Below are 71,463 nucleotides of genomic sequence, written 5' to 3'. Positions count from 1 at the left end.
TTTGCATCACCCGGCTTTAACCCCACAGTAGGAGAGGCTGCTTGAAGCTTTGCTTTCTCAGGACCATCCAGCTTCACACCGATGATCTTGGATGCAGCGTGATGCTGAGCCCCAGCCAGCACTGGCACGCGAAAGTCCAGTCTCTCTTTGCTTGCTGTATGTAGCATCTCATTTGGTTATTTTCTGCAAATAACAGCCTGCAAGGAGCTTCTCAAAACACACAGCTGGAAAACCTGGCTGTGGGAGGAATTAAATGGATGGGGAAGCTGGGCTCTGCCTCGCTGTGGAGACAGATGCTGCTGGCAGAACCTGAAGTGAGTTTACTGGGGTTTGTTTGTGGCCACATGAAGTTGTAAGTGGGGTTCCCACCTGTGACTGCGAAGCGCTCCTGGCTGACGACTGTTTTCACTGGCCCCAGCTGACCATACCTTCTGCAGGCTTTCCTGAGGAGACGGGACTGTGGGGCGATGGCATGTTCCCGTACCGGTACAACCGAGAGCACATTTCACACCCTATTTCTATCAGGGCATTTCCCTGCTTTGCCATCTCCCACTGCCTTTAGGTATGTGTATATGGGTGTATTTACTGAAAGGACCATACGCTCGAGCAGATAGCAATGGTGTGGCTCTTACTGCTTCATCTCTTTCATGGGATGCTCCTGAAGTAGGGAAACCATTTTTGGACCACGCTGGTGAGCAGTATGTAATCCATTACTGGGGCTGCCCAAACCCACAGCCAGCACATGGTCATGTCTCTCCCCAGAAAAGGGGCACCCCGCCAGGCTCCCGCTGCCCTCCGCCGCTGCCAAATGCTGTAGGGATGCTGAACTTGCACCTACCATTTCCCAAGAGTTCATTCCTTTTGGTTTTTATGGGTTTGGTCCATTGGCATGAACACAACGTCTGCCAAGGGTGGCCCAAGGTTGGCATCTCACCAGCTTCAGCTGGAGCCAAGCAAAGAACACACATGCCTTGGTGACTCAGAGTATTTCCATACCAGTTTGATGTTATTTTCCATGTAAGAGAAAGCATAAATAATTCAGGATCTGACAGAAACCTGTTGTTTAACATCATACAACATGTCAGGAATGGGACATGAGCCCTCAAGTTGCTCGGTGTGCTGGGGCCAGCATCCACACCAACAGGAAAACCTTCACACTCCTCACATCGTGCAAGAGTCTTCATCGCAAGAAGGTCAAAAAAATACAGAAACGCCCTCGTAATAATACTATGAACAGAATTAATTAAATGGATTGTCATGTTCAGTGCCCAATCTAGGAGGTAACAGAAGCTGAGAAGAGAAAGGAAGATATATACAAATACACAACCAAATTCAGGTTGTGTAGTGGATAATTATTAAAGAGCAACTGAAATTAATGCAGGCTATATCCATTTCCCTTGCCCCTCCTCAGTACCACTGAGCTATATATTATCAAACACATTAGGCTAGCTTTGGGAAAAAATGGAACTCTACTTTTTAACTAAACCCTCGCCAGCTCTCTGCAGCCATCCACAGGACCTGATGCTACCCGTGTCCTCTGGGTTTTTAAAAAGTGAATTCTGTGAAATAGTCTCAGTGATCAAATTTTCAAGTGTGCTTAAGTGACTCAGAAGCTGAAGTCCTATAGGCAGGTCAGAGTGATTTAGGGGTCTATTTACCACTGCCTACAGTTTGTGATGGAGCTGGGTACCTCCTGCAGCATCCCGAGTCCAAGAGAGCAATAAAATGTCCTGTGTCAAGGGAAGGCAGCATGTATCACACAGGGCAAACACTGCTCATGACTGCCTTGCACACAGGCACTGAAAGATGGCAATGAAGCAGCTCCTGCTGCAAGAGAACAAGGCTGCAGCATCACATCCATCGCCACTGAGAAAGCAATTTGGTTTTTATTACTATAGGAAATTTAAGTTTTATCAGTGCACCACCACTTTTAAAGTTTTATCCCAAAGCTAATGCTAATTCCCTTGGCTTGACTTCTTTCCATATTGGAATCAGCCAGTTTAAATATTTTTTCCATAATATTTATTACATGATCAAGATTTGAGAGTTCACTGTACGAGAGGTCAAACTTTGGGGTGCAAGAGCAGAACTTGCCTGCCTTTTCCCCTGCATCTGGATGGGACCCAAGCAGGATTTAGCAAAGAAGTGCATGGGCACATACAGCAAGGAGTTAATTTTAAACACCCAATTTCCTTCTTTCTTCAAAAGAAAGAGCTGCAAGTGTTTGTCAGCACCTCTCACAGCACGGTGCTGTCCTGACTACCCTGGTTCACCTCATCTCCCCAAATTGGCTCACCAAGGATGTACCTTGTGCTCCGAACCACACCAGGAAAGGGACATCTCTTCCCTCAGATCTGCCTAGGGGACAGATCCAGTACAAATGGATTGAAAATTCAGCTTCAGATGTTAGACAACACTTTCTGCAAGCCTTCCCCTGTAGCGTGAGGAGCCCCTAGAACCAGCCAGGCTGTTTATAACCTGAGGGCTCAGGAGCTCCTGCACCCCAGCACAAAGGACCCCACACATGGAGCCAGCCCGGCACTTCTTCGGCATATGGCAGAGAAATGCAGCTCATTTCAATTTTAATTCCTCAGGAACAGGCTGCATCTTGACCCATTGTATCCCCTACCTTAGTGCCATGGCTCCAGGCAGGATAGGTGCAGCCCGGGGAGCAGCAACCAGGCAGCAGATTGAGCGTGAGCAGGGGCTAAACACTAGCAAGCAGCAGCCTCTTAAAATCATCAAGTGGGGAGGGAGCTCAGCTGGGGCTTGCTATCACTGAAAGCTTCATCAGAAAGACCTGAAGTCAATTAGCTATGCTGATTGGGGCAGGAGAGACACTGATGAAGCATTGCCCTTGGGTTAAGGTGGTATAAAGTCATACAGTGGAATAACTGTAAATAGGCAGAAGCCCTTATCTATCCTTTTCTTGAGATTCTGTTTTATCAATTCATGGGCATACTGTATTTTGCTTTTTTTCCCCCCTTCTTCATTTTATGTCTTTCTTCCTGCCTTCTCCCTCCACTTCCCTGCTCCTTGTTCCCTTCAGCCCAGGAGAGCAGCACACAGGACAGTCTGCCTCTCCACCCCGTGGCATGTTCCTCATCCTCATCCGTGTTCTCACATCTCTACACATGTCTCTGCATTTTACAGGGCTTTAAGCACTGAAATATAAACACGCAGCTGAGGCAAAGAGCAATGTGGATGCAAAAGTGTATTTCTGTGTATTACCATGGGGGTGGGGGGGTGGGCAGTGTTCAGAGCCCTGCCTCCTGAATTGCTAAACCTGGCAGACTTGTAGCTAAAGCTCTAAACCACGGTGGTGATCTAAACACCTTCTCAGTTGCACCAGGGAAACTGAGCAAAAGCCTGAAGGTTTTTCCCCCCTGCAGGTGCAATTCCCCTAACTGAAATTCTTAGAAAATACTGGTTTGGGGAAAAATAATATATAATTTGAAGACTGGGATTTGATACTTAGTGTATTACTTTTATTCTCATATGATATCAGAAGCCAATCATCATATAAACATTTTCTCAGAGAATGCACATGGAAATTTTTTGCCTTTCAAGCTTGAAAAAAATAGGGCATTTTTCAATTAAAGAGTTGCAGTGTAAGCTTTCTGATTAACCTAAATCCAGCTACTTTCAGTGCTTCCCAAGGCCATGTCTGACAGGGAACAGGAGAGGGCTAAAGTCACCCGTGGCTTTCCTACAAGCACCAGTGGGAGGGACATCTCGTGTACCGTTGGGAGCAAGCATGGGTACTGTTGGAAAGCTCTTCTTGGTGTTTCCTTTTGGTCAGAGATATTGGGGTTTTTTTTCACGTGCTGTTCCAAAGAAGGGCTGTAAACCCAGGAAGCACTTTAGGGCTTGATCAAAATCCCATTTAAATCAATGAAAGCTTTCCTATCGACTTCAGCCAGCCAGCCACCTGGGAAATAAGGCAAAATGGTCTGCTTTAAAAGGCTGGTGTCCTTAGCAGGCTGGTTCTGATCAATGCCAGGAGATAACGTATACCGTACAGACCCTTATGGATCTGCCTTGGGGTTCATCTACCTGCTGCACAAGCCCACCAGCTCCGTGATAATAAAGGAAAATTAATAGGGGGGCATATTAATTTGGCTTTATTATCACAGATATAGGAGAAAGGAGTAAACATCCATCTCTGATTGATACAATCATGCTTATATAGAAGCTGATGCTGGAGGAGAGGTCCAGCAGAGGCAAAGCTTCTCCCTCCCAGCCTGATTCCTACCAATGTCAGGAGAGAAGATGCTTCTGCACTGACTCACACTTTCCAGCGGGCACCTTCATCTTCCCTTTCAGGGATGCTGGCAGCTGGGATCTGTTTTTCAAAGTGCCCATGAAAAAAAAAAAAAAAAAAGATATTAGAAAGACGTATTGACGGATGCTTCTGGCACTTGAGTTGGTAATTAAGTACGGATTTAGGAAACGCAAACACAAACGTTAGCATGCCAGGTTATCTGGCTTGCTGCCAGGTACAGATCGCTGAACTGGGATCCTGAAATCCGTCTTTCCCTCCTGCTGTCAAAAATGCCCAAAGTGCTGGGGGGCAAGAATCTAAGATCACCCCCTCACATCACTGTGGCTGTCACCCAGCACCTCCCCGAGTATGGCTTGGCTCCATCCCCAGCAACATTTATGCCATTTTTTCCTTCTTTCTGACCCAAAGCCCATGAGCAGGGCAGGGATGCTCACGAGGAACACCACAGCAGCCCTTGGGACCTGAGCAGCGTACCCCATGGCAAAACCTTTAACTGCCCACATCCTTCTTTTCCCCAATACCTGAAGCCATGCTGAGAAGCTGATATTAATTGGCAACAAATTAATCAAAAATAAAAAAAAACCACCCAAATTAAAACAAAACAAAAAAATCAACTCTCTGGCTGAGGATTGTTTTGCCATGAAAAGCTGGCTTTTACACCATTCTTGTTCCTATTTCTGATAGGCAAATATTTAACACTGCAGCCAAAGGCAGTGTTGCCTCCACCTCTGTATTTATGCAGAAAAATGTCACAGCTAAACAAGCTGCTGTGCTGATGCTTAGAGATAACATAATCAGACACAGGACCTGATTACATTACCCTCAGTTTTTTCTTTTTTTTCCTCTGCTATTTCTTCTTTTCCATGAACTCGTTAAAATAATCAACTTCAAGTGATCTATCCCAGTGAGGTGATGAATAGTGGCAGCTCAGAAAACTCCTTTCCACAAGTTTTGGAGTCAAGGCTCAGGGGTGCCAGCTGGCCGAGGGATGCAGAGGCTGTGCTCCCCTCCAAGCCAAAAATGTGAGGAAACCAGAGCCCCCCTCTAACTGTAGGCACCTTTCAAACTCTGTCCCAGTGAAATGGATACGAATTTGATTGGGTGCAATTTTTGGGGGGTATTAACAGGAAAATAATACTGAGTTTTGAAATGTTTGCTTTTCACCTTGAGTGAGCAAAGAGCAACTCCAGGTCAGAAAGCAGGAGCAAGCCATGACTCGAATTTGCCTTTGATTTTTATGATACCAGAGCACACCAAGCCCCACATTTGACCAAATACCCTCTGCTGAGGGGCAGTTTCCCCATGCCGCTGTTTCCGCCTGAGATTAAACCAGAGCCCATCTATGAGTGCTTAGAGAGCTGTGAGCACATGGGCCAGTCTGCAGGCATCACGCTGGTGGTATCTCCATTAAAACACACAAAATTAGCAAAACCTTGAAGCTGAACAATAAGAAAAAGCAGCAATCACGGGTGTCTCAAAGGGCATCAGGGAAGGGCCCCTTGTCCACAGCCCATTGCTACAAGCTTTGCAGTTCTCAGCAGCCGAGGAGGTGGTTTTAGCACAAGAGACTGAATAAAAAATAAAAGGGTGAGCTGTAACTCCATCAGAGCATGGAAATTTTCCCTCCTGAAATCAGTCTCTGTGCTGTAACTGCTGTATTCCCAGCTGCATTTGTGACTCTTTTCTCGCCCTTCAGTTATTATTTGGGTAAAGGGGATTTCTGATGACTAAACTGATGCTTTCATAATCCTCTGCTTTTGTCTCTGTAACAGGGAAAGTCAGCCTCAACCCAGGTCTCTGTGATTAGCAATTAGCAGGTGATTATTTCCTCCTGGCTGGCACCACCCTTCATTTGTCTCTGAGCAGATCCTCTCTAAGTCCAGATGAACAGCCTGTCCATTTTGAAGAGAAAAGGGAAAAGTTTTCCTCCTTTTCTTTCCCAGATGTATTTTTCTGGGTTAACCTTGAACTTTATTCCAATTTCCTTTTTCTTCAAGTCAGCCAAGCATAGGACTGCTTCATCTGTTTTGCCCGTTTCCCCTCATGTCACTAGCAGAGCTCAGGTCTGGGTACCAGGAGAGTTCCAGTGCCCCAGTGACTTCTGCTGTTTCCATTATGGGAGCTTTATAAATTATGAAAGAGATGTTTTAATTGCCATTAGTCTGTAACCCAGTATATGTTTTACCCACTGGGAGGGATTTGGGGAAGGAAAGATGTCAACACTGTGCGACAAAGAGATGATTGATGCAATGAGCTATTTAAGGAACATACTTCCAAAGCAGAGGCGCTGCCAGGCGTACCTGCCTGTGCTCCAGAGTGTCCGTCCTTGCTCTGTGGATGAGAAGTTTTGAGCATTGTTAGCTTAATGATCAGTCTGCTGTGACAACCAACCTGGAGCCTCAGGAGGCACGTTTTAATGGGGCAGCAGCATGGGTGTGCGCCCTTGGAGTGCCTGGGTGGCTGCTGCAGGCTTGGCCATCCACAGAAGAGAGCAAGCAAGGCTTTCCCTGGCCAAAGAGCAAGACATTCTGTCTCTTCAAATATCTACCCATCTCCATCCGTGGTTTCTTACAGCGTTATCTGCAGGAAGGATCTCCAGAGAGGGTTTCCCTTGGCTCTTTCTTGTTTCCTATTACTTTGCAATACAGTGGTTTTCAGTATGTATTTTGCTGTCCAAGCAAGTGCAGAGGAAAGAATATTTAGTTACCTAAAGTAAGTGGAAGGGTTTAGGGGAAACAGCTAGAAATGCTTCATGGGCTCTGGCTAGCAAAGTATTTGAGGTATTAGTAAAAACATTAATAATCTCTGTAACACAAAGAGCTTCCGTGATTTAAATCTGCAAAAAAACAGTGCTGTGCTTTGCTCCTCCCTTCACAGAAAGGGTTTTGCTTGTACGAAGGGTCTCAACCAGGGGTGACCCAAGGTGGGTGAGGACCTTGGGAGCAAGGGGGTGAGGGAAAGGCAGGTGGCTCTGTGGCTGCCCTCAGCCTGTCCAGCTGCACAAAAGCTGACCCACTTCAAGGGGGCTGGTGGAGAGAGGAGGAGGAGATCTCCAAGGGCATTTTGATGTCTGCTGGAAGTGGAGAAATACTGATGTCAGCTGTTTCAAAAGTGTGGTGTATAGGTTATGGCCAACCTGATGGGAGGAGGTACAGGAGGAATCTGGCAGGACTCAGGAGTCCCCAGCCCTTTGGTGGGACGATAGGTAATTCAGGTTGGAGGGGACCTCCTGCCCCAGGCAGGGTCAGCTACAGGGCTGGAGCACGTTGCTTTATCCAGTTGGGTCTTGACATCCTCCAAGGCTGGAGACAGTGCATCCTCCCTGCTCCACTCATTCACCCATGCTGGATGTGCGTGTGGTCCCAGAGCTACTGGTGGTCATCACACTCCCACCACAGTTCGCTTGGTGCTCGACCTGCCAGTTTGACACACAGGATCTTTCCACCCATCACTGCAGTATCACCAGCCGTGTGCCACCAGCTGTCCCCCGAACTGCCAAGCAGCTCAGGCCACTCTAATCTGAAAAGTCGTAAAGTCTAAGGCTTGCTCCCTGTCCCACTATAGGTGTTCCATGTCACAGGACCCTCCACCATCTCCATGGGGTTATGGGACACCTGCGGAGATGAACGCCTCTGTCCCTGATGCCTAGTGCCTCTGTTCCTTGGGAGTGCATTGCTATTAGCCTCGTTATTCTGCACAGGCAGACGCACTGCTTATCACATCCATCTCATTAGTCTGCAGCGTGACTAGGTCACATAGCGCAAAACTCCCAATATTTTGAGTTGGCTCCTCATTGTGCTCTCCAAAATCTGTGCAACAGCATGGACGGGAGGATTTTTTTTCTCGCTTGTGAAGCTTGAGGTCTAATACTGTAAAACCTGTTTCTCATCAAGAGCTGGAGCAATGGGTTGTGATTGCAATGGCATGCCAAGGATATTTCGCCTTGGGCTTCTGACAAGTTCCTGGGAGGAGGATTTTCCCCCACTATCTCCACCAACATGGGGAAAAACTGGGAGAGGCAAGCCAGAGACTGCCCAGCACTGCCTTGCTCCAATCTTACGAAGAGCTGGCAGGAGATACAGGCTTTTGACCTGATTAAATCTGCTCTGAAATGCCTGCATGGGCTGCTTTGGTTTTGCCAAAAAATTCTCCCTGGATGGACAGCATCCACGACTGAAGCAGGGCCGCTTCTCCACCCGTGCCTGCCCACAGTGCAGTCAGCAGTGTCCCTGCTGAGGCCATCGCTGGGGATGCTCAGGGTTTTATGGCTCATTTTAGAGCTTCGATACATCAGTTTAAGGAGCTGGCTGCCAGTGCGGGTGTGGGAGCAATGAATTATCAAGGCTGCTCTTCCCAGCATGACTTCAGCAGGGACCAGTGGGAGCTGCATCCCAGGAACCACAAGTGCAGTCAAAAGGGCCGATGGAAGCAGTTCTCTCAAAGGGGAAAAAAACCCAAACCAGCAGCACAGGTACAATATAAAGGATCTGCAATTCAAAAGAACAGATCCTGCATCATTAAACCAGATTATTGCTATTGATTTCCATGACATATATACACACTCACACAGTGGGACAACTGGCGGCGGGCATCTGGAATGCCTCGGAAGGTGTCCCTGCTCCTGCTAAACATTTACTTCTGTTGTTGACTACAGTAATCATCCTAGCGATTTGCTGACCATAAATTAGTTTTCTAATGGAAATGCAGTTACAGCACACAGTTATGTGAATCCATCTGCTTACCAGGTAGCTTGCCAGCTTGGATGATGAGACCCGTGCCTGGGCTGAAGGACCGGGGGCTGTTCCCACTGGATCTTGCAACTGGTGCACGGTGAACAAAATCATTCCGTAGCCAACGCTGACTGCTCTGTGTTGTAACAGGTTTAATTAGTGAGGTTATCTAGCTTCGGATACAGTCAGGTCCCTGTCTGGCCAGCTTATGTTTGCTTGATGCTTTCATTACACCTTTCAGCTCCTATGTGAATAATGCAATAATATTTCAATAATAATTTAATATAATATCCTATAATCTAATAGCCTGCATCTCAAAATCTCATTGAGTCCTGTTTGCCCGGGATTACATCAGCCAGGGAGCAGGAAAGAAAACGTCTAATCAAAGACTGCATAATTTCCCCAAATATATCTGTGATATCTACCACAATGGATGGGGCCCAAGGCAGGAGTTACACGCTGGGACCATGGCCATCACTGCGCTGGGACTGTGGCAAATCCCTTCCCATCTGAATACGGTGGCTTTGGCAAAGGCAAGGACACATGCAGCCAGGTGGCTGGTTCAGTTGGGAATTCACCCATGCTGGCCCTGCTGGTACCCACACTGCCTGCCTGCAGCTGTCTGTCTCGAGTGATATTTAGGATTAACTTTCTTATGAAGGAAAGCCCGGTTTTCACCTGCTGAAGTCTACAGCCAACTATTCTAATGGTGCACAGTCAGGTCTGTAAATTCTCTGAGCCGCTGATTTGGTTCTCATTTCCTAAATGGCCATTTTTCAAATCTCTAGGAGTGCACAATACCCTTCAGTGCATTTAAACGGCTGCTCTGAGCCCCGTGGCAAGAGGGGGTCTTAGAGCAAGTGAAAATCAGACATTTTGGCCTAACGCGCCTAAAAGGCACATCTCCTACCATAGTGCTAGATCAGTAACACACATAACAGCGAAGGAAAGGCAGTAAGAACATTTATTTCACCACGACTAATGATGGCTTTAAAGATTTTTAAGTTGTACTTTCTATTTAAAAATACCCTGTGCTTAACATGCCCTTGGTCCAGCGCTGAGGTATCTTCGATACTGTCAGTTAATCCACCTCCTTGGACTAAAGAGCAGTGGCAGTTTTGTGGCTGGCTGTAGCACAGCTTCCCAGAGCCATTCCTGCATCCCTCCGCAGCTCTGGTCCTGGAGCCTGTCACTGATGGGGGAGCTGGTGCTCACCGGCCCACCATCCATGGGATTTACTCACCAGGAACTGGGCAACGGGCTTTGGAGCTGGCCACCGTCCCCCTTTTCCCCTTGAGACGTGCAACAGGCTCATCTTCCGCTGTTTGCTGGGCTGCTCTGTTTTTCCCTTCAGAGCCTGGTTTCTCACATCATCAGACACCTAAAAGCAGACTGAGAATCTTTCCCTTAACTCACCACATCAACCCACTCACCTGAGAAATTAAATAAAGCAGCTGCATGCTGCAATGCCCTTTACTTGGAAAAAGGGGTCAAGACCCTTCAGCTTTGGAAAAACATTTTAGCCATCCTCAGCTAAGCTTCAGCTGTGCATCTCCTCTGCTTGCAAGAGCAAGTGTCACTGGGGGTGACACTAGTGCACAAACCACACCAGCTCCCAGACCTCCATCCCAATCGTGTCAGTGTCCTGGTGCTTGGGCACCTGCCCGCAAATGTGGTGGGAAACTTTTCCTGCTAAAAAAGAGTTGAAGAATACAAGAAGATTTTGAGCAACTCCTCTCTCCTTACGGCTGCCAGCCCTGCTGCTGTCACTGGGGTCCAGGTGAGAGCCACCACACATGGCGACACCACTGGGGCACCCCACCTTGCTTTGCCTCTTGGGTAGCTACCGGTGGGAAAAGTGGAAAACCATCCCTGGAAGCAAGTGTGACATCTAGGCTTTTTGTCCCTTAGCTGGGATCTGAGATCTTGTCACTCAGGTCAGGGAGGAACTGTGCTGTTCACCAAACTGCAGGGAGCAGTCAGCAACTGCAGTGGGTTTGGTTGGGTTAAAATAAAAGAAAATCTGCGTGGGCTGGCTGATTTGTCACTGGCTTGCAGAAGTAAGGCCATCCTAGGATAGAGGAAAAATAGGTCTGCTTTAGAGTTACACAGTGCAAAACTAATCTTGTCTGAAATGTCGTGGGGAAAATTAAGTCATCTCATTACTGCATTAGTGGATGCAGATGGTGTGAACCACAACCACGGCACCAAGCAATGTCAGACAGTGAGTCCTATCAGATGCTCTTCCCCTCCCCAAAACCATGAATGAAACCTTGCAGAGGCCTCGCCAGAGCAATTGCAGGCATTTCCAAATGCAGATAAGTAATGGTTGTAATTTGGAGCAATAAAACCTTACAACAGTGTCACGAGAGCACAGCTGTCTGCCACATTGCCCCTGCTAGAAGGACCTTCAGATCTGCTGCTCATCACTCACTGCAGCAACTCCTCTTCAGAGACAGCTAACTTGCTGGGGACTTTTAAACCCTGCTTACAACGCTGGTGTTAATTCTGCTTTTGCCCATGACATGTGGAGCTGGCAATAGAATGGACACCAGTGGACGCCAGCTTTTGTGAGGCAGGAAGGCTTCAGGAGATTCCTTCTGCTTGGACACAGATCCCTCTACCACATCACCCAGCCAGGAGCTACGGCTCCATGTTGTACCTGTGACCCTTGCAGGCAGGCCATACAATTTTAGGGCAGGGAAAGAAGGGAGTTTATTGCAAGGCACCACACAAACCATCCTTATGCACTTCAGCAACATGCTGAATGAATGGAAAAGGTACAGTCTTCATGCATTAACTAAACACTGTATTCACTCATATATAAACCTGCTGAGTTTTGATCGTTTTAGGAGAACAGATACAATGATGTGATCAGATGCATTTAAAAAAACCCACACAGTTAGTTCCCCTTTGAAAAATGCAAATGTATTTCCCTATCCTTAGAGCTTGGAAAATTTTAAAAAGTGTATTTCTAGGTCATATCTGCTGCCAGGTTGCTCGTATGTGTCAATATTTACGTGGCAACGAACAGACAGGAAAAGTGCATCTAAGATGAGGTGCAGTTGTGTGCCAACAGCTGCATCACCTCCATACAGCCGTGAATGTGCATGGGATAGTCCTTCTGGAAAAACATCCTCTCCAGAGGATGCGTTACATTGATGCGTTCTTTGATGTGTTTTGTTGCTCTTGGAAGAGGTTTTCATGCCAGCATCCCCCTTTGCAGAAGTGCTGTGTGCTGCTGCTGTGATGTTCCAGACCCTCCCTGGTGTCGATGAGCAACGAGGAGATCATAAGCTGGAGGAGCAGCTTAAAAATAAGGAAAGCAAACAAGACAGCACAGACAGCCCCAAAGTCCTCTCTCTAACCCGATGAGTGGGATGGCGAATAGAAGTGCAAAGCTTAGGAAAAGGAGTATGAGGTGCAAAGGGACCGGGTGTCCTGGCACCAACAGGTCACACTTGTTATGGTCTCCCTGGCCGATGCCTCACAGTCAGGGGTGGGAAAGGCCATGCAATGAGGGACAGCATTGGGCCAGGTTCTACCCAAGTGTCAGTCAGCCGCGGGCCATTGAGCAGTGCCGTGTTGATTAATACCAGCTGAAGACCAGGCCCATTTTATTTTATGACACTGTAAAACAGGGAGAAATGCCCCAAACCTCAGTAAATGCATGGCTGGTTTTATAGAAAGAAATTTGAGCCATGGGCTGGGGTAAATGGGAAATGAAAAATCGTTTCAATGCAATTGCTTCTTGACAATAACTCCTGAAAGGGACATAATGCTGATTTTTTACATTCAAGGATGCTTCTACAAGTTTACATTTTTCTGTCCTTTGCAGACGAACAGCCAAGCCCAAAGCTGTTGAAGGGGTGATCCAGAGCGGAGCATGCGGGTGGAAAGCTGATGGGATCCTGTCTGCTCGCGCTGTATTTCAGGATGCTTGTTTGTCACCTTCTGTCAGACACTCTGCCCGTCGCTACATTATTCATGAATCAGAAGGGCAAAAAAATCATCTCGAGAACTCCTCAGTCAGCTGGGAGATGCTCTGCAAGAATGTGAAGTGCAATACCTGAGCCCCTCTAACAGGGAATGTATGCCCAGGGGCACAAACAGGCTGTCCTGGCCATTTTCCTCCTAATTGCAGAAGATCTCTCAGGTCATAGTATGGTCAGGATTGTTGATTGTATTCAATGGCACAGGTGGATGTGGACATTAATATTCTTTTTTGTATTTTCTTAGAGGATGGGATTCATCTGTGGGGTAGCTCCGCTGTGGTGGTAGGTAAATAGGATTTTTGCAGCAAAGATTCAGATAATTCTGCAACAGAGGAGGTGTTGGGGGAGTCACTCTTAAAATTTCTCCTGAATTTGGCCGTATGCTCCAGTCTCAGCCCTCATCCCCTCTCCGAAACATCCTTTCCTTGCCAGTTAGGGAAGTCAGGACAACTTTTCATCGCTCCTGAAATAGGCCTGCCATAAAAAATAATCTTACTGGAGATAAAAGAATCCCTGGGTTAATTAGCACTGCTCCAAGTACAGCAAGCGCTGCTGCCAAAGCCCAGGACAGAAATACAAACCCTTGATGACTTGATGGTGAGTTGGTGGGAAAAGAAGAGTCTGTTGAGATCTGGTCTGTGGTGGCCGGGGCAGATCTGCTGACCTGAATGAAAAGCTTCCCTTGCAAGCCTGGACTTCATTCACATTCCTAGAAATGCTGCCGAGAGCAGGGGTTTGTCTGTTTCAGGGGATGTCCAGAGGTGCCAGGCAGTCCCGCAACGTCCCCAGCCTGCAGACAGTGACCTGCCACCTCTACTCCTCATCCCCCAGTACAAACCCCACGCTGCTGCTCTCTGACCCCACAAATCCCAGATTTCCCTTTTTTTTTTTTTTTCTCAGCAATGAAAGCGAAAATTTCAAACCCCAGCTGAATTCGAGATGCCATTTTTAAATACAATTTCTAGAAAATGTTCAAAGCGGTTTTTAAGAAAGCTCTACAGCCTACACTAAGGAAATAGATTAATGTCCCTTTCACACCCTGTAGGTCGTATCTTCAAAATGGCTTGTTCCCTAGGGTTTTCCTTTAGTGTCTGACACCACGTACTGTTCACGGTTCAACCTTGCAACTCATAAATAATATAAAGAAACGTGCTGCCTGTTACCTTTCAGGCAAACCAAACCAGCTTTGCTCTCTGTTGCTTCTCCCCAGCTCCCAGGAGCTTTCCACACTTAGCTACCTCCAGCTTTGCCACGGAGCATGGAACCATCACATGAAATTCCTCTTTATGGAAACATTTTCTGCTGGCTTATTTTTTTTTTAATTTTGCATTTTGAGTGCAGAAGGCAGAGTCTGAGCTGGTGCAAAACGGCACCGCTGCACTGATGTTGGTGCAGGCATCTGCAGTGCCCAAACACTGCCGTGCTGCTCCTGGGGAATTCCAGTTTACCCTCCATCTGGGATAACTTATGGTAACTATGGAGGGGTGTTAACTAACATATGGAAAGACAGACACACTTCCGAAATAGCATGTTTCTCAGTGCACAAGCAAAAAGTGTTGCTTGTCTTAAGAGGAAGATCCTTCAGTAACGGGACTTCTGCTTGGAGGCTTGATCCAGCAAACAGAAGAGAGGAAAAGGCACATAATCACATTTATAATCTCTTTTTTATCATGGTTTCTCACCAAATTAATACTGATAACATTTCCCTAGGTTTTTAATGCAATTTGATGATATTTGGGGTCTTTTTCACTAAGGAAAATAAGCAGTTGGGGAACAAGATAGAAAGAAAAGTTTTTCATTTGGATGACACAATATTATATTTTCCTTTTGGGGCTGGAGAGTTTACAACTCCCAAATTTTGATAGGAAGCCTTTGGAGGTGGAATTTCCCCTTCCCGGCCATCCGGCACAGAGCTACTGAGTCGGCTTTTTCCCCCTAACTAGAAAAATCTGTTGCAATCTGATATCCCGCGGCCAGATAGAGGTTTTGGGTTGCGTTCCCAGCCCTTCTGCGGGCAGAAATCCATCTTGTGCAGAGCTGATTGGAAATAAATCAGTAGAAATAACAGATCCTGCCAGTACATCCCACCAAAGGCTGAACCGCCGCCAGCCTGCGACTTCTCCCTTGCTGAGGACAGTTGTATCAAGCAGGGCAGTTCAGAGAGTACGGCACCTTGGCTGGGCATGGCTGCAGTGGTTTGTATTTTAAATATAAAGGTGTTTCCCTTGCAGAAAGGGCTTCTGTAGCACAGGAGAATGCAGGATTTTACAGTTATGTTGGGCTGCACTTCGTGCAGATACCTGCAGATGCAGAATATTTACAAAGAGTTATGGTTAAGAATTTCATAGCATTATTAAATATGTGTTATTTACAATAAAACCCAGAAGAGTTTATAATAAAGAGGCCACCAAGAGTTGTGCAGCTGTGTGGACAAGCTCTTCCCATCGTGGGCAAGGTGCTGGTCAAGACTGCAGCCTCACGGTCCACCTCCAGCCACCCCAAAGAATTTTGCCCCGGGTTTCTGCCAGATCTTGCCTCGCTGCACTGATTTGGCCATTTCTTAAGCTTTTGTGGTAGTCCTTTCCTTGTGGAGATCTGTTAGCATCCATGTGTATGGATTACCTTCTTACTCCAAATTAAAGGATACTCTGTGCACTCTGCTAATCGAGCGTGACAGCATATGTATCTTAATTTAAAAGCATCGATACAGTGATTATTCTAGGTCAGACTGTACAAGGAAGCAGAGTAACACTTTGGAGAATAGTCAGTATGTTTCTGCTGTGGAGAAGCAGTACATCTGTGGTTTTGTTTTTTTTATTTAAAGGCATTTGTTTTAGTCTTAAAATATATGCAGGAACTCACTCCTTAAGTATGCATGTGTCTGGGCTCAGATGATGTTTGATCTAAGCACAGGCTTGTACAGAGCCCTGGTACATCCCCACTGCGCAAATTAGGTCTCTTTCCTTTGCTGGCTTCTCTCCTTCTTGCTTCCCTTCTCTCCATCCCCCTCCTCTCACTCTGGCTGCAGGGTGCAACGATCGATGTGTTTGCAAAGATTTGTTTTCGCTCACTTAGCAAATGCATCGCCAAATCCCAATTGACACACACCCCCATACACCACCACCACCACTCCACCCCCACCGCCCACCCCCGGCTTTCCCACAGCCTTTGGGAGGATTTAGGGGCACAGGCTGGTGCAGGAGCATCCTCTGGAGCTGAGGTGGGTGCAGATCACAGCCCTTGGACTTGCTGCTGTGCCTCCCGAGCCTGCTGGGGTGTTTAGATTTGAGGGTTTGGCCTGGGATTCACTTGTCCCCAAGCCAAGGCAGATCCCTGGCTGCCAGTGAGCAGCACTGTCTCGCCATACCGTCCCTTCAAAGCGCCAACTGTAACCAAACCGCTCGGCCTGCCCTTCTCGAGGGTGAGCCCTGGTGAGGGACAGGTGAGCCGAGCCAGGAGACCTGGCAACCAGCATCCCGGTCCCTGTGATGAACCTCCTCTGTGCCAGCCACTTTCTGCCTGCTCTTCCACTGCCACAGCCATTTCAGTTCATCGGGAAAAAAGTTAGGGCTAAGATTCCTCCTCTCCTGATGCTTTGCCTACCATTGTCTTGGGCTGAATCAAAGGGTTTTCAGAGCTGGGATTATTGTGGCTTGAAAGCCACAGGCTTAAAAATTGAAAGATGCAATTCAGCTGTTGGTATATAAATATGCAGAAATTATAGCTCATTCCTAAACTCAATTGAGCACCATATGATCTTCATTCACTGCAGTCAATTTGGAAACATTAAAAGCTATTTTGATGGCTGTTTTTACAGTTACTGATTTGTTAATGTGTGTTTTGCAAATGTGATTTTGATTGGCTCATCTTAATTTGCCAAATGGGAGGCCCTCCTAATGAAGCTAAAAGGAGTGGAGGATTTCATTTGACTTTGCATTATAATACAGCGACCGGTGTTTATTTTTCCACTTCAGCCCACATGGGGAAAGAAAGGGAGTTGTGGTGAAACACACCCCTGGCCATCGAGCACTTTGATGTACGGTGTGTCTGAGGGAAAACACCGCTTTGTTGGTGTGGCTGCCTGTCACCCAGCAGAGTGTTGTTGGGGGCTGGGTGTGTGTGTGTGCCAAGTTACTGAGCAACAGTGCATTTTGCAAAGGGAAGAGGCTGTGGGTACCTGGAGAGCTCAGCAACATCTGCTGAGGAGAAGCAAAGCAGCATCTGAGCATTTCCATCGCACCGCAGGCACTGGACGTCCCCAGCAAATGTTGCTAGAGGCTACAGGAGACCACAGACATCCATGTTGCTTCTACTACCAGGAAAACAAAGAAAATCTAAAGACCCAAGAAATATATCACTATTTGTGCATGTTCATCTTCATGGTCCCTCAGGGGAGATATGGGAGGAGATGTGCCCCTGTGCATAGCCAGCCTGGGAGCCCAGGTTTGAGTGACATTGTCTTAGACATTTAAATCCAATTAACTGAAAGATTATATATTTAAACCCACTCATTCCGCTGGAGTTTTAAAAATGCTTCTATTGACTTTAAACTTCGACCAAAATCCAAGTACTGGCCACTGTTAAGTGTGTAATTTTATTTTTGGAGAGATAAGGAGTTTCTGTTCCTCCCTGAAAAGGGAAAATGAAGTGCTGGACTGGGGGATGCCCCTTGGCTCGGTGATGCACACCATGCTGCTTTTCACGGGGGAAGGAGCCCTGCAATTAGACAGGACACCCTTCTGCCTCTCCCTTGCCATCCTGGGGCAGCTGTATGCGTCCTCAAGCACCGCCTCAGCTGCTCATCGGCTGCTGTATTAGTAAATCAATAGGGTCTGTTTTCACATTGAAGGGGAAAAGACAAACATTGAATGGACCAAAGCAGAAGGACTCAGCCTTATTAACTCACAGCATTTAAGCTGATTTCAAATACCAGTGAGTGGAGGAAGGAGACAGGTTTGGTTTATAGTTTTTTAGTATGATTGTCAGCATCTCCCAAGCCGCTGGTGCTGAGCCTAACACCTCCTTGGTACCCCCTCCCCACTCTCGGGATTAGGCTTTTGGCATTTCACCTGCACTGAAGAATAGCTTCAAGTTGCAATGTGATCTTTGATTGCCCAAAGTAATAAATGCTTCCAAATCTTGTTCCTCTGATCTGATTTGCTTCTATAGAAAAAATGTGAAAAATCAAGTGATTGCTAGCAGTTTTATCACCAATAAATTCCTCATTTTCCCCCCAATCTCAAAAATCATAGTTATTGAGACCCATGGAACATAAAAATCAACTCTTAGGATGCTGCTACAGGAGGAAGAGGAAGACTGTGCCACGGTACAGGAGGCTTGGAAAGACAATTATTCAAATTTTTTAGTGGTAATCTCATCTGCACCCAGCTGACTGTGGGAACAAAGAAATCCTTGACAACATCAAGCCCTTCTGTGCACTCCTCCTCCTTCTGCCTGTTAGTTATCACAGGCGGTGATCAGATCAACTACGAGGGTGGGTGGCAGGATCTCAGGTTTTTCTGGTCTGACTTGAAGGACCCTCAGATTTATCATGGAGTCCTCTTCTACTGCAGGCACCACATCAAATAGTCTCCTTCTCCACCGAAGAACGTAGTCATCCAATGTCTTGAGCAGAGCCGGCTTCTTAGCTTTCACAACCGGCCACCAAAACAGTGTGTTGGTCTTTGAAACCTCACTGCTGTAATGGGTTTGTTTCAGATCTTGCAGGGTTCCTCCAGTTCCCACTGTGCATGCCCGCTTGTCCATGACTTGAAAAATGTCTTGCCTCTGCCCAAGATCTGGCCTTTAAACATCTTCATAAACAGCGGTCAGATCTTCTCATGCTTTACTTTGCTGAGATTTTGGTAGCACCAGGTTCCGCTAGTCTATCCTGCACTGGGAGAGCTCCTTTTTTTCTTGAACACACCTGATCAGACTTGTGTGCAACACATCAGGTGAGGGCTAGTGAGGTCCTTGTGCATCCCCCAGAAGGTCTTCATCCCCTGTGACCATGCAGAACTCTTCTTCTTAATCCTTTTGAACCGATGCACTCTTACCATATGGCTCAAGTCTTCCTTGTGAGATCCTGAGTGCATTTTACACTACTGAATTTCCTCTCCTCTCCATCATGTCAGTCTCAAGGCCTCCTAGTTATTGATGTTTCCCCTTAAATCTGTGCCATCAGCAGATTTCATCAGCAGCCCTCCTCCTGTTTTTTTTTTCTTGTTATGGTCATTAATGACAATATTAAACAATGTCGCTTTCCATGTGAATCTTGAAGGAAAAGGCTCTACCCCTCTGGCTGTCACCTGCCCTTGCTCAGTTTCTTACCTCCAGCTGAAGTCCCCTCCTTGTCCCACATCCTCCCTGCACCACTGCAACCTGCTTTTACTGAGCTCCAGATAGATGCAATCTCCTACATTTCCTTTGTCTAAGAAATCCATTATCTTAGCAAAGTCAGGCTCAATTAACCTTTGTTTCACCTTTGCTCCACTTTTATAGCATTTTCCGTTTACCTCTGTAACAGTAACGGTTCCTTCCTTCATCCATTTTTTTACATAAAGTTAGATTGGTCGGCCTTTAATTACTCAATCACCATTTTTCTTAAGTATCGGTATCACATACGGTGTTCCCCAATAAAATGCAGAGCAGTCCTTGGGGCAGGGATCAAACCCTGTAATTCTTCTCTCCCAAATGGGGGTCCAAATCACTAAGACAAACCATCAAGAAACACGTACCTTTGCCCTTCAGCATAATATGTCTTAAGCTTTCTTAAAGCTTTATTGCCATTAATAGGTCATGAATTAGAGGTAATAACTCTGGGAGCTTCATTAATTTCCGTTACAGGGTGCGAATGAAAAAGGTGACCTGGATAAACCCATCATGCTCTGGATATGCTCATCAGTCCTTGGAGATTGAACTTCTTTGTTCCTCTTCACGACGCTGCATTTCTTCCCTGCAGCTTGGGTGAAAATGCTTCATAAACCTCTTCAAAAGGGCCTTAAAATATTCAGAAATAAGCGTTTTCACCTCTGGAAGTCTGAGTTCAAACGTGGGAAGTAAAAATGAGATGTAGTCTTTGCAACCTGAAGCCCGTGGCTCCTCTCCACCACCCCAGGGTGGTGCTGCTGGCTGGGGCATGGGGAAGGAGCACCAAGAATCTGCCCAGGACATATCAGATCAACCATGAGCAGCACCAGCATCATGTGGCCTTGAGAGATGGCCAGGGAGGTGACACCAGACATCCCAGGCCACGTACCTGGCACTGAAACATTGTGCAGGACCACTAATCCATGGCTGCACTCGCCTCCCCATGCCACATCCCCTGCACCTGGGCTTGGGGTGCATCACACCCCCATTTTGGGCAGCCACAGAGCTTTTAGGAGGACATTCCCCTCCCACCAGCTCCACAACACAGAAGGGCTCTAAAAGCCACAATCTGGGGTGACTGCTTCAGCTTGCATTTGGAGGAGTCTTCCAGCATTAGAACTGCTGGAAGAAAAAAAAACCAAACACACCTGCAAGAGCCCCCCTGTATTTCTACAGATGTTCAACACATTCTCCAACGCTTAGTGCCTTGCTTTGAAGGTTATGAAAGACTAGGTATTTTTTTTTCCTTAAATTTGTTTTTTGTTGTTACCCTCTCCAGAGCCTGGAGAGGCAGCAGTCTCAGCGATGGGCTACCATTGGGTGAGCGTTGCCATTCCCGGGGGATTAACAAGCAGAGTTTACATACTTCTGTGGTTTGGACAAGTCCCTGAATGCCTGCGTGTGTGTCCTAAAACCAAATGCTGAATTTCAAGACAAGCTCTTTTGATCCTTAGGGGGAAAAAAAGATCATTGCTTCACCCTCTGCAGCCCTGCTGCTTCTCAGCAGGTTGCTCGAGAGGCAGATCAACCCCCAGCAATGTCCTGCTACAGGGATCCTGCTCCTTAAGCTGCAGATTGACGTCTTTGGTAGAGAACTTGATGAAAGTAGGTTAGGTGTGTATTTTAGGACACTGTACATGTGTAACAGTTATTTTAAAAAGTAGAATTTAGGTTCACAGAAGTGGAAATGTACAAAAGTCAGAAGGAAGCTGGATTTTTCATCCATAACCAAAAAAAATCCCAGCGCAGTGAACAATGCTGGCACTTACCTTCATCAGTGCCACCCCACCGCGGTCTCCCCTCCTGAACTCCACATCTTGGTGGTATTCGTGTCACTGTGAATTTGGGCCAATTTCAGGCACGCTGAACTGGACGGCACATGGAGCCGGGCAGGAACGTGCATGGCTCCAAGCATCCAACCTGCGCTGGCGGACATCTGAACCTCCAGTTATTTGGGGCTTGTGGGCCTGCAAACCCAGGGGGGTTGCTGCTGCTGTGGTGGAGGGAGGGAGACTCAGGATGGAGCCAGCCAGGTTTTGGAGCAAGTCCTGAAAGCACCCTTAGTCCTTGCTCCCTGTGACCAGTGCATTAGCTGCTCTGGGAGGATGATGCTGTGGAGGCAGGAGGAGAAATGGGTTTCTATAGCTCCAGAATATGAGTCCAGGTGTACCTGGCACAGGCACCCAGCACAAGGAACATGCCGGAGGCTTCAGCAGACTCTGCCCACAAGCAGCAGACTGTGTTCCATGCGCTGGGTTTCTGAAGACACACATGATAAATGACAAAAGGTGTGTTTGACTGCAACCCAGTGGGTGGCCTGCTGCAGGGAGGCTAAGCAGCCACGGAAATTAAGAAGGCTAAAATAAAATTATAATAAAATGCTCCATTTCACTTAGTATCAGAGGAGCAGGAGGATGCCTCTCAATTTAATTTAGGACCATCATCTTTATGTTTTGGAGTCGGAATTTGCTGGGACAGCAAAGGAAGCTGCCCTTGCTCAGCAGTGTGCCCAGCACAAGGGCAGCTTCCCATCTCAGAGGCATTTGTGGCAGCCTGGCCAGCTTTGTTCCAGCCCAACAAGACTCGGGAAAACAGTCTGAGGTGGTTTGAAGAACATTGTTGAAATGCTTTTGCACATTTGTCATTGACAGAAACCTTTACTGGCGATAGGAGGCTTCAAGCGCAGGCTTTCCACTGCCTCAGCAGGAGGCTGGCTCTACTCCCTAGTGCTGGAGTAAAACCACCATCCTGTATCGTTGCCTACATGGAGCATTTGCAAACCCTGCAGCTCCATCTGCCGCAGCCTGAATGAGCCTGAAGCGTGGTCCCTGCCTCCTTTACCCCCACCGACCTTTCCTCCCCATCCCATGGGAGCTTGAGGCCCCAGGTGTGCCAAACCCACTCCATCCCACCCTCCTCACCCTGGCAACCCTTGGAGTATTTTTTCATCCGAACAAAGCATATGTATATTTTTTGTAAGACACTTAGATCTCATTTAACTTGGTTTCCAATGTAAAAAAAGCTTTGTCAGCATTTCCTCCATTACATTTATTGAATACGCCCTGACTTAAGTCACCACTTCCCATTTTCTGCCCATATTTTCTTCCCACACGTTTTCCCTCGCCCCATGTGCTGCTGCCCTGGCCAGGGGCATCTCATGGCTCCTTCATTGCTCACTGCCCAGCCCATGCCAGAGCTGCCCTCTGAATGTCCCACAATTACGCTTTTATGGCTCCTCATTAAACTTTGTGGCTATTAAAACCACCTACAAAAAAAAAAAGAGGCATTAAGTACATTAATAAAAAGGCAAACCTATTGGTTTATTGACCCAGCTGCCTCAGGGCAGGGGCTGCTTTGATGGTGATGCTGCGGGATGAGGACCCGACAACAGGCAGTGCCACCCCTTGCACAGGCTCTGCTGGTCCCTGTCCCCTGCACATCCCTTACTAGGGAGCTCCACCCTGCTGAGAAAGCCACAGCCTGGGCCAGATTAAGTGCTTGCTAAGTACCCTGAAACCACACAATAAAAGTCCCTCTGGAGTGCAGAATATTTATGTTTTATGAGTTCATCATAAAGCTGGTGTGGTGAAGATACCTAACGTATGAATAGTTTGGCGGTGGATACAAAATACACAGAGGGCTGCAGTGAAAGGGAACAGCACAGAATTGGAAACGCATTTTCCTCCTACAGCTCTTGTTTCAGCAGCTTGTTATTTAAAGAAGGGACTCAGGGCAGAGCACTCAAATACACATTTCATGCACAATAGATGCAGTTTAAAACGAGCCTCAACTCATAGACCGACAAAAGTCAACTGATGGCCCATGAAGCAATACAGGTCAAACTCACGTGGTTCTGCAAGGCACTTCCTTGGAGAGGCACACCGCTAGGAAATAAAACACCCAAAACATCTTCTACCCCATTTTCTACACAAAATGTCTTTGTCAGGAAGCAGCACACCTTTGCTGCCCAGGGCAGTGATGGCAATGAGGGCTGGGTACTGAGGATTGCTGGGTACCAAGGAGCTGTGGTGGCTTTGGGGATGCAGGAGACAGGTCACCACAGTGCTGGCCCCACAGCAGGCAGGAGGGCAGGCATACACGTATCTGAACACCAGCCAGCACTAAGCACAGGATCTTCTGACATTATGCTGCTGAATGACAGGGCAGCAAAAGAATCACAGAATCACAGTTTGGGCTGGAAGGGACCTTAAAGCCCACCCAGTTCCCACCCCTGCCCCGGGCAGGGACCCCCCCCAGCCCAGGCTGCTCCCAGCCCCATCCAGCCTGGCCTGGAGCACTGCCAGGGATGGGGCACCCACAGCTGCTCTGGGCAGCCTGGCCCACCGCCTTGCCGCCCTCACGGGGAGAGGTTCTTCCTTATTTCTAATCTACATCTCCCCTCTTTTAGTTTAAAACCACTCCTGCTTGTCCTATAGCTACAGACCCTACTGAAAAGTCTGACCCCAAGAAAGATGATAGCAGGGTATTTCACTAAGTGGATGAAGAGAATGCTTGTGTTGGTAGAGGTTGTATGTACATACATATATATACATGTAGCATGCCTTACAGCAGTTTTGGCCTTGCAAAGGCTTGTCCTGGAAGCCAAGCTCGGTCACTGCTCCATGCAGGCACAGCGTGGTGGCAGGACCAGCCCGTGGGTACCAGGAGGGACCGTCGCTCTCCCACAGCCTGGCCCCAGCTGATGCTGACCCACCTACTCGGCTTCATCTGCCCAGCCTGAGCTCTGGTTTCAATGATTTTCACACCAGACTGGAATTTTTTTTTGCTTGGCTTATTCTGCTTATAAATGCATAACTTGGGCTGGTAACATTTATATCTTCTTCCTGTGCATCTCACCCAAAGGAGGGCTAATTCAGTCCCTAGGCGATGTGCCGAGGCGGGTACAAGTTGAAAATTCTTCTGGGACACGTATATGCAGACAAACACACACATGTCTAAATATATCCACAGTGCTCCCCACTCCCTGCAGCTTTTCTCTTCCTCAGACACACACACACACACCAAGAACTCAGGGTAACAAGACACGTATTTTTAAATATCAGCGTGCAGGAGTGGTTCCGACCAGGGAAAAAAAACCAAACCAACTCTTGTTTTAGCCACTGCTGAATTTGAATATAAAGGTGAGGGCTGCAGAGGCAAAAAACACAAAGCAGCTTCTGGAAGCCATGGGAGAGTTACCGACATGCTGTGTTATCTTCATAGCATGCATGTTGGCAGTTCTTCCTCGCAGACCTTCATGCCTTGGGCACGGGCAGCAAGTCCTGCTGCTCCAGAGAACCCCAGGTCTTCCTCCTCCCACACTCTTCCCTGTGGATCTACACCAGAGCACGAATGGGATCTAATTCTGACAGCCAAAAGGTTTTTGTACACATTATTTCCCCAAATGTGCTAAGGCTTTTGCCCATTTTCCCCTCCTTCCCTCTGCCTAGCAGACAGATGTGCCCCCAGGGAAGGCTGAGATGTGTGGGAGCCCGGAGCCAGAGGGGTATGTAGGGCTGGCATAGGGAGGGCTAAACCATGTCCAGCAGTTTGTGTTTTGACACTCCCCCAGCCCTCCATAGCAGCAATCTTCATGCAGCCAGCATTCCCATGTGGTAGGTGCTTAGTTAAAGAAGTTATTTCAATTATATGGGGGCTAGCTGTGTCCACACGCTTTCTTCATATCAGCTTTGTTGCGTGCAGAGCAAAAGAAAGGTGATGTTTATTCACCTGGGAAGCACAAAGGTTGTCGTTTTCGTTTGACTTTTGGTTTTTAAATGCAATCCTACTGTCCCCAAGTTGCTTCTGGAGGCATTATGAAACCTGGCCCAGAGCCTGCAGATTTCCATCCGGTGTTAATGGCCCATTCCAAGTAAAAGTGGCCAGGAAGAGTTTCCTGACCGAACTATGGGAAAATTTCACACCAAGCGCACTGGGAAACAGTTGGCTGCAGCTCGGGGCTACGCTGCCCATCACACATTGCATCGCTTGAAATGAGACACCGTGACTGACAGCCCGGAATACCACAGGGCTGAGCCAGCTGTTGCTGAGGAGAAACAGAACAACAGGATTTTTTCGCAACTATGAGGGCGAGAGCAGCGTGGCCTTTGCAAAAGATTCAGGGTTTCCCCCCGGTAGCTAAACCCCTGAAATCTGAAAGATGCTTAACTGGGAGCGTGGTGGATGTTCTGGCTGACTCTAGGCTGGTTCCCAGGTCTCATGTGATGGTGTAGGTCTTTGGGATGACACTGGGGAGTGCCACTTGTCTTTTTGTGCTATTTTGAGTTATATTTAAAGCACTCACCCGTGGCATTTTCACAATAATTGAAAGTGTGCATTAACATCAAGGAGTTTCTCTCTGTCTTTGTGGAGGAGGTTGCTCCCTGGACCGTGGGAGGACTGCCGGATGCAGGGGGTCATCTCCCTACGGTACCCAAAGAGCCACACAATCAGCCATGCTCCTGGCTAGGTAATTTATTTTTATTATTTATTAATAATTATATTATTCAGTAGGTTTCTTTCAGATTGTAGCCCTGCCAATTGTAACCTCACACGCCATCATCCCTCAGTGATGGATGGGTTGGGGACGGTGGTAAGGAATCACATCTCTGCCCCTTGTGCTGAGCTCTGGCAATCACCACCAGCAATGACGGGTTTGAGCGATGCGCTCCAAGGGCACAGTCCCCTGTCCTGTAGGAGCACCCCTGCCCTTGCAGGTACTCCCAGGAGAGCTCTTTTCCATGCAAAAACCCTGAGGAGGAGCCAAGATGAAGCTGTGAGCTTTGTAGACTCACTAACAAACAGGAAGAAGTAGCAATGTTTACCAGTCGGTAGGCGAGGATGAGATTCTTCCCAGGAAAAAAAAAAAAAAGGAAGAAGCTGAGACATATGTACCAGCTCCAGTCAGGTACCCGCAGAGTCACGAGCATTTCCTGCCCATTAGTGTTCCTGTCACAGCTTTGGAAACCAGGTTTGTTAACCATCTGGGCTTAAAAGAGAAGGAATAGCACTTGAGTATCCACCACCTTTCATTTTCCCTTCCTGGCTCATGTAACCATGGCAAAGGAGCCTACGCTAGCCTGTGAGATGGCATAATTCATGCCAGCCCCCATCCCTTTTCTGATTAAACTGCTCCATGCAGAGCTATGCAGTCTTCACATCTTTCCAAGTCTCACCTTAGCATCGCTGCTGCTAAAATATCAAGATTTTGTGCCTGGGCAGAGAAGGGAACACGCTTTGCTCTGGCCTGGGAACCCTACCTGCCCTGCCGCTCCCCCCCTTCCTCGGGCGCCTGGTGTGCAGCTCATTGATGGGAGGATGGAGATAGTACGGGAAACCCACGCAGGCAGCTGTCAGAAAACGAGCTTACTATGAAAGCAACATATGCTGCACCGAATTACGAGACCTTCAAATCACTACTAGAAGAGCTTAAAATATTCCAGAATTTAATTACAAGGCTGTATATGCTTTAAATGCATGAATGTATAATGCAGACTTGGGCTGTGACAAGGGAAACTCTTCTGCATGTACTTGAAGGGGTTGGAAGGGAAAATCCTTGAAGGGCGAGGTGGGCCAGTATAGGATCCACAGAGCCATGCTGCCGTGTTGCTAGTATCTGGGATGCCACCACGGATGGGTGACATCCTCCGGTGCTCTGTGCCTGGGACTGCTGAGCCAAATGAAAGCGTGTTCATGCTGAGGATGTGCGTGCAAATCTAAATTATCAAAGACACATTAACAGCTATGAAGTTGTTTGGGTTGAATGCTTCAAAAAATGCTTTTGTTCTTAAAAAAGCTTGCATGTACTGGAACAACTCACCACTTTTTGATGTCAACTGTCCTGATCTCACGTGGTGTTCATCAGACAGACGAGGGTTCATCCCTCACTAAAATAGATTGTTATTATCTTCCACCAAGTTAAATGCTTCATGTATTGTGCCTACAAAAATGAAGATGCACTTTAACATAACAATGTGGTTATTAGCTTAATGGCCGGAAAACTTAAGGATAAGAATTAAAGCACTGCTCTTGCAGAATGCCCCTGAGGAAGGATCCCTGAAATACTTGTGAAGGCTACTCACCCCGCAAGGTTTCCTGGCAGGCATCCCACTGGCAGATTAGCACTGCAGCAGCTAACGTGACAGGAGATCAGGAACCTGCATGGATATCACACTGATTTGTAGTAGATTATTATTATTATTATTATCGTCCTACTTGGATTAACATAGAGAACTCAAATGAGAAAAGAAATCATGTGTATTTTCCAAGCAAAGAAACAACTTTTTGGTAAAGACTTTGATCTGCAAGCAGGGATGCAGGGTGGGACTGGAAAACTAATACCATGAGCCAGAGCATCCTCTCTGTAAGAGCTGGAAATGGTGCAATATTCCTGCCCATAAACCCATGGAGAGGCCAGGGTGAGCCTAAGCAGCAAGCCTAAGGTTTTTGGGAAGGAGAAGAAAGCCAGAGCCAACATTCCCAGGTTTGACAGAGGGACATTTGCTGGTCTCTTCCAACTTTCCATCAGTCAGCGTTCCCACCGCTGCTTCCCTGCCCAGTGCAGAAGCATGGCTGAGATGGCACCATGCACACGCCCATGGGCTGGAAGGTGTAATTTAGCATAAAGTTATCAACAAGGCACTTAGATGACAACCAGGTCAGAAATGAGATTTGCAGTGTAAACAGAGATGGAGAACGCACACGTCATGCCAGGTAACCCAAGCAGTGAGTCACACTTTGCAGCTATGTCACGTTTGGGATCTTTCTGCAGCAAACACTTACTGGGAAAAGCAATGGCAGCCACTGTATTTGGCTCACTTTAAGTCTGGAGAAATCAGGACTACAGCTGGAATGGCTGCTCAGGGCTTGCCAGGGCTTTTATTGCTTGATCTGATTTCCAAAGCTCTCAAGCTCCTCTTTGGTGTCAGTAAGATCTGGCAAGAGCTGAGCAGAGTGGCCGTGCCCCTCCACACCTTGCTGGCACTGTGAACACTGAATGCAAAACCTTTGCCTCTGGTTTCCCAACCTGAGCTCAAAGGCACATGTGCCTGAGAAACCATTGTGGACAATCAGATCCCTGCTTCGGACTTCAGCTGGTACAGACACTGACCTAGCAAATAATGGGGCTGAAATAGGGATTTGGGGCTGTGCCCCTACTCCTTGGCCATGGTCATTAGCTGTCTGAGTTCTCAAGGGATAAGTAACATCAGATTCAACAGCCCCAGTGCACCTCAGGGCTTGGTGACACTCCAGGATCAGTCACGGATACCAAAAGAAGGGGACACGGTGGTAAAGCCCATAAAACCATCCTGTCCCACACTTCTGGCCAGAGTCTGGGCTCCAGTGCCACGGGTTGGCAGCGCTTCCAAAGCACCAGGTCCTTGCTAGGGAGGAGGGGCTCAGCTAGGCTAATGGCTGCTTTAATTAAATACGGCAATATCATTAACCCGCTGGAGTTCATCAAATTAGTGTTGCAAATGAAAACCGCATTGGCCTCATTTTCATAAGGCAGTTTCAAGAGGGAAAACAGCATTTTGCTCATGAAGATAATGTTTGCCTTTCCGATAAAACAAAACCTCTTCTCATCCCTCTGGAGCTTTGGCTCTGTTCAGTTCTCAACAAAATATTTGTTCTGGCCCTTCCTTGTTTTTAAGGTACCTACAGTGAACACACTTGACATGATAGGGGATTGCCGCAGGAAAACGGTGACAGCGAGGGAGAAATAGGGGACTTTTTGAAAAAGGACTTTTGGGAGGAGGAGATCCCTCCTCTAGTGCATAAATTATTTCTGTAGTTCAAAATAAACCGGCATCTGTGCTGGTTGGAATGCTGCCATTTATTTTCTTATCTTTCTTGTTTGCTGAAGGGTGACTCAGTGCAAAGCTAACAAAGTGCCCACGGGAATGCTGCTGGGAATGTGCTGATGTCACTGACTGCATGGCAGCCGGAGGGCTTGAGGGCTGGGAGGGGGATTCCCACCCGCCAGGAGAGGAAGGAAGAGGAGCGATAGGGATCCCTCCGCTAGCACCCTGGCTCTTAGCCCAGGCCACTTTCCTTGCTTATGTTGCACTTGGGGGAGAGTCTCTTAAATAAATAGCAGGGCTGCTTCATACGCAAGGGCTGGCATCCCGCCGCCACAAGGGGAACGTCCCCCTGCCCGGCACTCATCGTGACATCTTCGTGTTAAAGTGAAAGCTTGGGCTTTCCCAGATAAATCAAACCCCTCTTGTCTGTGGCTCATCCCCAAGCCCTTGGGCTTTTATGCCCCACAAGCAGCATGGGGGGATGTGGGTACCCCAGGCTCTTGGTGCTTCTTGCTGAGATCCCAGGGATTTCTGTCTTCCCATGAAGTGCTTGGGATGTCTTATACCCACCAGAGTTTGAGACATTGGGAGTTGCTCGACTTTGTTTCCACATCCCTATTAATCATCCCTCTCACCCCCTTTTGAAAATTCAATATTATTTTGCAAGGCTGAGTAAAATGAAGGAATAAGGGAGCGTGAGTCCCTTAGGTCGAATGGTCTCCAGAGCACAGTGGTCCGCAGGAGATACTCCTCCATTTTCTGGCATTGCAGGGGGATCGCTAAAACCAGTGACCAAGTATCTCCTATGAAGGGATCCAGAAGAGCTGACAAATTAAGATGGCTCCATCAGCAGCTCCTGCAGACAGTATGGGAGACGCTCGCCCTGCCCCAGGAAGGGATGGGCAGTACAGGAGGGTTCCCATCAGCCCAGCCAGCCCCATGCTGCCGGGAAAGAGAGGGCACTTGGCCTTAACCCCAGTGAAGAAGCAACTCTGTGCCTTTGAATGGGGTTTCACAACAGGCAAAGCCAATTTCCCTACCTACATCCCTGTTGAGCACGAATACACTCAACTACAGCACGGGGGCAGCCCCACTGTCTCCTGACAGCTGTTCCCTCCTCATGCAGCCCCCTCACATCTGCTCGGACCTAGGCACAGGTAGGGTTTAACATGGGAAAATTCCCCTTGGCTTTCCCGTAATTACAGTGTTATTTGATGCCAAGAGGTTTCTACATCAGGAGCTGGTGCTGTGTTACTCAAAAGCTCTGGCACAGGGGGGAGTAACCTGGTGTTGCCCTTTCACGGACTGTGTTCCTGACCCAGCTGTGCTGGTGGCACTGCCACCCTGTGGGGGACTTCCCTGGGGTCGGTCAGGGAGCCACCACCCCTGTAAAATGCAGTTCCTTGATTTCCATGGCAGCCAGGCATTGATGTTCTCCAGATTAACACAAGCAATAAATCTTCCATCGAGGAAACTGGGAATTCTCTGGGGTTGATTCACTGCGGCTTTCAAACCGCCAGGACATGAGCTGGCTGGTCTGGTGCACCCACAAGCTCCAGGTGTGGTTAAGCTGGCACTGGAGAAAGGATGCCAGTGCAGCAAATGCCATCTCTCTCCTTGCCCAAGCCCAGGGGACCGGCTCTGCCTGCTGGTACATCAGCTTACCCTCCAATGAGTGTGAATCTCACCCTTTCCCAGCTGCCATCCCTTCTGTAAAAACAGCTTAGCGCGCACCTCTTTCTCCTGGAGCACCACAGGTTTGCGCTACGATCCTCTGGCCCAGGCTCTGCTCCCTGGGTGCTCCCTACAAAGATTTACTCTCCAGTGCCAGGGGTCAGCTCACTTGCATTTAGTGTCTCCTTGTCTTGGGGACAAAGAGCAAACCACAGCCTGGACGGGCTCCTTGGTGCATCAGGATCCCCAGGGTGGCCATCACTCCTGCTGGGCTTGGTGTGGCTTTGCAGGCTCAAAAGCACCGTTCAGCTAAAAAGCTTGTAAATATTCTTCTCTTGTTATTGACTGACTAAACCCAACGCCACTTGACAAACCCCATCTTCCTTCCAACAACACAACCTGCCTCCCTGCAGCCTCCACCTGAGCGCAAAAAGCCGCCTGCTTTTGTTGATCTGTCTCCAGCTCCTCATCAGGAGGCCTGTTGGGCTGAAGACCATTTGATCATTGCCTTTAAGCTTTTTTGGGCTTGAAGTATGGGTCCTTAAGGTGCTTCTGACATTTTCAACCGACACGGTTGGGTTAAACCTGCCAGGCAGAGGGAGGGCAGCGGGGCTGGGGGAAGCAGCTCTGGGCAGTGTGGGCTCCTGCCAGCAGCTCGCAAGGACCTGGCAGGGAGGCTGCAGAGCCACCCACCACGTTTGCCAGCCGAACCCCAGGAGGCACCAGAGCTCTGCTGGAGGTGGTGGCAATGGGTTCACCCTCCCGGTGCCCTTGTAAGCCCGGGAGTTACTACAAGCCTCAGATAAGGAAAGAGGCACAGGGACATGTACTGGCTTGCCCCAGGTCCCACTGGAAAACTGGCAGGAGAACCAGGAACACAGTAAGTCTCTTTTGTACTTGGACCAGAGGATTCAAGAAAACTTAGAATTTTCCCCATTTTAGTGTCTAAAATTAGCTTTTCATTATTGTCAGCACACCAGCCTCTCTGTCATGCTCATTTTGGCAGAAAACTGTTGCAAAACTATCCTTCTCGTTCCCCATATAACGTACTTCCAAAGCTTGATTCCAAAATCCCTTTGTTTTGAAGATTTACTGTCCATGCCCTGCTGATTTTCACAGGGATGAAACTGCGCAGCAGTGCTGTGACTCTGACCCCAAGCACCTGAGCAGGGATGCTGACCCCACACAGGCATCCCACTCCCACCAGGAATATCCTCTCAAACCCCCACACTGTGGCATGAACAAGCTCAGCTGCTGGATAATCCTCTCTCCCCATTATTATTTATTAGGTGGGAGGTCAGAAGAGATTTCTGTGCCAGATGTCCCCCCAGACCTGTGAAAACTACGGGCCGCTCCAATTACTTCGGAAAATACAGTAGGAGAAAAACTATGTAAGCATTGAGGGAGCCAGACCTGGCTTCTGATGTATCTTTCTTTATGAGAAGTTATTATATACTTAAAATTAATTGTTGGCTCATGGCAGAAAAGGTTTGACTTGCATGGACAAGTCGGAGGGAGGAAGACCTGGGATGGGAAGCAGATATGTGGGAGGACGCAGCATTCTTTTCCCACGTTGAGGAGCAGCAGGACATGTAAATTCAGCTCTGGAATTTCACTCCTTACCTTTTATGGTGAAAAAATGAGGCTTTCCTTTGACTTTGCAAATACATGTTCCAGCTGAAATCCAACCTGTGTGTTAATACCCAGCCGAGCGTGTGCAGCCCCTCACCTGGATGTGCTGAGCACGGGCTTATGCAAAGGGGAAGGCACAGCTCTAGGCTGCTGAAAGCGGGCTGATGTAATGGTTTTATCTGAGGACAGGATTTGGTTCTTATTGCTCAGTCTTGCCTTCCATACGAAAGAACTAAGCTGAGTAATTAAATTTTAAGGCATCCAATAGAGGCAGTGAGAATTTTGGAGTCAGGTACACTTACTCCTGCTGCCACTGCCAGTCTGTTCCTGGGTCTGGAGAGGCCATGGGGAATCTTGCAGCAATGTCTGAGCCCCCCTCTCCCAGGGCATCCCTGCCGCTGCCTCTGCTCCGCTGTGTGGAGCCCAGAGCAAGGCAGACAAACCCAGCCACACTTGCCCCGCGGGGGCTCAGAAAGCCCTAGAGTCCTTGTCTTGACTGGCATGGAGCCCACACGCTGCTTTGCGGGGTTGGGAGGTAAAGGGACGAAGCAGCAGTGTCCTGCAGGTCCCCTCCAATGCTTCTTTTATGATACACAGCATCACATCATGCTGCAAATAAAGTGAAGCTGCTCCAGAAGCCCTTGCTTTCTGTAACCTTCCTATAAAGCTCGTTTTATTTAGTAAACAGCAGTGTAGGAAGAAGAGATTTAAAACTTTGAGTCACTCATTTGAAAACACCTAGCTACAAAACCAAATACAAAATGCATTAGAAGACCAGTTAGTCTTTTCTGAGTCATTTAATTAGAGGGACTAACTTTCCCTCTCTATGGAAATCTCAGCGTGGAAAGTGTGTGAAACCTGCTGCTACCAACACTTGCTTAATGAGCCTCACATTTGCTTCTCTCTGAAGGCAGTCAACGTGTACAACCCACAGACATTCACACTTTTCCAGCCTAATCTGGTTTAGGAGCTGCTAAGGTGGTACAGGCTCTTGTCCTGGGGTGGGATGGCAGTGGCAGCCGTAGGACCCCCGGCCCAATGCCCACCACCATCTCTCCATCTATGCTGGCACTTTCTGAGCTCCATGTCCTGGCCACACTGCAGAACGAGCCCAGGTGTCCGAGCTGGCCATGTCACATCCCTCTATGCACCTCTACAGCATCTCGAAGCAAGTAAAGAAATGGAGCAAACCTCTGCATTTCATCTTCCTGGCTGCAGGCAGCGTGGGTGAAAATCGAGGCCAGGGTCACCATGACCCAGAAATGTCCTGTCTCACCCAAGGGCTTGGTTTAAATCTCATTTTTTTATTGCAGCTCTGGTCTGCAGCCTCACTCAAATAGCCCTGCAGACTGGCTCCTCCTGAAGCAGTAATCCCTCGGTGCTGACACCCGCAGCCATGCAGAAGCTGCCTCAAAAAATTCTAGTTAATTAGAAATTTGGGGGCAAGGACTTGTGCTAGAAGCTTTTGCTTTTCCAGTGATTGTCTAGGAGGGAGTTTAGAAAGGTTGAGCATCTGTTACTCTTACTTTGGTCCAGAGATTTAGATGCCCAGCTCCCATGGATGCCCATGCAGCTCCCAAATCCCCATGTGGCACTGCAAAATGCTGCTCACCACTGCTTCTTGCAGACATTTCTCTTCTCTGCTATTTGATTTACAGAAGTGCTGGACTCCACACATGCAAACCCCACCGCTTGCTGGTCGTCGCTGCTTGGGGCAAGCCGGCGGGTGGTTTACGCACATGGGTGCCCGTGGCCATTCTGCTGAACCCTGCTGCTTTCCACCCTGAAATTCCTGAGGTTTTTCTGCAGATCGAAGCCAGATTAATCACAGATTGGCGCTAGTCGCCCACAAGGCTAAAGCTATCCGCTTCACAAGCCTAATAAGCGGCGAAATTCAGCCCAGAACTCGGCCCCGCGACTTTATGGTGGGAAAGGCCATATGGGCCTATGGGACAGAAAATAACAATAAAAATCAACGCCGAAGCGTGTTAAGAGTTTCAAATGGCACCAAAAAAATGCTTGCTATGTTTCTGAGGGTCTGTGCTGCTGCCCTGGACGCTGCTGTTACTCATTCACATGGGCAAGAATTACAAGTATGCTTGTGCAGCCAGGAAAGCTTTGGTTCACCGAATATTTGAGGCTTGGTGTGGTATGAAGGGGTGGGGAGCACAGCTCCAGCCCGCAGCAGTTTGAGGAGAAGAGAAAAAGTTTTAACTTCCTCGGGACAATTAAACTACCTCGGTGGTACTGCAGCCAAAGAAAAAAAAACACCAAAAAAACCCCGACCAAAAAACCAAACCCCATTTATTATTTGCCGAGTTCTTTCTGCTCTTCAGCAATAATTTAAAGCCGCTTTGCCTTCAGGGAAGCCCTGTGAAATGCAGCATTCACAGGAATGGGTAAGGACATGCAGTACTGACCTAATCCACTTCACTCTGCCCTGGAATCTGTTCCCAGCGTCTGCCTTTGGCCCCCAGCACCCACTGGGATAGGCCAGAGCTGGGTGAGAATTGAGGATTGCACAATTCCAGTTACTTTTTCCACCCCAAAATGTGATTAAAGAAAAAGGATTTCAAAATTCTCTGTGAAATTAAATTCATTCTTTGGCTAAGGTCAAAATGTTCAAGTTTACACATTTCTTATATGTTTCCAGAAAATATATTATAAACAAACCTTGAAATTGAATTATCTCATTAAAAAAAGGTTAAATCAGAATGGCGTAACCTCAGCAGGGAGCTTCGTATCGGAAAGTTTCTACTACCAAATTTCACTGAAATTGAAGCAGTTCTGCAAAACATGTTGCCTTCAGCATATCAATATTTCTGATGGAAATCCATTCCGTCAGAAAATTTTTATCCAGCTCTAGGCTACAATTTGATACCAAATAGTTTTACTTCTCCCCAGCAACTGGCACCACTGATCCTCTATAACGAATTTCCATAATTAACCTCCAGGAACTGAAAATGAAATCTTTTTGTCTGCAGGATATTCTCAAACAACGTTTAGAAATTATTTCACTCTGAGCCAAAGCACAATAAATTCAATAGGATCTTCCCCACAAATTTCAATGGATCTTCAGATGAGCCTGGTTCAGATAAGAGTTCAGAGCCAGATCAATTTAATACAACTCTGGATGTTTCCTCGAATCCAGATGGGCCTTTGAAAAAAATAAATTTCAAAACAAATCTTCCTTTTTGTTGAATTTCAATCCTCTATTGTCATCCAGATTAAGGACCCATACTCTTTGATGCCTGTGGATAGCAGTACTTCATAAGATGTTTGTGTGGATTTTGTACGAGTGAGGAATGCACAACAGCATTAGGAAATTAGACAAAATACCGGAGTTAAAGCTGTGGGCTCTGAATGCTGATTTTTGGCTTCTCACATGCGTTCTTGCTCACTGAAGGCTGTTCCCTACACCATCCTACAGCAGGAAACGTCCTTGAGCTGCACGTGATTTCATGGATGGCAGAACACCCCCAACATGCAATTTGTTCTCACCGCGAGCACTAACAAATCATACATAATGTAACAGCAAAGCAGCTAATGTCGGATTTGCATGAGATACTTTTACTGTGTTTATCCAGGAGTTTTCCTGGTTTAGATGTATTTACCCGAGAGAAGTAAGTTCTGCTTCAGGGAAGTTTTGACTTGAGGCAATTCCCCAGCTGGCGGGATGAGAAGGTCAAGCAGCCATAAGCCATAGCAGGAGTGTCTCTGAAACCCCATCCCTTCCCCTCGCAAGAAATACCCCCAGATGCTCTTTCTCTGGGTCCTAATAGATACATTTCCATAGTCTCCAAACATCACGCTTTTCCAGAGACAGAATTAAGACATACGTGTGAACAATTCACATAATTTTCATGGCTTCTAGAGAGCCTCCTTAGCTGGGTGGTGTGCTGGGAAGAGAGCAAAGGCAGGAAAAGGGTGAGGACCTCCTGCACATCCTCCTTTCACTGGTGCTGCTGTAGACTCCACCGGTGTTCCTGGAGAAGTGATTTAACCACTGTATTACCCCTCCGTAAATGGGAGTGAACACCACACCTGCCATCCCGCTGGTGCTGGGTGAGTAGCTGCTCTACAGCAGCCCTTGTGGGGAGAGCCCGGGGCAGATGTGCTGTGGAGCTGCAGGCGCTGCACCAGACTTGCATGACATACAGGATTCCCACTTGCATGTGGATCATTACACTACGGTCAGTATTTTAAAATACCTTGTCCTCTGTCTTAATAACCTACCTTAATTATTAAGAGGGTTTAAAATAATTTTAGAGTGCTTATAACTTTGTTAAAGCATTGCCCTCAGCTCCTGAAACTTGGAATAGCTGAGCTTTATTTCCCATCCCAGTCTTAGCACTCAATGACCTGTTGGTCAGGCGAGGGAGAGGTGCTAATGTCTTGAACTTATTTTACAAATTTATATCATTCTTTCTCGGCAGTGTAGTTATGGCCAGATTTCTAAATGCCAAAATACAGATTACAAGAGTGTCAAGCTTCATTTTGTTTTCAGTTCACAGGTAATTAGCATTTATTTTCACAATTCCTATTGTTCTTCCATATTATTATATCAACATCACGGAACAGGAGATCTCATCCTACCATCATCAATTTTAAACTCTCATTGGAACAGGAAAATTCGGTGTTGGCTTTGGCAGCCAAAGCTCTGGTCCCTCAGCAGTCTGAGCCACACGTGGCAGTGGAGTTCCTTGAACCCTGTTTTTCCCTAAGTGAGAATTTTTTATTCCCTTTGCAGGCGATGTGGGGCAGTGCTTTCTGATTTTAAGTCCTAACCCCTCACAGCCACACACAAAAGTAGCAGGAGCTCTGTTTTAAACATCTGCGGTGCCGCGTAATGTTAAGTATTGGGAATGAACCGAGGCTCAACCAGAATTAGCAGGTACTTGTGACCTTACTGCTTCTTGTCTGTCAAACAGGCCTCCTCAGATCATGTCATCTCATACGGCAGTGGCGAAAAATAATTTCTTTTAATCTGTTAAGAACTCAAGTATGACATTGGTAAGTCCCATAGAAGAGATAACAAATGGGTATGTGTTCAGAAGAAGGTTTTGAATAGTGTCCCTAAAGAGGCACAGATTACATGTTGGCCTGTGAGGAGTACAGATGTTTCTGAATAGCTGCTCGTTCAGGTGACAGTATCGCTCTGTGGGCTGAATAGGTTCTCGGGAAAAAATAATACGTGATCGTGAAATTAATGACTATCACTGCATATTCACAAGGGAGCCCACGTTTCCAACACACAGGAAATACGCATTTCCTAATACACAAGTGTTTGACCTTAAACCTTAGTAATGTTCTTTTAATGTACATCCCATTTAGCTACACACGTGTGCAGAAACGAGGAGGGGATGGGATACGTAAGGTTCATGTTTTATGTATATTATTTAATACTTTCCACAGATGCTTTGGTAGTTGGCATAGCGGGGAGAGATATTCTGATTGGAATTTTAGATTTAAATAATCAGTCATTCTGATACTAAAAGCACTTGTTCTCGGCTGTTTTAGTACAGTCATAGAAAGTGTTCAGGCAGAATACTTTTGAGAGGAGAAAAATGTATTCTGATATTCCCATAAAATCTTATACCAGATCAGCAGTCATTACCACAGATAATACTAGATTGCATTGTATATATGTTATTAATATAGGCATAATGCTTTCTTGGATGGAAAGTGGCAAAACTGTGAAGTCTAGAAAGGAATCGGGTCTGAAGAAAAATGAGGAATTTGAACTAAGCAAAGCAAGAAACTCTGCTTTATAAATCAAAACCTAGACTGCGTGTGAAAAATACCGATGGAAATGTTAACCCCCCAGTGTTATCCTCCTAGTTATCAAGATATAGGAACTTAAGAGTATGACATGAATAATAGTTTTACAGGGATTAACATATCTGGAACAGCTTCCCCAAGGAATGACAAGTAGACTGTTTTGGAGCAGGCAGGGGTGCCTTGTAGCTTATTGATTGTCACAAGTGCCTAAAGCATGGCAGACCACCCTGAAAGCCTGGGGGTTTAGTTGGGTGACGCTGGCAGCCTCAGGATCATAAGAGCAAACAAAGCATGTAAACATGATATTACTGGGAAGGGTGCTGATGGAAGCTCTGTGGTCATGATGAGTAAGTGTTTTGTGTGTGTTAAAGTTTCCACATTCCTAACATAGCTGGATGCATGCGAATTTTCCATGTAAGCTGTGTGAGGGAGCTGTCTCCCCCAGCCCCAGTGTGCAGTGATGGGGAGCAGCAATTCCTCCTCTGAGCACCCTCAGTCCTGGCCAAGCCAAGCCACCACCAAGGAATGGCCAGCATCAGCGTCTGCTTTGGTGCACCTTGCCTCCATCTGTATGGAGGTGAGCGATGAGCTGATAGGGAGCAGATGTTCACACCCAGCTCCCGTTCAGGATTAACAAAGAGCTCTTTCAACCCCGTCTTCTCTCCTTTTATTGTCAGATATGCCCCAGTTGGTATGTTGGACTCACAAAGAGTACAGGGCTGGAGCTGAACCTCCAGAGCTCTGTCCCACCTGCATTTGCCCCTGAGGCTGCCACATGTTTCAGTTTGGAGGGGAACAAAGAAACAGGATTCTCTGCACTCTGGAGAAGACAGGAGAGCATTTCTGCAACTGTATTTTCCCAGAGTTATCTCCTGTTCAAATATACACAGTTGAACAAATGAGAGAAACCCAACTGGCTGTGAGCAGTAAGTTTCTGCACTGTTCTCCCATTCCACCATATGTCCATGGAGCTGAAGCTGTGTTGGTGGACAGCAGGAATGGATGGAGACTGCAAAGTAGCTGAGAGTAGCTTTTAATTAAAAAAAAAAAAAAAAAGATGTAAAGCTGTCTGCTCCAACTTTTCGGTAAGACCTTACAAATAACCACACTGCAAATTTTACTGTTTTGCTCATGATTTCCAAGCAGAAGCCAAGGCTTAAATTCTTTGGAAAATTCATTAGAGCCAAGTAATTTGACCAGCTAAAGATGTGACACATGGGAACAAAAGCAAGAATATTAGTACTGAATTCTGAAATGTCATGTTGGGATTCTCTTGTCTGCATTACTGATGTATCCCCCTATGGTCAAACACAGAATCATGGAATCATTTAGTTTGGAAAAGACCTTTAAGATCATCGAGTCCAACTGTAAAACTAACACGGACAAGCCCACCACAAGATAGCAGCGCTTGCTGTTTCAGCATGTTGTAAAAGTTTACTAATTGATCATGGTTCAGCCCAGAATGGACACAGAGCTAGTCTGTTGCCTGGATGACACTCTCAAGAGATAAGGGTAAGAACCCAGCTTACAAAGGCCACCGCTGTCTTCGGCTGCGCTAGGCAGAGCTGGCACGTGAGGCCTGAGCCAGGAGGGGCAGCAGGCTGGGTTCCAGCCCTCCTGCCTGCTGCCAGCCCCTTCCCGAGGGCGCCTGTCTGCCTGCCATGCAGCGCCATGCGGGAAAGGAGAGCAGCACTTGATGCAGAAGTGTGCTACGAACGGCTCACAGACCGTCCCTTGTCTGGGGCTGTCGCTTCGGGAAGGACGCACCCCGCACTGTACAGCATCGCTGTCTCAGAGCAGCGCTCAGTCCTCTGGCCCACACAAGCCGTTACCCAGTTTTGCTCGGTTTTGTGTCCAGGAAGCTAAACAAAAGGAGCACGTTGATGGCGGGAATGATTTTCTGAGATCCCCACATGCTCCTTGTGACTGTTTTGAGTGAAACCCCCCTGTGCCCACAGTCACCACTACCGCACAGCTGAGCCCATTCTGGCGTCTCCCCTCAGCCGGCCATGGCCCTGGGGCACCTCCGCGAGGGACCCCGGCCCGGCAGCAGCCCGGCCCGCCTCACCACCCCTCTGACAGACGCAAAGCTCCGCATGCCGCAGGTTCCCTTCCACAGCACTGGGATTTATAGACAGCCTGTATAAAATGAAAGTCAAACGCCACAAAAACATTTATACCACTCACCTCTCCTGAGGGAGCCGGCGCCACACCAGACCTCACCCTGACAGGATGACACCGGCCTGCCGCCGGCACGGGCTCAGCGGATGGGCCGGAGCCCGGCGGAGGCGGGAGGTTTGCGGGGACGGCCTGGCTGGGGGGGGGGGGTCCCCGCCGGGAGGGCGGCGGGGGCGGCATCGGGACCCCCCCAGCTCCCCGCCACGCCGCTCCCGCCCGGGGCCCCTAGGGGGCGCGCTGCTCCGGCGGGCCGCCGGCCGCGCGAGGCGAGGGGGCGGGCCTCGCACCGGCGGCGGGCGGTGATTGGCGGATGAGAAGCTATAAATAAGGGCGGGTGGCGGGGGACAAAGCAGTCTGCGCGGGACCGGCGGGCGGGCGGAGTTGGAGCGGCAGTGCGTCCCGCGGCTCTGCCACTTCCATTTGTGGTTTTTTTTTTTTCTAATTTTCTTAAAATTATTTTTATCTTTTTTGGGGGAAACCGAGTGTGTTTTGTTGTGTGGGGTTTTTTTTTTTTTTCCTTTTGTTGTGGCCGGCCGAGGGACTAAGCCGAGATCAATGAAGGAAAGAAGAGCGAGCCAGAAGTTATCGAGCAAGGCGGTGATGGATCCCAACCAGAACGTGAAGTGCAAGATCGTGGTAGTGGGGGACAGCCAGTGCGGGAAGACCGCGCTGCTCCACGTCTTCGCTAAGGACTGCTTTCCCGAGGTGGGGGGGCCGGGGCCGGGGCTGGGGCCGGGGCCGGGGCCGGGCGGCGGTGGGCGCGGGCTGACCGTGCGCTCTCTCCTGGCAGAGCTACGTCCCCACCGTCTTCGAGAACTACACGGCCAGCTTCGAGATCGACACGCAGCGCATCGAGCTCAGCCTGTGGGACACCTCGGGTGAGCGCTCCCCCGCGGCTCCCGGGGTGGGGGCGGGGGTGTGTGTGTATAGCGCCCATCGGTGAGGAAGGGCAGCCCCCGGGGCTAGGGAGGGGGTTGTAGCGCCCGTCGGTGAGGAGCGGCAGCCCGCGGGAGTGGGGGGGGGGTTGTAACCCTCCCCGCAGCCCCTCACCGCCGCGTCGTGGCGGGTCTGCCTGCTTCCACGTACGAGACCGGCGACCGCTTTTTTTTTTTTTTTTTTTAACTCTGAGGTATACGTTAGCGATACATTTACTTGGGGAGGGAAAAGGGTGTGGGCAAGGCTCCAGGGGCGGTTTGCCAGCATTGCAGGGCAGGCGGGCAGGGCAGGGGCAGCGTTCGCACCTGCCCGGCTGGGAGTTGCTGCTGTGAGGCGCTGCGGGGCCACCGCTGCTGCGGAACCCCCGCTTTGCCCCCTGGAAGAGTGACGAGGTGTTCAGATACGTTAATGGTAAATTACATCAGCTCACCTTTGAGTTCCTTGTAGCCTCCTCTCTCGTGCCTGTTTGGCTTTTTTACAATATACAGGACTTTCCCCCTGTGTTTTAGAGTCTAAAGGCAGGAGGGATGGGGGCAGTTAGGTATCTTTGGCCCTCTGAGGGTGCAGGGGGGGACCCATCCTTTTCTACATACTAAGATCAGTGCTTAAGGTCCTCCTCGTTCTTCGCGTTGTACCTTCAGAGGCTGTGGCAAAAAGTCTCTTGTGCTTTGGGGTGCTTGGCCGTCTTGTGCCCCTCTGCGTCCTGCTGGCATTGGTAGCCGGGCTGAGCTTGGTGCCGGGGTGAGGGTGCACCCCTGAACTTGCCTGCTGGGTGCTGGATGGGGGTGCGGGTCCCTGCCGCTCAGGGACTGAGGGTGCTGGGAGAGGTGCTCGGGTGAATGACCCCACTAACAACGTTACTCTGTAGAAATGATAGGGAGAAAGCTGGAGGAACTTGACAGAACATGCAAGCCCTTTCTTCTGTAGACATGCTGTGTAGATGGCTTGTTCATGTTGAATTTACACCAGCAGTTCCTTCTAAATATGACAGCAGTCCTTTTACCAGTAACTAAGATGTTAATCCCTTTAAAAAAAAAGTTTAGGCAGTGAGTTGGCTTTTCCCTTGCTGTTAAGGAAATGATTCCAAATTCTTGCAACACAATTACTGGGAAACGGCAGTGTCTCTGCCCACAACCAGTATCAGCTTAGCTCTGAACTGATTTTTTTTCTTCATCTTATGCCAAGTAAGACTTGCAGACTTCTAGAAGTGTCTCTGGTTTGAGCTTTCATCCTGATTACTAAACTGGCTGTAACAAACTCCCATTGAGTAAGGGCTGATTAAAAATTAATAGTTAGTTATTTTGGAAAATTTTATCTTTAGCTATTGAAATACAACCCACAGGTTGTTTGACATGGGAAGGTTTGGAATCTCTATGTCAAAGGCTGGAGACACCTGTGTAATGAAATCATTCTGTAGCACTTCAAAAGACAAAAGCAGTGGAAGGAACACCTGCCAGCCTCTGTGTGTACATGATGTCCTCTCAGGCCTGTCCTGGGACTAGCAGAAAATTTGACTGAGTCAGAAGCTTAGGATCAAGTGGCTAGTTTGCAGTCTGAAACTGAAGAGGAAATGTTTGAAAGGTCCAGTGCTTGGTTTCTAAAGGTATTGCTGAACATTGGATCCTCTGGTTGTGGGACGCCCTTCTCACAGACTGAAGAAGAAACACCCAAACCTATTAACCCCGTGCAAAATCGCATCACCAGATAAGAGACATCAGAAGATAAGACAGTGTTTAAGCATTGTCTTAAATTCTTGATAATTTTTTACAAGTCATTGTCCTAGTCCTTTGCTGAATTAAAATAAATGTCTTAATGACACTTTTAAAGCAGGACTAGATTTAGTTAACTTATAAAAATATGACTGATTAAAAGCCAAATAATCATGGAACATGATGTCAGTTGCAACACAGGGGAGGTAATGGCTGGAGTCATTTGAGATACTTCAGTGCCTCTTGGGGGAGGGATGAAAGGATGCTATTTAGCTGTTTTTGATTGCTGTATACTACAGATACTTATCAAGTCATCTTGAAAGTATTTAGTATCCATATTTAACCCTCTTCACTCTTTCCTAACTGGGAGCATGCAGCAGGCTGCCTTACGAATTGGTCCCTAACTTGACCTAAAGTAAGTGTCTGGTTTTTGCATTGAATCCTTTGAAGGGAAGGTACTGCCACTTAGAGCATTTTTTTTGCTCCCTGAGAAAATGAGAGAAGCTGTAGGCATGGATTAAAATAGTCTTGAGCTAGGGTGAGAACAGGCCCTGCTGTCATGGTTTTGGGTTACAATTTTTATATAATAACACACTTTTTACTAGAGGACTCTTAAGTCCAAAATGCAGAGAGTCATGCAATTGATAGAGCATTTTAAAGCTAGCTGTAAATTTATTGGGAAGGTTCTGTTGTATCTTGGATATGCCTGTAGAAATATGGGGCAAAACACTCTTACAAGTAAGAATGGAATGGGAAGATTCATTATTCAAATATTTTCTGGTACTGTCTAGTTCTGCAAGTCATTATAAGGATTTAAATTAGCCACAGCATTAAGGAAGGCACTTGCCAACTTGAATATCAATTGGCTTTTGGACTGCCAGCCCTTCTTTCAAAGCAGGAATGTCTGGTTGCAATCTAACTACATGATAAATTATTCCACTGTGTGGTAACGTAGTATGGCAGTCTTAAGTCTTAAGCTGTTTGGGAGCTGCGTGCTTATTTTGCTAGGTAGAGTATTTGAAGTTTCAGGTTAAAGCTTCATCTTGTACTCTCATGGACGATGTGAAGAGTGCTTCTATGTTAGACACCTTTGTCTACCATCAGCATAGTCTAATGTATATTTACTGAGTTTTTGGCTTCTTCCCTTAAAAGTGACTACTTTATTTCTGTTTCTTGCTAGTACACTATGTGGCATAGAAATTATGTACCATTAATTATGTATACATACCTGTGTCTCCTTAACACATATTTTAGGGTTTTTTTTATTGGTTGAACTGTGGAAACTGTACTGGATACTCCAATAAAATAATTCTCAACAGGGCCAGAAATACATACACACTTCTGGGGATTAGCATATAATTAAATCCTGAAGGGCATTAGAGCTTAATCAAGTTAGCTTTACTTAGCTTTACTGTGGTTTGAATGTGTACAGTGTATTCCATGTCAATATAGAAACTTCATATTAATTATAAAGTTTTGTGCTGAAATCTTCCCAAAACCAACTGAAACATACAGGAATCAAAGTTACTGTTTCCCCAGGTTCTCTGGCAGTAAGCATCATAACTGGAAGGCAAACAGAAATTTGAAATTTCCCTTAACTTTAAAGTTGGCTGTGTTGAGCTGTGTGTGTTTTTGGTGGTTTTTTTTTTTTGTGGCAGAGTAGCAGTAACTAGTCTTTATAGGGTTTTTTTCCCCTTTAGAGGGGAAATAATTAAATTGATAACTGGGGATGCCAAGTCACCTGCCAAAGTCCTGTTTTCTGTTTGAGCTGTGGAAATGTAAACAATGCTATGATTATTGTAATAATCATGTGCTTAGAGATGACGTGTTCTAGGATATTCACTATACAAATCCACCTGCATTTTCTCCAAACAGCCAAGGTGGATTTGGAAGGAGGAAAGCAATCAGTAGTGAATCAGCTACTTAAAGTGGCCACTGCAGTATTTGATGTGTTTTCTATGCAGCTGATAATTAGTGAGCCCAAGGGTTTGAGAGTGAGAATGCTGCTGTTCATCTGTTGTTCTTTCAGTTGACTGGAGTCCAAAAGGCTACAAAGACTAATGCCTGATGGCTGCTTGGTGGTGTGTAAATAGTAAAGTCTTGCCTGCTACTGAGCACCACTTCCCTGAGAGCCTGCAGGCAAGCAGAGGCTGAACAGCATGGTGAGCAAGGAGCTGCCCAGGTTCAGCTCTGTAGGTGGGACACAGGGCTGAACCCTCCTGGTTGGGACTGGTGGCGGCTCTGGATCTTGCAGACACGTTAGGACTTCAGCTCTCTGTGATCTAGCATCTTAACAGCAGTACTAAGCCATCAAAAAATTAAGTATGCTTTAACTTTTAACTATGTAATTCTGTTACTAAGATAGCAACACTGAAGTCTAAGCCTGGTATCTTCTGTAGACCAAAACCAACCATGTTGCTGGGGAGGGGTTTTATTTCAGTTTAAAAGCTGAATTTGTTTTGCTTTGCACAAAACATCAAGTTTTAGAAGTGGATAATTTTTAATGCTTAAATTATTTTTGCTTAAATTATTTGTGCTGCCAAACAGATTAAAAAAGGGGATTGCATCTGGAATATACTTCCACTACAAAGTAAGACGAGCTGCAACATTATCAGCAGTTCCTTGGTAAAATTCATCTGTGTTGTCCTTGATAAAAATTTTTTATTTTGTAGGGACAGAATTGCAAACACAAATAGGCTTTTTTTTTTTTGCTTCCCCACAAATACTGTAGCTGTAGCTCTACATTCTCCTTCTGTTTTCTAGGGTTGGCATGGCTTCAGATCTGCAGACTAAGTTGAAAAAGAGTGAGCAGCCTTACTGGGCTGTGCTCAAGTTCGCTGTTCAGACTTGAGCCTCATTCCTGAGATTCCTGGCTTCTGAGGGTTTCTCTGGGCGAAACGATGAAATGCCAGTTTGAATAGGCCCGCACAGTGAGGGCCGCAGCCCCTCTTTATTTGCGCAGTAATAAAGGTTCAGTTATTGCTGTTGAATGAGATCAGGAAATTTCCTTTGTTCATACTGCAGCCCGAGTAGTTTAAATGGTTCCCGTTTGTTCTGCCACACACTACCCTAAAGAAAAGGATGTGTCAAATATTTCTTCTAGCTTGCATCTGAGCAGGACTGCCTAGAAAAGCGCACTTACTCTAGCTCAGCATCTTTAATAGGAGACGTTCAGAAGGAAAACCTAAAAAGAAAAACCCTCAAAACACACACAGCTACAGCTGACACAGTAGAAAGGAGTCTCTGGGCTGGAGGTGGTGACTGTATGTGTACATAAATACACGCTGGTGGACATACATGGTGTGTTGTATCCCTGAAAGACTGGTGAGTGAGAAGATAGGTATGTGTCTTAGGAATGAGTTTCTGGGTGAGGCTTTTCTGAGACTCCTTTCTAGCCAGCAACTGCTTGGCCAAGCATTAATGATCTTCAATCCTGCCCTTACTTGCAGGAGCTCGGTGGGGAGGTGAGCTAGCCAGGCCACGGCTCTCACCAGCGTGCGGGCTGGTGGCTGGGCACCAGTCTGTGCTTTCGCCAGTTTAATGCCACAGAGCAGTGCGGGTGGCTAGTTAACGGCACATTGCTGCTCTGCAATTTGTCTGTCCAGGGCAAGTAAATTGGCCCTGGGGCTCCAGGCTAAATAGCTTGGCCCTGAGGCCCCTGGATGGAGGCACTGTAATAGCAGTGCTGGAGATAGCTGGGGAATAATTAGTAGTGGAAAACACTTATTGATAATCACTGCGAGCAGAGCTGAAATGAATAGTTAACTACTGGTCAGCTCAGCTCACTTAAATGTCTTTCTAATATGTCATTTACCACTGAAGACACCTAACTGTTTTTTGGGTTTTTTTTTTTTGAAGAGCAGTTCTTGACAGCTGCCTCTTTGTTAGATTGACATCATTTATGAAGATAAGCATTTGAATAAAACAGTCTTGTTAAATTACCTTCTGCTACCTAGTTTGGTAATGCTTCATTCCCCATGTGTTACTCTTCATTTCAAAAACAACATTCTTGGGATTCTTGACTCCTTCCTTCCAGTATAAGCTGTCCAACTGAAGTCATCTGCGATACGTTCACACCGTTCCCCACTCCTTGTGCAACAGCATGAGCTGTCTGTCAGTTAAAAACTTGAGGAATTTCTCTAATCCAGTTAATAGTCTGCTCAGCCTCTGAGACCTTTACAGCCAATTAGTTCTAGATAGTTGCAAAAATAGGTGGTATAACTAGCTGATAACCCCAACACTCTTGAAAGCTGTATTCCTGTTGCATATGTTCTGTGCTATATTTTAGGTTCATGAGAAAAATACAGAAATAAGAATGCATAACTAAGAAAATGAATTTTAAGTTGCAGGCACACAGTTTAAAGCCCTAGGCCTTATCCTGTTGGACTATTTAACTGTTTTAAGTAGCCTTCCAAATTAGAAGTGAATTCTCCTCAGTAAATGAAAACTTCAGCAGAGTTAAGGCCAAACCAAATGGTACTTCCTAGAAAAAAAAGGAAGATTTCCATCCCACCACCCCACACTCCCAACCTGTTACAGATTCACCAGATGACCAAAATGAGATTTCTGACTCTGGAGATGTTTCTAACTTTGCACATCATGACAATTCTTAAAGAAAACAGCGTACCCCTCAACAGATCTGGAAGTAAAACCTGCTCAAAGTGCAAAATTGGACCTATTCCTGTTCCATCAGATTACTAATTTGCTTTGATCTTGTTGATAAGAACTTGTTTTATGGGCTAAACATAAACATTTAGTGCAAGCATGTATCGGTTTACAGATTGAGGCTTTTTTGTGACAGATAACTTGCGTGCCTGCCTTTAGGGCTGGGATTCTTCCCTGCTGGAATACTGCAATGAATGCTTTGCTTTGAAGCAAGAGTTTCTTCTGAAAATTGCAGATATTCATGACAACTAAAGATGCTTTTTGCACTTGGAACTATTTGTTTTAAATTAAATGTTAGAAGAAACAAAATGGATTTACTTCAAAACTTTCTGAATTTTTCCCATGAAAGCACAACTGTGACAAATCTGCTTTGCAGAAGCCTTTTGGATGTCAAGGATTTGTTCTCAAAAGTCAAATCCCTGCACATTAATGCTGGGACTTAAACTTGGGCTGACCTGATTTCCCTTAACTTGTTATTGGGGGCATCACAAGCTTTTATGGGACATGGGTCACTGGGGTGCCATCACTCTTAATTACTTGGGAAAGCTGTTGCATTTGTAGGTGAGAAACAAAAGGAAAGTAGGGAAATGAGCAACTGCAATGAGCCTTTGGGGAATGCAGTGCTGTTGAAGAAATGATGGTAGCTGGGTGCTACTGAAGAGCTTCACTGAAAACCCCTCTAATCGTTCTGAATAAGCTTGAATGACTGCAGAAAGTGAAAAATACAAACTAATAAACATGTTGTTTATTTCCCTGCAGGGTCTCCTTATTATGACAATGTTCGCCCGCTCTCCTATCCAGATTCTGATGCTGTCCTGATCTGCTTTGACATCAGTCGGCCAGAAACTCTTGACAGTGTGCTAAAGAAGGCAAGTGTTCAAGAAACATTTGAGTACAGAGCTGTTTGAGTAGCTTGTCATTAAATCTCTGAAGAGCGGTGCTGTTTCTTATATTAGAAACGTTGGTTTGTTTCTTTTAATGGAGAGATGACTGGACCGTGCTTTGCACTGCTAGAATTTGTTTGAAAGGGATGAATGTTAATTGAAAACAAGAAGCCTTTAATGGATGCTTAGGGGTGAAGTAAATTCTCATTCCTCAGCTTTTAACCAGCAGTGAATTGTTCAGGGTGGTGTGAGGCGCAGGGCTGGGTGCAGCAAGAATTTGTCTCTTGCATTATATTCATATAACAGACAAGATTGAGAAACTTTGCCATGTTGTAATGACAGTTAGTACATGCCTGCCAAGTGTTTGGGCTTTTGCCATGGCTTTACATAACTTCTCAGCCTGAAGTTAGAAGGAGCCAGTGACAAATGCCTCTGGAAGCCACTGAAAGTCCAAGCAGTGGCATGGAAATGCAATCCTGACCAAACTTCAGAATTTTTCACAGGCTCAGTGATCTGAGATTCAGTGCCAGACTCCCCGACTTAAAACACTGAATTTTCATAATCAAGCTCTGTGTTTGCAGAGGTGGTCCTGGTCCTCTTCTTGGTCACTGACCATGACTCAACTTTGCAGTGTTGTCTTTAAGGCTTACTGACCTGAAGTTCCTTTTTTCTGTAGCTGGGGCTGGTGATTTTTGTGTCACTGGGAATAAAGTGGCATACAATGCTCTGAATAATCTACAGAAAATAGTTAAAAGACAATTCTCTCAGCTACTAACTGTGCCAACAAGCATCTAGAACTGTCTTTCTCATTTCTGTCCATGATAATGTTGGTTAATATACTGTTGCTTAATTCTGCAAGAGTTTTTTCTTAATATGCTTTTAAACTCGGATTATATCCTTAAGTTTTTAGGGATTGTATGATCTGTTCAAATTATGCTGGGAATTTTTTTGGCTTTCTTTTGTTCTCAAAATAACCACGTAGAGGAAGAAACCCCAGAAATATATCACACGTTCTGTATGAGGGGTTTATTACTGGCTCAGAATAGCTGAACCCTTGACAGATTCATGTAGTTTTAGGTGTGAGGGTGTAGCCATGAGCCAGTATATAGCAGTGCTAATTTTGTGGTCATATAAGACCTACCTCTGTAGCTCTGTCTTGAGGAACCATTGAATTTGGTGACACTGGTGTTCGTTGGTTCCTGTCTGCAAATGGCAATGGCTGGGTGTTTACCGCTTGTGAGGTGTGACAGGTCTGCAAACCTTTACTCATGTAGGTAAACAATCTCAAGTCATTCCCTCTTGATTAGTAAGTCAGTGGAATTAGTGAGTGTATGAGATTGTAAGATTTCATCTGCAACCGGATTCTGCTGGAACTGATGCCTTTAGAAATTAGCTTGAAGGTAGATAAAACTATTACGTAAGAGTATTTCCATGTAAAATGTCATGACTTATTAAACTTAATCTTGTATCCGTTGCTGCTTTGGATTTAAACATTCAACTACTCGAGTATAACAACCACCTAACATTTTACAGTGGAAAGGTGAAATCCAGGAGTTTTGTCCAAACACCAAAATGCTTCTGGTTGGTTGCAAGTCAGATCTGCGCACAGATGTGAGCACGCTAGTGGAGCTTTCCAATCACAGGCAGACACCGGTGTCCTACGATCAGGTATGTGCCACATCCATCTTTGTACTTAGGGGTGAAAGATAAGACTCTTCTATCACTGCAGCCATCTTTAGGAACAGCTTCTCCCAGTGTTGACATGAGTGCTTCCTAGAAGACAGATGGGCATACTCTACTACTAGACTAAGGTGAATTTGAAAGGTCTTATGAGTAAAGGCAAAGCCTACCTGTAGGCTGGATGCAGCAAAAAGTGATGCAGCCCCACAACGTATGGTTTAAGTGTCATAAAATTGTAACCTCATTAGTTGCAAAGAGCCTTTTAAGTGAGTTGGAAATAAACTTCCTGCTTTTCTGGGCCTACAGAGGCCAAAACAGTAACTGAGAGGTGACATGTCCCATTTATTTACTGATAAATTGGTAAAATTGTTGTCTTCAGACGTTAGATTTGAATGTCATTCATTTGATGTTAAGCATCTTGACAAGTATTGCATATAATGTCCCCTTTAAAATCCTGTTGCCTTAAAACACCTGTAAGGACACTCTAGCTCCCTCAGAAGGTGGCAGCAAATCCAGAAAGCATCTTAATTCTTGGCAGCAGCTTTCAGCTGCTGGGGAAGTGAGAAGCTTGCAGCCAGCCATCAGGGAATAGAGAAGCCAAGGTGAAAAGGAAAAGAATCAGGCCATGGGAGGGCAGGAGGCAGAGAACAAGGGAAAACTGGTCTTGAAGGTAAACTTCCCCTTATTTTGTGTATTCTCTATATAATGTGTGTTATTACTCACATGTGTCTATACGTTGCTGCTGAATCAGTGATGGTTTCAGATACACCCTGCAGGGTGTAAGAGCGAGAATGGTATCTCCAGATGTGACTTTATCTAGTCTGTATATCCTATGCTATCAAACAGTTTTTGATGCTTTATCCACAGCCTCAGGTTTTCCAAACCAGCAGCTCCTAGCAATTAGCAATTGCTAATAATGCAGTCTCCTACAGCACGTTTAAATTGGAAAATGCAAAGAGATAATAAAGTGATTATCTCGATTAAAATAAAGCATGGGATGTTGTACCGTGATGGCTTATGCTGCTTATGGCATTTTTCTACATTTCACACAGTAAATATCCCTCCATCTCAGACAGTTTTGTATGAAACTGAATGCCAGGTGTTTACCTTAGTGTAAAACGATTCAGAAGTGTCCTTTAATCCTGCTTGTTGCAGAAGATGTCATCATAGTTACAGACCACCACTGTTGCATGTATGCATTAATGTTGTTCAGCTTCAGAGCTGTGCTTTTGCATACTATTTTTTTAATATTAAAAACTTAAAAGGAAATAGTCCGCCACTTACTGCATACGTAAGTTCATGTATTACTTTTTTTACAGTACTTCAGTAAAATCACCAAGTCTCATGATGGATAGTGATCAAAAAATCTAGTGACAAGTGGATTTATCCCCTGGAGTTGAAGATTCACATCTCCTCTGGTGTCACAGCTGAGCCCGCAGTCCTTAGGAACAGGAGTCTGCTGAAGACAAAGGGCTAAGCCAGGAGCTTTTACTTGGCAGCCAAAGGGAAAATTGTATGTGTTACAGGGAAGGTCATACTTGACAGACTCCCATAATTCCATCTGAATGTAAGCAAAAGCTTGGACGGAGCCATGGTTGTATCTTCTGGTTGCCCAGTCCCTCCCTGGTGGCATGAAGCAACCCTCCTCTGGTAGTTGTATGAAAGGATCCTCTGGGCTCGAGATACGCAGCTTATTTTTAAATTCCCTTGCCTTGTTAAGTCAACATGGGATCAAAGAACTTACTGGTGTTTTCCACATTGCTCTTAACTTCATAAGTTTGGGAGGGTAAGGAGAGTTGATGGTGATGCCCTGCCTCCAGTATGCTAGCCAGTTTCCAGTCAGCTAGTCAGCTGCACCTGAGCAAACATTTCTGTGACTGAGGTATCGGCTAGGCTTGGTTCATAGGATGTTTGACTGTGGGGAGGGCTGGGCCTATGGACTAACACTCCTTTATCAGCCACTCCCACCGACAATTGATAAGATGGCAGCCGCATCACTGCAGTGTAAACAGGGCACGCTGGAGGCTAAACAGATGGGTCCAAATAGGCGAGTGCTGTTGACCTGGCACTAGAGCAGAGAGGAGGGGTTGGGCTGACTTGTGCCTGTATCTCAGGCCCCCTGAATATGTGAGGAGTGGCACATCAAGGATGTGGTTGGATTTCGTAACTTACAAAAAAGTCATCCCTCAGAAGTAAAATTCCATTCAAAGAACTCCATTTGTTTCCATACAATGCTGTATTGTCTTCCAGTAGCAAAATGCACAACAGGATACCAGGGTGTTGTCATCTTCTGGAATTGCGTAGTGTTTTCCTTGTGCTGCTGGAACAAATATCCCTGCTTTGACTTCTAATGCACTTAAAATCAAAAAGGAAGGGCTTGTGTAACTGCTAATGTCATTTTTTTCTTTTTTTTTTTGGCCTGTTTCCTTAGCTACAAGTTGATATAACTATCCCTGACCCAGAAACCCACAGCACGTTTCCCTACAAACTTTGCCTCCTTCGTGGAGATGCAGCACAGCTCCGCTCCAGGTCAGGGGCACACTGGCCAGCCCTTAAGGCAGTCAGAATGCATTTTGGGAGATAGCGGGCTTAAATCTGGAAGCTGCCAGGTTTGGGCCTTTCCCGGCGAGCACGTGGTTCACAGATGTGAGTTAAGGTACAAGGGTGAAACTGCTAAATAGGTCCTACTAATACTCTTCCGGCTTTCTGCAGTTGTTTGCAGGTCGCTGAGCTTATCTTCTCTCTTTGAATTTGTATTTATCGTCATAGGAGATAATGCTTGGATACTTGTTCACTGCATCTTGGAACCAAAGCTCTGTTTATTTTGCAAAATTAGCTGCTGGCTGTAGTGCTGGAGCGTTAGCTTTGGTTTTCACAAAACATTGTATATGGAAAACAGTGCTGAAAAGTAATTGTATTGTTTGCTTTGGCACTCTGCAGAAACTTGGTATTGATCGCATGTGCTTTTTTTCCCTTAGGGTGCAAATATGGCCAAACAGATTGGAGCGGCTACGTATATTGAATGCTCAGCCTTACAGTCGGAAAACAGTGTCAGAGACATTTTTCATGTTGCCACCTTGGCGTGTGTGAATAAAACAAATAAAAATGTTAAACGAAACAAATCGCAGAGGGCAACAAAGCGAATTTCACACATGCCTGGCAGGCCAGAACTTTCCACAGTGGCGACAGACTTGCGAAAGGACAAAGCAAAGAGTTGCACGGTGATGTGAAGGACCTTGATTTCCTGGAGAAGGAGGAAGAGAGCGTCTGGGAGGGGTGGAGGCTCAATGAAGTACACAGCCACATGGTATTTAACGAGGGCTTATGCCAGTGCTTTAACCGAGACTTCACCTGTTGTGTGAGACTGTACTTAGGAACTGAGCAGCAAGAAGAAATGGCTCTAATTGAGGTGGCATCAGGAAATATGTTGAAGAAAATGCCAAAAAGATAAAAAAAGGGAAAATGTTTGAATGTGCTGAGAAAAGAGTGAATGGGAAGATAACGCTGCGAAGGAGAGAGATGTCATTGACAGTGCTTGTTTCTTTCATTAATGCTCTACTCCTGGATGCTACCACTTTGATTTCATTAAAATAATACTTTAATGTTTTTTTAAAGACTTCACTCTTAATATGCCCTCCTTATTAAGGAACTATCCCTGTGACCTTATAGTTGGTTTTCCAAAGGATATGATCTAATTTTTTTTTTTAGTAGCTCATCATTAAAATGGAGAGTATACTGAGGCCTGTGTGTCACTTAGAGGAAAACACTGTATGTGAGAAGTCTGGAGTTTTGCCTTCCTGAGACGGCAGCACAAGCTATGTTTGAGCACGCTGGTAATGAAGACAACAGTTTGAGAGTTCCCAGTATTATAGGTACCCTTGCACTGTGGAAATGAAATGGATCAAATTGAGGTGTGGGGGCAAACTACCTGCCTGTTGCAGGACCTGTGACTTTCCATTCCTCTTTGTGATTGTAATTTAGAGTGGAAATGATCTCCAGTTCTGGTGTACTGTGTGGGTATGTCGCTGTAGGTTCAAGTGAAAGGTGCTCGGAGCTATGATGACAAATGATCCTTAATTTTATGACCGTGATAATTTGTTAAGCCTTACTGCCCATCTGGGGAAGCCTTGAGACTCCTGCTTCTGCTAGCAGTTGGAGAGCTGGGTAGATCCCAGGATCTAGCTCTCTGTAAATGCTACAGAGAGGTGCTATTCTGTGATGTGGTTCACTGCAATTATCTTTGCAAAAAAACCAAGAATCTGCAAATGAGCCAGCAGAGTCAGGTTATCTTTTGTGATGCTCTTACTTGTGAGGCAGCCGTCTCTCACTGCAGACTGCATTTGCTCGTGGTGAGGAAATGGGGTCTGAGGAACTGTGACGCCTTAAGGGGTCCCCAGTGGAAACTGGATACTGCCTTTAGTCTTTAAGATCAATAAATGTGTATCCAGACAACAATCATGAAACATCAGTGAACCAGTTAAGTCAAACTCCTTTTTGCTTATTGAATACTATTGTTAGTGAAATAAATCGGCCTTTAAAATGGTTTGTAACTGCTTACTGACTTAACTTCATAGCTTCTCTCAAAAGAAGGATACTGTAAGCTCTAACCAGCGTGTCTATCGCTTGTTGAGGACAAGCGTTTTGTTCCCAAGGTTAATGCTTCATTTTTGAAGTGTTAAGGCTGTGTTTGTGACAACTTGCGCAAAGGGTAAAGGGTTACCATAATTAAAACTCTGTTCTGTGTGTTTCCGGCACTTTGTTTCATCTGATAAGAACAAAAACACCTGTTCCGATTATTTCCCACAAAAAGACATTTTTACTACCGTAATAAGCTTTTGACTGATGCAACAGCGCGCTTAGGGCAGTATTACAAAATAGCTGGTAAGTGCTTTCTGTATTTAAATATTGTGGAAAAAATAAGTTATAACTGTTATAAAGCAGGACATTCATTACTTTTTTTTTAATTGTTGAAGTCACTTTGTATGTTTGGTTAATGTTTCTGCAGTATTTATTAAAATACCATTTTTTCTTTGAATTAAAAAAAAAAGTAATTGACTTGTAGTGGAAATGGCCTTTGTGTGTGTTAGTTCATTCATACGTGTGTGCTTTGGACATAATTGCAGTGAGGTACAGGCCAGGTGTAGCTGGGAATCAGGATGTGATTTTAATAGCAATCCATCTTACCTTGCTGAGAGCCTTTTGGGTTCCTTGGCATTACATTTTTGTAGTGCGAGTTACTTACCTGAGTTGCATTTCCCAAAAATGGCAGAGGCAGAGGAGACCGGAGCAAGCAAAATGGAGTTTGCTTTGCCTCTGAAGCATTGAATAACACTTTTAAAAAGGTTTCATGTGTTCAGGTTGCTCCTAGGAACTGTTCTTTGCTGCCTGCTGTGAGTCCAGCACAGACAGACCTTCCTAACCAAAGGGATATGCCCCTTCTCTGTCACTGCTGGGACGTTGTGGTTGCTGTGGCTCCTCTTGGAAGAGCTGTCCTGACACACCAGCTCTGCTGGGTGTTGGGCTCCCATTTGAACATAGGACATGATGCTGAGCACAGCCAGAGTCGTTCTCACCACCCTTGCAAGGCTCCTCTTCCCCCTTGTAAAGTCAACGCAAGAGAGCTTCCAAGCATCTTGCTTTCAAGTCTATTGGAGCATGTGTGTTTTCTCTACACCTCTCGAGTCAGGCAGAAGTCCCAGCAGTTGCTTTACCCTGTACTGACCTGATCATCCTTTCCTACTTCTGGTGACAAACCAGGTTTCTTCCCAGGTTTTGTAGATGCTGTAAGTAGGTGAGTGAAGGCCTCCCTGTGCAAGAAGGCAGCCTGTGCTGGTGGGAGGGTGCTGGGGTGGGTCTGTGGTGTCACTGCCAGCAGCTTGGTGAGTTCCTGGGGACCCCTGTCCTCTACATCCTTGCAACACCAGCCCTGCAGCAGCTCCTCTTGGAGCTGGAGGTGGCCTCTGGCAGCATGCAGCTGGGGTGCAGAAACGCCCTTGGTGAGGCTGCAGCGACAGGCTGCGTTTGGCCAGGGTTAATTATCTTTGTGCCTAAAAAGCTGCCTTGTCTTTGTAGTCCGAACTTGTCTTGTTTCAGCCTGTGGTCTTACCATCGAGTTAATGTGTGTCAGATTGACGTGCTCTTGATTACTGAATGTCAGTGCACCTTGTACGTCACGAGTCTAGAATTCAGTCAGCAAAGCCCAAACAGATCAACGTCTTCAGTGACTCTGAATCTCTTGTAAGTGTTTCCCAATTCCTATTTAACCATGTGGTTCCTTTCAAGCACTCTCTTGGGTTTATGGCATCTTTATCGGAACTACTAATACTGGAAGAGCAGTCGGGTCACACAGCCTTTCTGCTAGCAGTGCTTTCATGTTCATCCTATGCTTCGTCGTAACCCTCCTGGCCCCTCACCGCCAGTTCCCCCCACCCAGTGCTTAGTGGGGGTCATCTGGCTGCGGCACAGCTGGGTTTTGCTGGCACTTGGTAGAGCGATATGGCCATGCACATTCTACATGATCTACAAACCTCCTGGGTTTTGTAGATCCTGCTGTTCCTTTTCAAACCTCTGATCTGCTGTTTTCTGGGTCTTCATAAGGTTGTGGAGTAGGTTAGGAGAAAGAAATTACCTCTTGGAAGCCTCGCTGTGGCAGTGTGCCTTCATGGTGGCTACATGTTTACTTTCGAGATCCATCAAAGTTTATAATGAATTTTTGACCCATTGATGTGCGCAGGCTTGGTTTCATGTCGCTCCTGTTTTATACCAACATGTGATGTGGTCACAAGTCAAATGGTGTGGATTAGGAAGGTACTATTAAAGGTACTCTTAAACCATTCTTAGACTCTTACAGAAAGGAGAAAAAAGATACATTTTCAATTAAAGAATGTTGATCCCTAGTTGATCACTACCCTCTTTAATGGACCACCTCAGCCCCCCTTTATTTTGCTCTAAGTGGGTGGAAGATGAAGATGTCTTGATTTATGTATATTTTTCTCTTAACCTTAAAGAAGGAACATTGGTAGGTCTGTCTAACGCCACTAAGCCGGCCGGTGTTTCTTTTTCTCTCACTACTGTGAGTTTTACCATTTCCTTTAGACCAGAATTGCCAACTTCATTGTTCACATGAAACATTTCTTGCTAGTTTTGGCCAATGGTGGTTGAAACCTCCGAGCAAGTGGAAGGACCAGAAGTTTACTCTTCTAAAACTAGAGCCTGGGCTGAGGTGACATCCGCACGGTTTGATTCTGGTGTTGGTGAGATGATCAGCCGTGTCAGCTCTCCAGTTGCTGAAATGAGCGAGGGGTGAATCACAAGTATTTTCACTTGTGGGCTGTGGCTTGGTCAGATGTTTCTCTTCAGCACCATTTGATCCCTGGAAAACAAGTTTGGCAGATTGCCGTGACTCGGTCCGCTTCCAAAAAGCACTGAACTGTTGCAATTTTTTTTTAATTTTGTTGTTCTTTTATTGCACAACTGGGTTGTGCAATCGCTTGCAGTAATTGAGGCGGGTTACTAAAACTCATCCCTTGCAGAAAATCCCGGGGGATCCCCAGGAGAGCTGTTTCTAAACACAGCGGGCTGCTTTGTGGTGCAGAAATAGACCTGGCACCGCACCTCGGTGGGATGGCAAAGACTCACCACGCTGAGGACGTGCAATTCAGCACCTCCTCGTTAGGCAGACCATTTGTAACGAGCATCCTCAGCGCCGAGGGGGCAGTGGCCAGCAGGATGCAGCCTGGTGGGGAGAGGGTGGGTGACAAAAGCAAACCCACGCCATGTTCCTCGCTAAAACTTTTAAAACGCCTGAGTTAGGCTGTTTGGTGGATGTTTACAGGTATTTCCACCTATTTTTGTAGCTGTTCAAAACTGTAGCAGGTATCTTGGTTTGCAGGCGTGGGGCTTGGGGGTGCTGGGGCTTTGGTGGACGGGTCAGTCCGGTGGGGAGGGGAGCCCGAGGGAGAGACTGAGCTCGTGCCTCCTCTCTTGGACGGCTTCTCGCCGCCGATCTGCGGAGCGAGACGGGGAGAGCTTGGCTAATGAATAGTTTGATGTTGTCAATACGGTATTTCGTTGCCTAATCCTCACGTAGCAGCACTGGCTCTCCTAAGGGAGGGATTATTTGTTGAAAAGCAAGTAATTAGTAATTCTCAGATCATTGGGCTTCTTCCTACCCAACTCCTTTCTTAGAAGATTTATTAACCTTTTTTCCCAGGGACTTTACATCTCATTCAGATCTCGTTCTAACTGCCAGCCTTTCTGCAAAAGCCACAGAGATGCTGGAGCTGCAGCAGAGCGGTCCCCAGGGCTGCAAGCGCGGCCGTTGCCAATTTGTATGGTCAAACAAAAGCAACTTTTATATTTTCCTGCAGCCCTTTCTGCTCCTTCGGCTTCCCAGGAGGCCCTTAAGTGTCAAAAACGACCTTGAACTCTGCTGAGCCCCGGTGAGGGGATGCTGGGGACCAGGCTCCCAGCACAAGAACCCTGCGGTGGTAGAAGTTTTTTGCCATCAAGGAAGGATGTTCTGCCAAGTGTCTCTTTTTTATCCTCCCTAAATTAGTTTGGAGGATTAGGGATGAGAAGCAATCTGATGAAAATAAGAAAGATCTCACCCAATTTTAAAAAGGATCTGTGAAAAAGGAAGCTTTTCTACAGCTGTCAAATGGGGAAATGATTTTCTAGCCCACCGATTCACACATTTCGCAGAAGCACTAATCCTGGCAGCTCCAGCTCTTCGCTGTTATATATACACCATGGCACAAATTCGGCAAAGTCCTCCTAAAGCTGATAAATCTTTTTCTCGTGCGAGATGCTGTTGAAGTTGGTAAGAGATTGCTTATATCTAAGCTGCAGAAGGCTGCGAAAGGGGATGGATGCCCCTTGCACAGCACCAGGATGCCCCTGCTCTGCCATGCTGTGCTGGGCAGGGAAGCTGCAACAGCATGAGGGTCCCACGGGGGTGAGGGGGGGCTGAGCAAGCCCCCCCCCCCAGCCGATGGTAAACCTGCCATGGGAATCCTGAGTGTCCTCACCCAGCGAGTGGGAGCATCACCTCGTTAAACCGCATTCCTGGGGTCCTGCTTCCCGCAGCCCCCAGCAGCGGGTGGGAATGGCCCCCCCAGGGGACCAGTGCTGGGCCTCCAGCCCACCCCAGGTGCTGCTTTGGGGTGGAAGTTGCTGTTTTACTCACTTTATCAAGAAAATATAACATATTACAGTGGGGAGGTATCAATAACCCGCTACAACCCATGTTGTGCGCTTGTGAAATAAAGTGATTTTTCAGTGTATATGCAATGCAATGAAATAATGCTCATATTATTTAATATTATTAAATATATACATGTCGAAAGTCAAGTTATGGTCCCTGGTAACTCATGAGCAGTAGAGGAGGTGGAAGGGCCCTGGTGCCTGCCAGGGTCACCTGTTCTTTTGGGGAAAAGCCCAAAGCAAGGCTCCATCCCCAGTACAAAGAGCTTTGACTTAAGCAAGCACGCAGTTTGGAGGAGGAAAAGAATAAACAAACACTGTGAGTGGCTCTAAGGTGTCAACCCATGGCTGGGGTCCAGCTCAGCCAGGCCAGCAAATGGCATCAGTGGTCCTCTGGTGCCCTGGGATGTAACAGGGCAGAGGATGCTGAATTGCCTGCCAGCACCAATATACATTGTTGTTGTCTCCATGTAAAATAGGCGACGACCATCAGCTGTAAAGCCCTGGAGTACCTTTGGCTTCAACTGGAGGAGTTATGGTGGGTCCTTGTGTTACCTCAGTGCTGAGGGTGAGCTAGTGGTGGTCATGGAGGGAGGGGGCAAGGGGAAAGCAGTCATTTGGATAAATGCATCTGGGGATGCAACAGCAAAGGAGCTGCACGCCGAACCTCAGCCTTTTTCCTGTGACTAACTCGGCTGCAAGGGCAGGCATCGCCCTGCACCTCTACAGCCTGATCTGGAGTGGTGGGAATGCCTTCCCCATCTTGGGAATGTGCTGGTTGCACTGAGCTGCGCAACATTCCCAACACAGGCAGAGGAGAACAAAAATGGTTTAGGGGGCTGCAGGGTGTTACCTACCCCCAAAACCGGACCTCCCAAAGTCAGGGAAGGACTTTCAGTTGTAGGTTGCTCTGCTAGTTTCAAGTTACTCAGAGCAGAACCATTAACCTTATCCTGACTGTAATAACCACAAATTACATTCAAGACTTTCCTTAAACCAGACAGTGAGTCATTTATTCTATAGCATGTCTAGTGTTTAGGGAAATACCTTGCCTTCGATGCTGCCAGCTCCCATGACTAATGCTGGAGGGAAGCAGAGCATCTGTGACGCTGGGGATGCGCAGCATGGACCTTTGCATGGCAGCACTGCGATCTCGCCCTCTCCTTGCCAGCACAGCATCCTGGTTTTATTGGTGTTTGTCTGCTTTGGAGGCATTTTGCTGCTCTTCATCCTGCTTTTTTGCCATGATTCACAGTGGGGAGCTGCAGGTACTCCTGAGCAGGGGCAGCTGACAAGATGGATGGGCAGAGCTGCATGGGGTCTCTCTGCTATGAGAAACTCTTCTGAAATGCTCATTCTCTGCTACCACTTCTGTAGCTTTAACGACCTCCAATGAGCTTGGGAGCATCACCTTGTGCAACACACAGAGACGTGCTTCTACAACTAAATGTGGGGCAATGCAGCTGAGGTGCATCTTCTCTCTGTGTGTGCACACCTCAAACTGCTGAACTGTTGCACATCGCACCTCCCCAGGAGCCTTTTCTCCAGCGCTGACAAAGGCAATAGCATCCTGAAACACACCACCCTTTCGCCCAAGTGCTACACTGATGGCGTGCTGCTCGAAGGATGCACCGGTGCCTTTTGTTGCCTTCCTCCCTTTGTCCCGTCCCTCTGCACTGCCACTGGTAATTGCAGTGGCTCTGGCCAGCGCAGGTGGCCCCATGCCTTGCTGCTCTGCTCCTTTCCCGCTCCACACAGGGCATGGCCAAGGAGGCTTGAGCAAACGTGCATTGGATGGGGACACCCGAGGGATTTCGTTAAGATTCAGGGATGCTGCAGGGGTGAGCACATGGGGTTTGGTGCCTTTTCAGAGCGACGAGGGCTTTGTGTGGCTGGGAGGGCACTGAGGGGTGTGGGTGTGTGTGTGTGTGTGCGCACGCACATCTCACTCTGCTCTCACTCTGCTCCCCGGCAGCCCGGCAATGAAAAGGCTGGGAGGGGGTGGTGGGGGTAAAGGCTGGGAGGGGGTGTCGGGGTGCTGGCAGCGGGAAGGCCAGAAGGCTCATCTGGTGTCAGCAGCATTCATGTGCAAAGCAGGGACCCAGGGCAGCACATTAGCTCCGAGCTGGAATCACTCTTGCAGGCGATCCCAGACTTTTCAGGGATGCTGCACACTTGAAGGTTGGTTATTAGTTCCAAATGCTGCAGGAGCATCTGCTCTCAACTAGCTAGAAATCATGTTTAATAACAAGAAAATCTACTTCAGCCAAATCCCTGTTGGGAGGGCTTTAGCCCGAACAAAAGGCCCCACTACCACTGATTTCCATAACAGATGTAGCATGCGATGCATGACAGCTCAGCGCAGTGTAGCTCCTTTATTCCCCACATCTCCATCTGCAAGAAACGGGGCTTTCATTTTATTAATTACTCTGGTGTGCTCCACACGGCTTTGTGTGGCTCCGAGAGGAAGGTTTTGTGTTTCATGCTACAATGATCATGGTAATGGTTTGGGTTGGTTTCTTTTTTTTTTTTTTTTTTTTTTTTTGTAAGTGTTAAAGGTCATTATCCCTCCCCTTTTCGATTTCTCTGCATATGGCATATTCGGGAAAATACCAGCGACTCCCTGTGGTGCCAACCCTTCCCCTGTCAGGCAGGGGCTGGCTGTCGACAGTGGGCACCTCCAGGAGCCAGCAGCATCTTCTCGGTGCAGCCTGGGGACGATGCTCAGCCAGCACCCTCGGGATGCCTTTTTCTGTTCCACCTTCAAAATGCCCCCAGCTCCCAGTTCACAGTTTTCAACCTGTGGCAAACTGAGTATTTTTCTTCCTTTTGACCCAGTCTGGCCCACCTTACTATGGAAATATCTGGCTTATTTTGGGCAGCGTGCCCACTGCGCCCCGCAGCTGTCCGCTCTGGTGCGTGCCCCGCTGCTTCCCAGGGATATGATGTGTGTCATCACAGATCTCTCTTACTCATCCCCACACATCAAACATTCCTACACTGTTAACTTCATCCTATTTCTGCTACTCAGGTCACTCACGTGTGGTATTTCGATCCTCCTCTGTTCTGACTACTTGTCCCCACTGCTGTGCCACAGTTAGATTTCCATAGCAGCCTCCCACTATTCCCACTGAGGCTGCCCTTAATCCCCTTTTCCCATCTTTTTGTTCCCCCCCTCCCAATTTATTTTGGTTTATCAAACTGTTCACCATGACTACATCTCTGAGCTGTCACTTTTTGAAACTCTTGCTGTAGGTTTGAGCGTGAGATTTTGTGCTCCGTGACTGGATCGTTTCCAGTTTTTTCAAGGAGTTTTCAAGATGTTCACATTTCCAGCACTCAGGGATATTAAAAATAATGTTTATTGTTTTTTGTCCCCCCAAGTATATTTAATGGCAGAAAGGGAAGAGAAAAATCTCACAACAAATTTGCAGGCATTGTTTGTGCAGTATACATTTGCAGGATATACTCGCTTTTCACCTTAACTCTGGTTTTATCCATCATCACACAGGTTCAGCATGTCCCTGCAGCACAGCAGCAGCACCCCCAGCTTTTTTGGGCTGCTCTGCCCCATGCTGTGCAGCCCTTGCAGCATCGCCTTCCCAGCGGTTTGTGATAATCCTGCTAACTATGGGTGGCTGGTGGCTGGATCCATTTAAACGGCTTAAACCGATGTCTTCAGATGTGGGCTATGGGTGAACCCGTGCAAGAGGAAAGGATGAAAAATAGGAGTTGTGCAATAAGAAAAGCATTGTGCACCAGGTGAGGTGTGCATTGCCAGGGTTGGAGAAAGGGGAAAAAGTTTTTTGGGAGGAAAACAGGACTGGCTTAGCAGGTGAGCCCTCGTGCAGCGCAGGAGGAGACTGCATAGACTCATTGCATCCGATACATCTGACCGCAGAAGGTGGATTATTGTTTTTTACAGGAATAATATTTAATTTTGGATGAAAAGTGAATGCAATGGGAGGAAACACTGGGAAGGGTAAGAATTATAAAATCTTGATGAAGAAGCCAGTAAATCCAAGCTTTCCCATGGCTTGCCTGGGTGGCTTGGAGGGGAATGCGGCAACAGGCTCGGCAGCAGCCGTTCGACCCACTGCTTTAAGACAGGCATAATTTCTAGTTGCAAATTTTTATTTTTATATCTATTCATATTAAATTCCCATGTATACATACATTTAAAAAATGGGACACTATATCTATATGTGATAGATCTATGTGTGCATATATACATACAGTATACACTATCTCTATCCCATCTATGTGTAACAGATCGGGGCAGCCAGCTCAGCAGTGGTCAGGGAGAGGAGAGGTGAGGAGAGCACCGAGTGGGGATCGCACATGGGAACCCCGCTGCAGCTGGGTTTTCCTCCCCGTTTGCTGTGAGCTCCCTGGGCTGCTGCTGCCCCGCTCAGCACCACAGCCCCCTCGTGTGCCGCCTGCCCTGCACGCAGTGGTGTGCCTCCCCTGGGGACAGCTGGACCAAATCGCATCGCTCACATCTTTTCTACCTGTTTCACTGCTGAACGGGGATCTGGATGCACTTTAGTCTGTAGATTCCAGGAATATAATAAAAAATAAATCGAGAAAACTCCTCGTGGTGTTAGTGCTAGTACTTCAGACCTGAAATTTCCTAGGCTGAGCATCCTCCACAGCACCCTTCCTGGTCCTCCAGTGAGCCCAGCTCCTCCTGTGACACCACCTTTCCCTGCACCCGTTAGAATGAAGACTGAGTGAGAAATGGTGATGGTTAAGGGTGAGATGCTGCAAAACCTGTGCCATAAACCCGACTGTTGGTGTAGAGGGATGCTTGGCATGTGTTTGCAGGCTCTGTGTTTCATTGCCCGCCATCGCTGTGTGTTAGCAGGTTGGGTGTTCAGTGGCCCCTCACCAGCAGGATGGGCTTTTAACTCTGCCCTACCTGCATCTCGAACACACGGCTGGTGCAAGGCATTGTTTGTACCAACAGCTGTTAAATAGCTCAAACAGGCTTTGAACTGAGACCAAACCCAAAGCAAACTTATTTAAGTTTAATTATTCTCCCTCGGAAACAGCCTTATTGGTAACTGTTAAGGCATTTGGAAACATGTGCCCTCCTATTGCTTGCGGCTGCTGGTGCCATGCCGGCTGCAGAGGTTGGGGTGAGGAGGAAGGAAAGCCCCCGGGTGAGCAAAAAGCATGGACCTGCTCTTCAGTGAGCCCTCAGCCCTGCACGGCTCGGCTTCCCCTATTGCACCACCCTGCACTGCACTGCACAGTGCCCTCTGGAAAGCATCTCTGCAGTGCTGGAAGAGAGAGAGGTGTGGGCAGGATGAGCTCCTGATGGAGCAGAAGACTGGAAGAAGCAGGGCAGTGACAGAAAGCCCAGGTTCAGGAGAGATCTTTTCGCCTGTGCATTTAAATCTAAATGTGGACTGGCTTGCTGGGCCTTGAAACATCTGGATTTCTGATGGCTGAGGGTAGTGCGTGGTCCTTGCCCAGCTCCAGAGGATGCCAGCCTGCACCTGCATTGCAGCAGGTAACATGGACACTCCCCAGGGAGCCAAAATTCTTTACATCCCAAATTTATAAGCACCAGACTTGGCCCTGCTGAATCAGAATGAGAGAAACAAGGCTGATGCAGAAAACTGGATGGGTTAATGGGTCTGCAGGGAAAAGCATCAACAGTCAGAGGGAGCAGGATGTGGGAAGGTGGTGCAGCATCCCAGGAAGGTGCTCCAGCATCACAGGAAGGTGCTGCAACGTCCCAGCAAAGCACTGCACTGCAGCATCCCAAGACGGTGCTACAGTATTGCAGTAAGGCACTGCAGCATTGCAGGAAAGCATTGCAACATTGCAGGAAGGTGCTGCAGCATCCTGGGAAGGTGGCCATCCTGGGACTCACATTCCTGAAACCCATCAGATGAGCGCAAGGGAAAAAAAAATCCCGCGTATTCAGGTGCACCACAAAAGGAGCAGAGCATACATCTGAGAAGGTTCCATTTTCATGACTGTGCTGATGAAGTCTCCCAGCGAGAAGGCTGTACAGCATAGCAAAGGCCACAAGGGCTTAGCTGGGATATAACTCAGGTCTGTCAAAAATGCTGGGATGATTCCCCAGAGCTACTTGATTTTTTTTCCAGTTAGTGGGATGGGAAAGCCATGGTGTGCTGGGGAGTTTCCAAGTGGACCACCCGGGAGCGCAGAGGAGTGCCTGTCCATCTCCTGATTATCCTAACAGACCCACAGCAGATCTGGTGAGCACCTGAGCAGAGACTTTCAAAGGCAAGGAGTAAGCTAATTCTCCTAAAATTTCAGAAGCTGTGAGATAAAAGGCTATCCCTTGCTGCTCTGGCACAGATGGGAAGAGCTGCATGATGCTTTGGAAGCTTTTTATGGTTTTAAGCATCCTCTCCATTTCGTTTTGCTCCCACAGGCTGAAGTGGAGAGAGGTCCCAGAGCCACCTGGATGAATTGCTGCATGGCAAGGGCAGAAGCTGACAGTGAGTCAGGCCACAAGTTTTTGGAAGGAATTAGGCCACAGAAATCCCTGATTTTCTGGGGAGAAAAAAAAAAAAAGAAAAAAAAGGAAAAAAAAAAAGGAAGAAAAAAGGAAACGAAGCCCTCCAAAAGATCAACCTTAGAAACTGCACTCAGGATTTTTTTCTAGTCCTTTTGCCTATGAGCAGACACACTGAACTCACATTAGCAGCTCAAATCAGAGAAATGCTGCTGAAGGGCGGTTGCACCCACCGCAGGGTCGGCTGCCCCAGGGACAGCTCTTCTGCTGCCAAGCTGGCACCTCCTGTACGAGGACAGAAGGGGACAGCCAAGCAGGGGACTCCAGCATTTCTGTTTTTCTGCTTGCAGAGGGTATTTTTTCCCCCCAGATTTTGCCCCTGCCCAGGAGAGCAGCTTTCTCCCACCTGTCCAGAGGCACCTCCTTAACAGTCTCTTCCAAATCGTTTTCCCCTGCACGTTTTGCCCAGAGCACACCAGCGTAACCCCCCTCACCCAAGCTGGGCTCGGGTACTGCATCAGTTCGCTAAATGCAGCCTCGTCTTCCTCTCTGTGAAGTATCTGGAAACAGATTGCTGCTTTTTCAAATTTGGTATTTGAAAGATTAAAGTAATGGTATAAATAACTCCTGGTTTGCATGTAGCCATGGTGGATGGGCTGGAAGTCATCAGTGTGACGGCTGAGCGGCCTCGGCTGCCCACAGCCCTCCTACAGCACGTTCATGGATGAAGGGCGCAGGGAGCGAGGCTGGATCCGTATGTGTGCATCCAGCAGCAAGCGATGCATCCCGAAAATCAGTCCCTTGTGCATAGAAAGCAGGAGTGCTTGCTGCATCGGCCGTGCCTCCTGCACCAGCTTTGCACTGTGGATGGAACAGCCACAGCGAGCACGGCTGCCCCAGCGATGCTACCTGAGTTGGGCATCATCAGGGTCAACCCTCCTGAGCTTTGCTGAGACGCCCTCAAAAGCTCCCTCATCCCAGAAGGTTTCTAGCAGGTCACTAGTATGGCTTCTCATCTTTTTTTTAATTATGATTTTTTTTAATTTTAACTTTGCAGATGGAAAAAACCAACTATCTTTGATAGCAACCCATGAGAGCTGCTCCTGGCCAAAGGGCTTTTGTTAAAAGCTTGCAGAAAGTGCTCTGAGAGCTATTTTCACCAGCCAAACTAGCAGAAAGGAATGGACATACCCTAAAATTAGACACTTGAACACATTCTGAACAGATTTTGATGCCGTTTGTTGGAAAGCTGCTTTTCCAGTTGCATTTTTGACCAAAGCGGGTGCAATCCATCCAGCTGAGCAATGTGGGGTCCTGTGCCAGGGTGTGCTCAGGGTGCTGGGGACTCAGGGCAAGAAAAGAGCATGGCTTTCTGAAACGGCCACCCTGATGAAAAGCAGACAATAATGTTTGCTGTTACCGAGAACTCTCTGGCTGTGTGTTAACTTGAAAGCATCGCCAGTGCCAACCGTATGTATACAAGGTATGAGGGAGCCCTTGGAACAATTTCAGCCCTTGCAAAAGGAGCTCCTTCCCTCTCATCATCTCTCCTAGAAGGGGGCATGTGCCTTTCTCAGGCTCCTTGTTGTACCCCCAGGGCAGGATCCATGCTGCCAGCACCCCAGCAGCACTGGAAGAAAGGGGGAATTATTTCTTTCCAAGCATTTTGCAGAGGTCCTTATGATTTCTTTTCTGTTTATTACTTATTTACAGCCCTGGGTATTTTCCTTGTGGCTTTGCAGCATTGGATTAAAGTCAGCCATGCCTGCGAGACAAGTAAATGCACTGTGGTCTGGGCAGATCCCTTCTAGCAGAGGTGGGAGCAGAGCCGGAGCTGTGAGATGTTTTGGGGTGTGGGATGGGTTGAGTGAGCACTGAGCTAAATCAGAGCCCGTTCCCTTGCTCTCTGTAATCTGTTTTCAGGAGCTGCTGAGATGGCCCTTTTCCTCAGTCCCTAATTTCAAGTATTAAGATAAAAGCTGATTCTGTGCAATGGCAGTTCCCCAATTAATCAATTGCAATTTTCCAGCAACTCTTTCAATTTTACATTTCTGCTGTAGGAGCAAAAAGCAAAAGCTACGCCTGGATTTAGCCCTAAAAGCTGAGCTCTGGGGGTGAGTGGCTTCACCTCTCCTCCTGCGAAAGTGACAGCAAATCCTCACCCTAACCCAGTGACAAGCAGATCTCTGCTGGCATGGCTGTGGCCCGGGATGGGGGGAGACACTCAAACCCACCCCAGCTGACAGCAAACACCTTCCACAGCAAAAGAAACCTGCACGCAGGTGCCGGTGGGTCCCATGGCACATCTTGGCTCACTTCTGTGGACTCAAGGCAGTTTAATCCCCATTAAATTCCCTGGGAGTTTTTGATTAAGGGGATATTGTCATGGCGACCTGTGCCATCAGCAGGCAGCAAGCTGGAGCTGGAGTGGCTTCGGTGGCAAAACTTGGTGAAGCACATTTGATGGGTAAGACCCCGCGCCTGGCACAGCTTTGCCTCCCTCCCTCTGCCCCTTCTCCAGCAGAAAGAAGAAAACAGCACGTTTCTCTGTAGACAGATGGTTGCTTTCTTCAATTCCTTTTTTAAAAAAGCCTCTGTTTAAAATTCTCAGCAGATGAGGCTGGCATTTCCCCATGAGTCATCCTCCACAAGATTAAACACCAGCCGCCGGGACGGGTGGCTCCAACGCGAGCAGATGCGGGGAGAGGCTGCGGGCGGGTGGTCCCCGTGCAGGGACCAGTATAGGCGAAGGCAGGATGGTGCTGGCTGCTGCTGCTTCTCCTGGATGCACAGGACAGCCGGGTCTTGAAGGGAAGCCTCTCTGAATACCTGGAGGTTGAGAAAAGCACCGGTACTGAGATGGAGGAAAAGAAATGCCTTGAAATAGGAGAATGCCTTGAAATAGGAAAATGTGTTGAAATAGGAAAATGCATTGAAATAGGAAAATGCATTGATATAGGAAAATGCATTAAAATATAAGAACGTATTGAAGTAGGAAAATACACTGAAATAGAAAAATGGTTAAAATAGGACAATGCATTGAAATAGGAAAATGCACTGAAAGAGGCAGATGTACTGAATGAGAAATAAATGCATTGCACTGCATGCAAGGGGGTCTGGCTCCAGCTGCATTGCTGTCTGGTTTCAGAGCAGCAGCGCTGGGGCTGGAGCATTTTCTGTGCTTTAGGCTCTGGTCCCACAGCCTTTGCTCAGGCAAGCCCTCCCCACCAGGTAGATGCAGGCTGTGTTACAGAGCAAGGCGAACAGGGTTTGTGTGCATCCTACAGACTAAGGAGAAGTCACGCAAACACCCACAAGCACCAGTCGAGCATCCGAAGCTCACAGGTGCCAGCCACATCATGCCCCCTCCATCACTAGTTCCTGCAGGACCCCCAGTACCTCAACCTGTGAGCCCAGCACCGACTTGCTCACTCTTATGGAGAGTTGCTTGCTGACGCTGCCTCAGTGAGCCTCAGGAAATAACACGGAGGAATTCAGTTTTTTTCCTGGGATAGAGAAGATAAGGAGGATGTATAAAGGTGTCTTTAACTTCAGAGGTGTGCAATATTACATTCTCTTTCAGAGCCAACAGCGCAGCTGGCTACTCCCAACCTGAGCTTGATCGTGCAGATCAAAGGCCAGCGTTTACCATCAAACAGGATTAGGTCATTGCCTCATACAACTTGGAATAAACCCGAGCTCTGCTGGGATTTCTGTTTGATGGTAGAAACACATCTTGCTGATTTTCTAATCCCCCATGTCCTAACATCTTCAGATAAATGGATCTCCAGGCGTTCACTGCCAAGATGTCCTAAGGCAGGCATGTGGTGGTCAAAACACCGCAGCCCCCAGGTTCTCCAGTGGCTGGTGACTTTTCTGGGAAAAGCAGCTGTAAGCCAGGCTTAGCCTCTGGGCTGCGCCCCGCCCCCCCCCCCCCCCCCCCCCCCCCCGTACTTGCTCTAGGGGCTTTTCTGTTTCACCCGTATGAAGTCACAGGGCAGCCTGCAAGGGTTTGGAGGTTATTTTTGAGTTGTGTGGTGACACGAACCGTGTGACTTAAACTGTTTGGATGCTGCTAAGTCAGTTGTTAAACAAGAGTTTTAAATTAGAAACGAGATACATAATTACATTTACAGATCTGAATCTCCGCAGTAATTTTAATGGGCAGATGTCAGGCGTGGGAAGGACTGGTACGTGGCCGTGATGCATCTGGAAGCTGCAGAATGAATGAATCCTTATTTACCTTAGCACCATAGCAGGGAGAAGCTGTTTTCCTCACTGCTGCAAAAAGGTGATGCCCACATTAGTGCAGAGCAAGCTTTGTTAAGCTGGGGAGTGCAGTTTGCTTGACAGTGATATCTATTTATATGTACAGGAGGGTGAGGAGTGACATACCATGGGCTTCAATCAATGAACTAATAAATGAACTAATGAAGAAATAATACAGCTGAAATTAAAAACTGATTTATGCTGCTCCATTTGGCAGTGTGTGATGTTCCTTTGCACGAGGTCTGCAGCCGATTTTTCTGCTTATCTTCCCAAGATGGGGTAGGAAAGAGCTGCTGAGAGCAGGGCTCTCTGTAAAGCACCACGCCGGGCTCTGTTTAATGCTGGGTTGTATTTCACAGGGATGTATGTGGGTCTCAGCAGAGTCATAAAGGAAGGGTAGATCATATTTATCTCCATGTTTACTCACAGTTCATAAAACTGAACATTTCTGGAGGAGCCTAGTTGCCTCTGCCATCCCCGGTCCCTGGGTTCGCTGTGTGCGGCTGTACCCCCACAGCAGTGAACACATGCGTTTAGGAAAACCAGAGCCTACATATAAATGTACATATACATTTCTTCAAACATTTCTTTGTCAGCCACAGTCTTGTTACAAATCAGCTGAGCAGCTGGCTCTCTCCTTCCACCATCCTCCTGTGGTCATTCCCAAAGCTTCAGAGATACGAGCGGATGATGTGGTAAGAAGAAAAGCCACGGCTTTTGGCTTCTTGACTTAATTTACTTCTAACTCCTTCATTTGAGATGCTGGAGGACACTATTCCCTGCCTGCTCCTGCACAGCACAGCATAGCGGCCGTGCAGCCCACAGGAGCATCCCTCCCACCCTGCCGCCGAGGGAAGCCGGGATAAATCAACCTCCTTGTGCTGACGGGGCAATAAAACGGGAGTGTCGCCCAGCACTGTACAACAGCCTTTCAGCCAGGCACAATCAAAATCTCCAGGACCAAAATCCAGTTTTCTCCTCTTTCATTATCACCCTTTATTCCAAGATAATCTTGTGTGCCAGGATTAGATGAAAGAGACATTTGGCTGTTGCAGACCAGCTTTGCATGGGCTTTGGTGGAGCAGGGGGTATGTGCATGGAGTTAGAGCTTGGCGTGGTTCTGCAGCCTAAAAGCAAGCCAAGAGCCTGGGTTTGGGGGTGTACACATGA

The 71,463-nt window shown here is 47.1% G+C and overlaps 1 protein-coding gene across 1 annotated transcript; it reads left to right on the top strand.

Annotated features, from left to right (window-relative positions):
- The first annotated feature begins 40,812 nt into the window (after positions 1–40,812).
- Positions 40,813–55,376, top strand: RND3 (Rho family GTPase 3). Its single transcript, XM_056350102.1, has 5 exons — positions 40,813–41,152; positions 41,238–41,325; positions 48,517–48,626; positions 50,175–50,309; positions 53,300–55,376. Exons 1-5 carry the CDS (start codon positions 41,003–41,005, stop codon positions 53,549–53,551), a joined length of 735 nt encoding a protein of 244 aa, XP_056206077.1. The 5' UTR covers positions 40,813–41,002; the 3' UTR covers positions 53,552–55,376.
- The last annotated feature ends 16,087 nt before the right edge of the window (positions 55,377–71,463 follow it).

The sequence above is a fragment of the Falco biarmicus genome, chromosome 8 (genome assembly GCF_023638135.1).
Source record: "Falco biarmicus isolate bFalBia1 chromosome 8, bFalBia1.pri, whole genome shotgun sequence".
NCBI classification, from domain to species: domain Eukaryota; kingdom Metazoa; phylum Chordata; class Aves; order Falconiformes; family Falconidae; genus Falco; species Falco biarmicus.
The sequence above is the reverse complement of the archived record's forward strand: the minus strand, read 5'-3'. Positions and strand labels throughout refer to the sequence as shown.

Excerpts from the sequence above, each read along its gene's own strand:
- RND3 (XM_056350102.1), top strand. The coding sequence starts at position 41,003 with ATGAAGGAAAGAAGAGCGAGCCAGAAGTTATCGAGCAAGGCGGTGATG. Across the intron at positions 41,153-41,237 it reads CTAAGGACTGCTTTCCCGAG|AGCTACGTCCCCACCGTCTT; the intron begins GTGGGGGGGCCG and ends CTCTCCTGGCAG. Across the intron at positions 50,310-53,299 it reads CACCGGTGTCCTACGATCAG|GGTGCAAATATGGCCAAACA; the intron begins GTATGTGCCACA and ends TTTTTCCCTTAG.